At 40.7% G+C, this 72,089-nt stretch overlaps 1 pseudogene; it reads left to right on the top strand.

Annotated features, from left to right (window-relative positions):
• The first annotated feature begins 39,880 nt into the window (after positions 1-39,880).
• LOC145713847 (large ribosomal subunit protein eL31 pseudogene) lies at positions 39,881-40,278 on the top strand (annotated as a pseudogene).
• Positions 40,279-72,089: the final 31,811 nt, after the last annotated feature.

The following is a 72,089-nucleotide window of genomic DNA, read 5'->3' as shown; positions in this document are numbered from 1 at the left end:
TCCCTGTTATACAGATGGAAAAACAGAGGCTCAGGTTTTTTTTAATCAGGAAATAAACTTTCTGTAAATTGCATAATTAGTTCATCATTAATGGTGCCTAAGATATCCTAATATTACAAGTGGTTCCCTGTACTCTGCTTATTCCTTTCAGACAGTTCTCCCACCAAGAAGGAACGGAAATAACCGCAATCGCCTCACGGACGTCCATTGTCCAGGTTTCTGGGCACTTGCAATCCAAGAGTATGGCTATAACTGTCACTGTTGAACTTGTACTCACTTTCAAAAACACACCGGTCTTCTGAAAAGATAATAGTGAAAATGGTAGTTCAGAGTATTGGGAGCAAATATCACCTGAAAACCCCACGATTTCTGGACCCATTTCCAAGAGGGACTTTCCCTATGCAGCAGAGAACACGGATGCCACATGGCACACAGAAGAAAAAAAGGGTAAAAAAGTACTGTGAATAAAAAAGCCCTATGTACTCGCGTCTTAGTTGTCGTGACAATTAAATGAGTTCATACATGTAAAGCAGTTAGAATAGCACCCGGCACATAGTCAGCCCCCAGTGCATGTTAGCCACCACTGTTGTCTTCATTGTCACCTTCGTCATCACCACTGCCAGCTAAGCCCAGTGCTCAAGGCTGTGCTGACGTATATATTTTTTCATTTGGCCTCTCCAGCAGGTCTCTTGATTGATAGCACAGAGGTTTCTTCAAGAAGTAAGGAAATCTCTTTGGCTGTTGGAGGGAAACAGTGAAAACAGTAGCGGCTACACCCAAGTTGGAGCGTGAGAGTGAAGCAGTGGAGAATTCTTGCTCGGAGTGAGGCCATGTCCATGGTCCTGATACTAGTTCTGCACTAGGAACTTGCTGTGCGGTCCTGGGCAAAACATTTAACCTCTGTGAACATCAGTTTCCTCATCTGTAGAGTGGAGATGGTTACACCTAGTGATTAAACATTTTCTCTGCCCCTTGAAACTCTATGATATAATTATATGGGGTGTAGATCACAGCAGGCTGGATTCGGTAACTATGATACACTCCTTATGCTAAAGAGTGCCCAAATCATCTAAACTTTTTATTTACAAGCCTGGTTTTGTCAAAAAGCCTGAGGAGAATCAAGCCGAAAAAACCACCCAAGTAATTAGAATGTATTGCATCTGAGAACTGTTGTATCAATGGAATAATACCACATATAAGCTTTTGGGACTGTCCTTTCTCAACGAAGCAAAATGCCTTGGAGATTCATCCAAGATATTGTATATACTGCTGAATAGTATCCCATGGTATGGATGTACCACAGTTTGTTTATCCATTCATTTGCTGAAGAACATTTCGACTGTTTTCAGATTGGGGCTATTACAAATAAAGCTGCTATGAACATTTGGTACGGATTTTAGGGTGAACTTACATTTTCCCTTAAGTGGGATAAATTCCCAAGGGTGCAATTGCTGGGCTATATGGTAACTGCATATTTAGTTTTACAAGAACCTGCCGATCTTTTTTTTCCAGAGTGGCTGTGTCATAAGATATTCATCCCATCAATTGATGAGTGACTCAATTTCTCTGTATCCTTGCCAGCATTTGGTGATGTCACTATTTTCATTTTAGCTCTTCTGATAGGTTTGAAGTAACATCTCATCGTGGCTTTAATTTGCATGTCTGATGGCTAATGATGTTGAACATTTTTATGCGTTTATTTATCATTTGTATGTCCTCTTCCTTGGAATGTCTCTTCGTATCCTTTGCCCATTTGTATATCCTGGAGAACAGATTAATGGTTGGCAGGGGCTAGGGATGGGGTACAAGGAGGTGGAGGAGGAAGGTGGGTATGGTTATAAATGGACAACAAAAGGATCCTTGTGGTGATAGAACTGTTCTGTATCTTGACTGGCATATCACAAAGTGGCAAAAGTATGTAGAATTAAATATACATGTGCACAGAACATGCACACACACACACACACACACACACACGAGTGCAAGTAAAACTGGAAATTTGAATAAGTTGGGTGGATTATATCAATATCAATATCCTGGTTGCAATATCGTACTATACTTTTGTAAAACATTGTCATCAGGAGGAACTAGGCAAAAGGTACATGGAAATTCCATATTCTTCTATAATTGCATGTGAATCTGCAATTATCCCAATAAAAATTTCAATTAAAAATGTAATTAGAGACAGTAACAATATTAAATGCCTTGTTCTTTTGTTCCATAAGACCTTACTTTCTTCCTAAACATGGATAGATTATTCAGTGAATTGGGATCATTTGACATAGCCTGTATAGACATGAAAGGAATAAGCAGAGTACAGGGAACCATTTATAATATTAGGATATCTTAGGCACCGTTAATGATGAACCAATTATGCAATTTACAGAAAGTTTATCTCCTGATGTAGCGTTTTGTATACAAAGCCTATGTCTGCATATTTTACTTATTTATTGCCTGGCTACACATAGTAGGTGCTCAATAAATATTCTACTAGATGGGTGAATGAATGAACAAATGAACAAACGAATGAGTAAATGTTGTCCCAGAGACACTTGCCAAATGTAGATGGGAACTTCCAGAGGACAATGAAACACGGGATTAACAATTACAATGAGACCAAGATTATCTGAAGTCAACATGAGTTGCTTTCATTTTTCTCAGATCCTAAATATAATATATACTCATTGTAGATAATATGAAAAACACAAAAAGGTATAAAGCCTGCATGAGTAATTTAATAATCTCAACCAAGATACTTGTTAACACTTTGACCAATTTTCCTCCAGTCACGTATTACATATGTGCACACACACACACACACACACACACACACACTTTTGTGAATTGCTATACTTGCCCCTCATCCTCTTTCCATTAGGGTCATAGTATTTTTCTTTCCAATTTGTATTGCTCTCTATATAGTAAGGATAATTACCTTTTGCCACACTTGTTGCTATATATTTGTTGCAAGTTCATTATTTGCATTTTAATTTTGTTGATGCTATTGGACATGCAGAAGTGTAGCTTTTTGCCTCTAGTCAATGTGTGGCTCTTTCAAAAGTGCACTGCAGTGAAGGGTGTGGCTTTGAGTCAGAAACCAGACTCTGCCAATTGCTACTAGCGGTGTCACTCAGTTTCATTAGCTGTAAAATGTGGATAATGATACCTAAATTTTAGAGTTTGTGAAGATTAGAAATCATGTCTTAATAACACGGGGGAAAATATAGTCTCGACTTTGTAGTTTGGATATAAAGATGAAATGAGAAAAACGCATGTGAAAATTAGCAGAGTGGCTCAAGACGGCAATGTAGGAAGACCCTGCAGTCACCTCCTCCACGGAACACACCAAATTACACCTAATAGAACAATTCCCCCTGAAGAAGAACTGAGGGCTGGCTGAACAGCTACTGAACCGCCAAAGACAGAGAAAACAGCAAGACAACATGGAGAGAGATGGAGACGTGGTAACAAATGGAACCCCACGCCCAACACTGCCAACGGCAGTTGGGAAGGAGAGTACAGAGGGACCGGGAACAGATCCTTGTATCTTTCGGCACAGAAAACAAGACACAGTTTAAAAGAGCAACTGGCGGGGGGAGGGCTCAGTGATTCAGTCAGTCAAGCGTCTGACTCTTGATTTCAGCTCAGGTCATGATCTCAGGGTCATGAGATGGAACCTCACATCTGGCTCTGTGCTGAGTGTGGAGCCTGCCTAAGATTCTTTCTCTCCCTCTCTCTCTGCCTCTCCTCCTGCCTCTCTCTCTAAAAAAATAAATAAAATAAATAAAATAAAAGAGCAACTAGCATATAAAAGAGACAACACTGAGGTGCCTGGGTGGCTCAATCGATTAAGCATCCCACTTGGGCTCAGGTCATGATCTCACAGCTCGCGAGTTTGAGCCCTGTGTCAGGCTCTCTGCTGACAGCTCAGAGCCTGGAGCCTGCTTCGGATTCTGTGTCTCCCTCTCTCTCTGCCCCTCCCCCACTCATGCTCTGTCTCTCTCTCAAAAATAAACATTAAAAAAAATAAAAGACAACATTAAGACTCTGCCAAGCAGTGTGGGAGCTGAGGGAAATCTCTCTAGCTCAGAGGGACCGGAGAATGACTTGGTTTAATTCCCACCCGACCTTATTAGCCTAGACCAGAGCAGGGTCTGGATTCCATAGTGGTTAGGTCCAGTTGTCATAGTGAGCTTGTGGCCCACAAGCCCATAACACCCCCCATTGTACTGGGCACAGAAAATGAAGCTGGGGTTTAAAAGGGCTGAGAAGCTATGGGAATGCTCTCCCTGCCTCTACCTGAAACTCAAATAAAAAATATAACCTTACGCCAAAAGGAACTAGACAAGAAGTACAAACAAAGCCCAAGGTGAGTAGAAGAAAGAAAATAATAAAGATCAGAGCAGAAATAAATGATGTGGAGACTAAAAAAGCAATAGAAAAAAATTAATGAAACCAAGAGCTGGCTCTTTGAAGAGATAAACAAAATTGATGAACACTTAGCCAGACTCTTCAAGAAAAAAAAAAAAAAGAGAAAGAACCCAAATAAATAAAACAAGAAATGAGAGAGGTAAAGTATGAATCGACATCACAGAAATACAAAGGATTTTAAGAGAATACTGTGAAAAATTATATGCCAAAAAATGGACAACATAGAAGAAATGGATAAATTTCTAGAAACATACAGTCTTCCAAAACAGAACCAGGAAGAAATAGATAATTTAAACAGACTGATTATAAGTAAAGAGAGTGAATTGGTAATTAAAAAAAAAAAAAACTCCCCCAAAGTGAAAGTTCAGCACTAGATGGATTCACAAGTGAATTCTACCAGATGTTTACAGAAGACATATCTATTCTACTCACACTGTTCCAAAAAAAGAAGAGGAAGGAAAGCTCCTAAATACATTTCATGAGGCCAGCATTACCCTGATAGCAAAACAACACAAAGATACCACAAAAAAAGAAAACTATGGGTTCATATCCCTGATGAACATAGGTGCAAAAATCCTCAACAAAATATTAGCAAACAGCATGCAAGAATACATTAAAAAGGTTATTCACCACTACCAGGTGGATTTATTCCCAGGTTCAATGTTTGCAAATCAATCAACGTCATGCACTACATCAGTGAAACAAAGGGTAAAAATCAAATGATCATCTCAATAGATACAGAAAAAAGCATTTGGCAAGATTCGACATCCATTCATGATAAAAACTAAACAAATGGGGTTAGAGGAAACATATCTCAACATAATAAAGGCCATATATGAAAAACCCTCAGCTAACATCATCCTCAATGGTGAAAAATTGAGAGCTTTTCCTCTTAGGTCAGGAACAAGACAGCGATGTCCAGTCTCACCACTGTCATTCAACATAGTACTGGAAGTCTTAGCCACCAAAATCAGAGAAGAAAAATAAATAAGAGGCACCCATATTGGTAAAGAAGAAGTTAAACCATCACTATTTGCAGATGACATGATACTCTACACGGAAAATCCTAAAGACTCCACCAAAACACTACTATAAGTAATAAAGGAATTCAATAAAATGGCAGGATACAAAATTAACAACCAGGAAATGGTAGCGTTTCTATACACTAAAAACAAAGTCACACAAAGAGAAATTAAAAAAAAAAATCCTATTTACAATTGCACCAAAAAGAATGAAATACCTAGGAATAAACTTAACCAAAGAGGTGAAAGGCCTGTACTCTGAGAACTATAAAACACCGAGGAAAGAAATTGAAGAAGACACAAAGAAATGGAAAGTAATTCCATGCTCATGAATTGGGAGAACAAATATTCTTTTTTTTAAAGTTTATTTGTTTTGAGAGAGAGAAAGAGAGGGAGAGAGAGAGAATGAGCAGGGGATGGGCTGAAGGGAGGAGAGAATCCAAACCAGGCTCCCCGCTGTCAGCATAGAGCCTGATCTGGGGCTCGATCCCATTAACTGTGAGATCATGACCTGAGCCAAAATCAAGAGTCAGATGCTTAACCAACTGAGCCACCCAGGTGCCCTGGAAGAAAAACGTATTCTTAAGATGTCTATATTATCCAATGCAGTCTGCACATTTAATGCAATTCCTATCAAACTACTGACAGCATTTTTCACAAAACTGGAACAAACAATACTAAAATTTGTATGGAACCACAGAAAACTGAATAGCCAAAGCAATCCTGACAAAGAACAAAGTTGGAGGTATCACAATTCTGGATTTTAACATATACTACAAATCTGTAGTAATCAAAACAGTATGGTACTGGCACAACAATAGGCATATAGATCAATGGAAAAGAATAGAGACCCCAGAAATAAACTCACATTTGTGTGGTTAATTATTCTATAACCAAGGAGGCAAGAATATATAATGGGACAAAGATAGTCTTTTCCATAATGGTGATGGGAAAACTGGACAGCTACATGTGAAAGAATCAATCTGGACTATTTTCTAACACCACACACAAAAATAAACTCAAATGGATTCAAGACCTCAACAAGAGACCTGAAGCCATAAAAATCCTAGAAATGAACAGAGGCAGTAATTTCTCTGACATCAATCATAGCAACTTTTTTTCTAGATATATCTTCTAAGGCAAGGGAAACAAAAACAAAAATAAACTATTGGGACTACATAAAAATAAAAAGCTTTTGCACAGCAAAGGAAACAACCAACAAAACTAATAGATAACCTACTGAATGGGAGAAGATACTGCAAATGATATTTCTTCTTCTTTTTTTTTTAATGTAAGCTCTAGGCCCAACGTGGGGCTTGAACATATGGCCCTGAGATCAAGAGTCTCATATTCTACTGACTGAGCCTGCCAGGCACCCTGCAAATGATATTTCTGATAAGAGGTAAATATCCAAAATATATAAAGAGCTTATACAACTCAACACCAAAAATAAATAAATAAATTAAAAAAAATAACAAACAATCGGATTAAAAACTGGGCAGACAACCTGAATAGACATTTTTCCAAAGAAGAATCCAGATGGTCAGCAGACATATAAAAAGATGCTCAACATTACCATCATAACTGAAACGCAAATCAAAACCACAATGAGATTATCCCCTCACACCCGTCAGAGTGGCTAAAATGAAGGAATCAGGAGACTATAGATGCTGGAGAGGATGTGGAGAAAAGGAAACCCTTGTGCCCTGTTGGTGGGAATGTAAATTGGTACAGCCACTGTGGAAAACAGTATGGAGTTTTCCCCCAAAATTCAAAAGAGAAATACTATATGATCCAATAATTGCACTCTTGGGTATTTACCCAAGGAAAATAAATACACTAACTTGAAAAGATATATGCACACCTATGTTTACTGCAGCATTATTTACAGTAGCCCAGACATGGAATTAGCCTAAGTGTCCATCAATAGACAAATGGATAAGGGAAATGCATAGCTATACAAAATGGTGAGGTTGTGCCATTTGAGACAACATGGATGGACCCAGAGTATATTATGCTAAAAGAAATAAGTGAGACTGAGAAAGAGAAATATTGTATGATTCTACTCATAAATGGAATCTAAAACAAATGAATAAAACAACAAAAATCAGAACCAGAACAATAAATAGAAGAAACTGATGGTTGCCAGAAGGGAGAGGGGAAGGGGAATTGGGCAAAATGGGTGAAGGGGCGAGAGATACAGGCCTCCAGTTATGGAATGAGTAAGTTATGGGAACAAAAAGAGAATGAATGGTTTTTTCTTTCTCCCTGCCCTCCTCGATGATATTGCAATAGCAGTGTAATGGGACAGATGGTAGCTATACTTGTGAACATAGCATAATGTATAAACTTGTCAAGTCACTAAGTTGACACTTGAAACTAATGTAACATTGTGTGTAAACTATACTCAAATAAAATAAATTTCTGGGGCGCCTGGGTGGCTCAGTCGGTTAAGTGTCCGACTTAGGCTCAGGTCATGATCATGCGGTTTGTGAGTTTGAGCCCCGCGTTGGGCTCTCTGCTGTCAGAACGGAGCCTGGAGGCTGCTTTGGATTCTGTGCCTCACTCTCTTTTTGCCTCTCTCTCCTCTCAAAAATAAATAAATATTAAAAAATAAATTTTAAAAATTGAAAAAATCTTCACTATTTGTAGGGAAAATTAGCATAGTACCTGGCACATGATAAGTGTTCAGCGTTAGTTGTTCCTCGATGGCATTTATCCATGGGAATGTTTTTTCATTCAGCCAGAGAATACCCATCCATGTTTTATATATTTTATCATACATATTTTAAATTTAAAATTTATGTATGATAAAATATATAAGAATAACTTTAACATTTATATATGATAAACACATAAATATGGATGGTTTTTTTTAGTTATTTTTAAAAATAACTTTTTTTAAAGTTATTTTAAGAAATAAACACTTTAAAAAATATTAATTTATATTTGAGAGAGAGACAGAGACAGAGAGACAGAGAGAGACAGAGCATGAGTGGGGGAGGGAGCACAGAGAGGGAGAGGACAGAGGATCCTAAGTGGGCTCTATGCTGACTATAGAGAGCCTTGATGCGGGGCTTGAACCCACAAGTCTTGAGATCACGACCTGGGCCAAAGTAGGATGCTCAACTGACCGAGCCACCCAGGCATCCCAAGAAATAAACACTTTTTAAAGTGATTTTTTTCCTACCTTTGTCTCTCTAATCCCTGTGGAATTTGTTTTGGAATGATGCTATAGTTCTCCTACCTGAATTGCTAGATACTTTCCTGGCACAATTTATTGAATGGGTGGCTTTGGTTGGTTGAAACATTCCCTAGCGGGTTTTTTTTGGTCAGTTCTGAGAAGGAGAATTTGTCTAAACTTTGCTTTGATGTTCGTGGGAGCTGATGCATCAGAATCTGATGTGGGTAGAGGTTTGTGACAAGGCCTTCATGGTAAATTTTCTGCCATGTATCTTAATAAAAATGATTAGAAATGGAGCAACACTTATTTTCTATTCAGAACTACTTGGTAATCATTTGGGGCTTATGTCCGTGAGGCCCCTGCCCCTCCGGGAATATGGCATACTGTGGGAGTTTGCTAGAAATGCAAAATCTCAAGCCCTTCTCCAGACCTGCCAAATCAGAATCTGTACTTTAGCAAGAGTACATGACAGTATGAGAAATACTAAGCTAGATCATACTTTAATGCATACATATAAACACACAACTACACACACATACTTTTTTTCTTGCAAAGTAATGCATATTCATTGTATATGTTTGGAAATTTTAGTAAAAATAAAGAAATAAAAATTACATGAAATCCAGCCACTAGAAGTAGCCTCTGTGGATATACTTTTCTAGAATTTTATTCACTAACTTTTTTAATATTAGCATTACAGTATCCATATCATTGTGCATCCAGATTATTAGCTTGCATTTCTACATGTACTAAGTATTCTTCAAAATCGTGATTTTTAATGGCTGCATGAGAATCTACCCTATGGATAAGGTTCATTTGCTTAGCCATAACTCCATCATTAAATAGCCAGGTTGTTTCTAGATCACTGGTGTTGTGCTGTGAACATTCTTGTACTTGCATTTTGAATAAATATCTGATTAACTCCCAAAGATAGAGTCCTACAGGACAAAAGAGTAGGAATATTTGTAGGCATCTTGACATCTACGGCCTGATTGTTGTAACAATTCACCCTTCACAACAGTGTATAAACGTGCTATCTCTTCCAGCGAGCATTTCTCCAATTCTTTATTCTGAAATGATTATAGACTCATAGGAAGTTGGAAAGTAGTAAGTAGTAGAGTCCCTCGAGCCCTTCACCCAGTCTCCCATTTTATGTAACTGTAATGTAATACAAAGCCAAGAAATTGACATACAGTGGTACAATCCTGGTAACTAGGCTACAGATTCTATTCAGTCTTCACCAGTTTTTATATGTATTCATGTGTGTGTGTGTGTGTGTGTGTGTGTGTGTGTGTGTGTGTGTGTGTAGCTCTAGGCCATTCAATCCATATACAGATGTGTGGGTAATCACCACCACGGTCAGGATACAGAACCGTTCTGTCACCACAAAGGAACTCCCTTTATAGTGACGCTCATCTGCCTCAGTCCCCGTCTCCAGGCAATCATTAATCTCTTCTCCATCTTCATGGTTTTGTCATTTTAAAAATGTTATATAAATGCAATCATACAGTATGTAACCTTTTGAAATTGGCTTTTTTTCCCCTCAGAATGATACACTTGAGATCCATTCAAGTTATTTCATGTGTCACGATTTCACTCCTTTTTATTACTGAGTAGTATTCCATGATGGGTACATTATCACAGTTTGTATCAGAGACATTTTTGTTGCTTCCAGTTTTCAGCTGCTATGAATAAAGCTACACGAACATTCACGTGTACATTTTTGAGTGGACATAAGTTTTCGTTTCTTGGATATAAATACCAAGTACAATTGCTGGGTTTTATGGTAAATGGATATGTATGGATATGGTAATGGGTGGAAATGAATATGGTAAATGGATATGGTTTTGTAAGACATTAGCATACTCTTTCCTAGAGTACCATTTTATATTCCCACCAGCAGCATATGAGTGACCCAGGCTCCACATCCTTTCCAGAATTTGGTATTGTCACTATTTTCATTTTGGTCATTCTGATAGGTAAGTAGTAATATCTCATGATAGTTCTAATGTCTATTTTCCTTCTGGCTAACCTTGAACATCTTTCCACGTACTTTTCTGTGATCTGTAGCTTCTCTTTGGTGAGATGTCTGTTTGTCTTTTGCAAAACTTCTAATTTGATTGTTTGCTTTTTACTGTTGAATTTTGAGAGTTCTTTATATATTCTGTGTAAGTTCTGTTGTCTAGTTAATGGGGTTGTGCTGATGTCAGTTTCTGGAATTGGATATTGTAGCACAGTTCTATAAAATGCCACCGTTGGTAGACGGAGGGTTAGGGGTTCAGTGGTTAACGTTTTCAGAAATGGGGTTTGCAGATACTTTCTCCCTGTTTGTAGCTTTGCTTTTCATTCTCTTGATGGGGTCTTTACTCTGTAAAAACAGAACACAAGTTTTTACACAGTTTAGTGAGAAGGATAGACAAGAAATTGCAGGTGGAATATGGAGAGATGTACAACACTCCTATTTACCAGCTCAACTGATACCTCTTTTGGAGTCTCTGTAAGTGGGTATGAAAACTTTCCTTGTCGCCTTAGATTGCACTGATCTGGACTCTTCCTCTGCCTCAGATGGTAGGGCATACTCTGCTTTGAGATTCCTATCTTGGGCAGGAGGTATGTAAAGTATCTCTCCCTCATAAGGCCTTTCTTTGACTTCTTGTCCAGCTCCAATCTTTCTGGTGGATGTTTCTTAATCTCTTGGTGTATAAGCCTTCTGCCTGGCTTTATGCTTCCAGAAGCCTGGGTTCCCAGCCTCTTCTGGATGGCTGGCAGTGGCCCAGTGCCATTCCTTTTTTTGCTACTCTTCTTGTCTTGGCTTCTAAGAATATCTGATCTGTGGTGTCTGCTACCCTGAAGTAGCATTACAAAAGCTGTTGTAACATGTAGCTGCACAGCCTCATGAAAGAGCCATTTATTGGGGCGCCTGGGTGGCTCAGTTGGTTGAGCGGCCGACTTTGGCTCAGGTCATGATCTCGCAGTCCGTGAGTTCTAGCCCCGCGTCGGGCTCTGTGCTGACAGCTCAGAGCCTGGAGCCTGCTTCAGATTCTGTGTCTCCCTCTCTCTGACCCTCCCCTGTTCATGCTGTGTCTCTCCCTGTCTCAAAAATAAATAAACGTTAAAAAAACATTAAAAGAAAGAGCCATTTATTGTATTTATTTTTTAATTTACATAGAAGTTAGCATAAGGTGCAACAATGATTTCAGGAGTAGATTCCTTAATGCCCCTGACCCATTTAGCCCATCCCCCCTCCCACAATCCCTCCAGTAACCCTCTGTTTGTTCTCCATATTCAAGAGTCTCTCTTGTGTTTTGTCCCCCTCCCCGTTTTTATATTATTTTTGCTTCCCTTCCCTTATGTTCATCTGTTTTGTCTCTTAAAGTCCTCATATGACTGAAGTCATATGATATTTGTCTTTCTCTGACTAATTTCGCTTAGCATAATACCCTCCAGTTCCATCCACGTAGTTGCAAATGGCAAGATTTCATTCTTTTTGATTGCCAAGTAAGACTCCATTGTATATATATACCACATCTTCTTTATCCATTCATCCATCGATAGACATTTGGGCTCTTTCCATACTTTGTCTACTGTTAATAGTGCTGCTATAAACATGGGGGTGCATCTGTCCCTTTGAAACAGCACACCTGTATCCCATGGATAAATGCCTAGTAGTGCAATTGCTGGGTCGTAGGGTAGTTCTATTTTTAGTTTTTTGAGGAACCTCCATACCATTTTCCAGAGTGGCTGCACCAGCTTGCATTCCCACCAACAACGCAAAAGAGATCCTTGCCATGCAGAGGATTCTCTGCATCCTCGCCAACATCTATTGTTGCCTGAGTTGTTAATGTTAGCCATTATGACAGGTGTGAGGTCGTATCTCATTGTGGTTTTGATTTGTATTTCCCTGATGATGAGTGATGTTGAGCATTTTTTCATGTGTTGGTTGGCCATCTGGATGTCTTCCTTGGAGAAGTGTCTATTCATGTCTTTTGCCCATTTCTTCACTGGATTCTTTGTTTTTTGGGTGTTGAGTTGGATAAGTTGTTTATAGATTTTGGATACTAACCCTTTATCTGATATGTCATTTGCAAATATGTTCTCCCATTCTGTCGGTTGCCTTTTAGTTTTGCTGATTGTTTCCTTTGCTGTGTAGAAGGCTTTTATTTTGATGAGGTCCCAATAGATCATTTTTGCTTTTTCTTCCCTTGTCTCCGGACACGTGTTGAGTAAAAAGTTGCTGCGGCCAAGATCAAAGAGGTTTTTGCCTGGTTTCTCCTCGAGGATTTTGATGGCATCCTGTCTTACATTGAGGTCTTTCATCCATTTTGAATTTATTTTTCTGTATGGTGTAAGAAAGTGGTCCAGGTTCATTCTTCTGCATGTCGCTGTCCAGTTTTCCCAGCACCACTTGCTGAAGAGACTGTCTTTATTCCATTGGGTATTCTTACCTGCTTTGTCAAAGATTAGTTGGCCATATGTTTGTGGGTCATTTCTGGGTTCTCTATTCTGTTCCATTGATCTGAGTGTCTGTTCTTGTGCCAGTACCATACTGTCTTGATGATTACAGCTTTGTAGTATAGCTTGACGTCCCGGGTTGTGATGCTTCCTGCTTTGGTGTTTTTTCAAGATTGCTTTGGCTATTCAGGGTCTTTTCTGGTTCCATACAAATTTTAGGATTATCTGTTCTAGCTCTGTGAAGAATGCTGGTGTTATTTTGATAGGGATTGCATTGAATATGTAGATTGCTTTGGGTAGTATTGACATTTTAACAATATTTGTTCGTCCTATCCAGGAGCATGGAATGTTTTTCCATTTTTTTTGTGTCTTCTTCAATTTTTTTCATAAGCTTTGTATAGTTTTCAGTGTATAAATTTTTCACCTCTTTGGTTAGATTTATTCCTAGGTATTTTATGGTTTTTGGTGCAACTGTAAATGGGATCGATTCCTTGATTTCTCTTTCTGTGGCTTCATTGTTGGTGTATAGAAATGCAACCGATTTCTGTGTATTGATTTTATATCCTGCAACTTTCTGAATTCATGAATCAATTCTAGCAGTTTTTTGTGGAATCTTTTGGGTTTTCCATATAGAGTATCATGTCATCTGTGAAGAGTGAAAGTTTGACCTCCTCCTGACCGACTTGGATGCCTTTTATTTCTTTGTGTTGTCTGATTGCAGAAGCTAAGACTTCCAATACTATGTTGAATAACAGTGGTGAGAGTGGACATTCCTGTCTTGTTCCTGACCTTAGGGGGAAAGCTCTCAGTTTTTCCCCACTGAGGATGATATTAGCATTGGGTCGTTAATATATGGCTTTTATGATCTCGAGGTATGCTCTTCCTATCCCTACTTTCTTGAGGGTTTTTATCAAGAAAGGATGCTGTATTTTGTCAAATGCTTTCTCTGAATCTATTGAGAGGATCATGTGGTTCTTGTCCTTTCTTTTATTGATGTGATGAATCACGTTAATTGTTTTGCACAGATTGAACCAGCCCTGCATCCCAGGTATAAATCCCACTTGGTCGTGGTGAATAATTTTTTTAATGTATTGTTGGATCCTCTTGGCTAATATCTTGTGGATATTATCTTGTTGAGGATTCTTGCATCCATGTTCACCAGGGAAATTGGTCTATAGTTCTCCTTTTTAGTGGGGTCTCTGGTTTTGGAATCAAGGTAATGCTGGCTTCATAGAAAGAGTTTGGAAGTTTTCCTTCCATTTCTATTTTTGAACACCTTCAAGAGAATAGGTGTTAACTCTTCCTTAAATGTTTGGTAGAATTCCCCTGGAAAGCGATCTAGCCCTGGACTCTGGTTTTTTGGCAGATTTTTAATTACTAATTTGATTTCCTTACTGGTTATGGATCTGTTCAAATTTTCTATTTCTTACTGTTTTAGTTTTGGTAGTATATATGTTTCTAGGAATTTTTCCATTTCTTCCAGATTGCCCATTTTATTGGCATATAACTGCTGAAAATATTCTCTTATTATTGTTTTTATTTCTGCTGTGTTGGTTGTGATCTCCCCTCTTTCATTCTTGATTTTATTTATTTGGGTTCTTTCCTTTTTCTTTTTGATCAAACTGGCTAGTGGTTTATCAATTTTGTTAATTCTTTCAAAGAACCAGCTTCTGGGTTCATTTATCTGTTCTACTGTTTTTTTGGTTTCGATAGCATTGATTTCTGCTTTAAGCTTTATTATTTCCTGTCTTCTGCTGGTTTGGGTTTTATTTGCTGTTCTTTTTCCAGCTCCTTAAGGTGTAAGGTTAAGTTGTGTATCTGAGATCGTTCTTCCCTCTTCAGGAAGGCCTGGATTGCTGTATACTTTCCTCTTATGACTGCCTTTCCCAGAGGTTTTGGGTTGTGGTGTTATCATTTTCATTGACTTCCATATACTTTTAAATTTCCTCTTTAACTTCTTGGTTAGCCCATTCATTCTTTAAGAGGATGTTCCTCAGTCTCCAGGTATTCGTTACCTTTCCAAATTTTTCTTGAGGTTGATTTCGAGTTTAATAGTGTTGTGGTCTGAAAATATGCACGGTATGATCTCGATCTTTTTGTACTTACTTAGGGCTGATTTGTGTCCCAGTATATGGTCTATTCTGGAGAATGTTCCATGTGCACTGGGGAAGAATATATATTTTGCTGCTTTAGGATGAAATGTTCTGAATATATCTGTTAAGCCCATCTGGTCCAGTGTGTCATTCAAAGCCATTGTTTCCTTGTTGATTTTTTGATTAGATGATCTGTCTATTGCTGTGAGTGGGGTGTTGAAGTCTCCTACTATTATGGTATTACTATTGATGAGTTTCTTTATGTTTGTGATTAACTGATGTATATATTTGGGTGCTTTCACATTTGGCGCATAAATGTTTACAATTGTTATGTCTTCTTGGTGGATAGACCCCTTGATTATGATATAATGCCCTTCTGCATCCTTGATACAGTCTTTATTTTAAAGCCTAGATTGTCTGATATAAGTATGGCTACTCTGGCTTTCTTTTGTTGACCATTAGCATGATAGATGGTTCTCCATCCCCTTATTTTCAATCTGAAGGTGTCTTTAGGTCTAAAGTGGGTCTCTTGTAAACAGCATATAGATGGATCTTGTTTTCTTATCCATTCTGTTACCCTATGTCTTTTGATTGGAGCATTGAGTCCATTGACGTTTAGAGTGAGTACTGAAAAGATATGAATTTATTGCCATTATGATGCTTGTAGGGTTGGAGTTTCTGGTGGTGTTCTCTGGTCCTTTCTAATCTTTGTTACTTTATGTATGTATTTATTTATTTTCGTCTTTTCTCCCCTCAGAGAGTCCCCCTTAAAATTTCTTGCAGGGCTGGTTTAGTGGTCACAAACTCCTTTAATTTTTGTTTGTCTGGGAAACTTTTTATCTCTCCTTCTATTTTGAATGACAGCCTTGCTGGATAAAGAATTCTTGGCTGCATATTTTTCTGATTCAGCACATTGAATATATCCTGCCACTCCTTTCTGGCCTGCCAAGTTTCTGTGGATAGGTCTGCAAACCTGATCTGTCTTCCCTTGTAGGTTAGGGACTTTTTTTTCCCCTTGCTGCTCTCATGATTCTCTCCTTGCCTGAGCATTTTGTGAATTTGACTATCATAGGCCTTGTTGATGGTCGGTTTTTGTTGAATCTAATGGGGGTCCTCTGTGCTTCCTGGATTTTGATGTCTGTGTCTTTCCCCAGGTTAGGAAAGTTCTCCGCTATGATTTGCTCACATAACCCTCTACCCCTATTTCTCTCTCTTCCTCTTTTGGGACCCCTATGATTCTGATGTTGTTCCTTTTCAATGAGTCACTGATTTCTCTATTTCTTAAATCGTGCTCTTTTTCCTTCATCTCCCTCTTTTTTTCTGCTTCATTATTCTCTATAAGTTTGTCCCGTATATCACTGATTCTCTGTTCTGCCTCATCCATCCTTGCTGCCGCTGCATCCATCCATGATTGCAGCTCAGTTATAGCATTTTTAATTTCATTTGACTATTTCTTACTTCTTTTATCTCTGCAGAAAGGGATTCTAATCTATTTTCGACTCCAGCTAGTATTCTTATTATCATGATTCTAAATTCTGGTTCAGACGTCCTGCTTGTACCTGTGTTGGTTAAATCCCTGACTGTCGTTTCTTCATGCTCTTTCTTTTGGGGTGAATTCCTTCGTTTTGTCATTTTGAAGAGAGAAAAGGAATTAATGAGGTAGAAAAATTAAAATAAAAAATATTAAAATGAAAAAATATTAAAATGAAAAAATTAAACGCACACACACACACACACACACACACACACAAAATCTAATAAATGATGCTAGATCCTAGGTGTGTTTTGGTCTGGGTGTTGAAAGTGGTTTGACAGCTTAGAGGGAAAAAAAAAAGGGAAAAATAAAAAGGAAATCGTTTGAGAATTTGAAAAATGAATACACGGAAGTAGACTAAAGTGAGATGATGGGAGTAAAGTAGAATTTGAAAAAATTTACACAAAAGTAAGGAATATAGTAGAAAATGAAAGAAACATATTTTTAATAAAAATTAAAAATAAAAATGAATTTTTTCTCTTTCTGTATTCAAGAAAAAGAAAAGAAACAAAAAAGGAAAAAGAGAGGAAAAAAAGAAATCATTTGAAAATTTGAAAAAGTGAATACACTGTAGTAGACTAAAATAAAATGATGGAGGGGCGCCTGGGTGGCTTGGTCGGTTGAGCGTCCGACTTTGGCTCAGGTCATGATCTCACGGTCCGTGAGTTCGAGCCCCGCGTCGGGCTCTATGCTGACGGCTCAGAGCCTGGAGCCTGTTTCAGATTCTGTGTCTCCCTCTCTCTCTGCCCCTCCCCTGTTCATGCTCTGTCTCTCTCTGTCTCAAAAATAAATAAACGTTAAAAAAATTAAAAAATAAAATAAAATAAAATAAAATGATGGAAGTAAAATAGAATTTGAAAAAATTTACATAAAAGCAAAAAATATAGTAAAAAATTAAAGAAAAATATTTTTAATAGAAATTGAATGTAAAAATGAAGTTTTTATCTTTCTGCGTTCAAGAAAAAGAAAAGAAATGAAAAAGAGAAAAAAAAAGGAAATCGTTTGAAAATTTGAAAAGGTGAATACACTGAAGTAGACTAAAATAGAATGTTGGAAGTTAGAATTTGAAAAAAATTTATACAAAAGTAAAAAATATAGTAAAAAATTAAAGAAAAATATTTTTAATAAAAATTGAAAATAAAAGTGAATTTTTTCTCTTTCTGTATTCAAGAAAAAGAATTGTAAAAGAGAAAAAGAAAAACGAAAAAAAAGAGAAAAAAAAAGAAAGAAAATTGAATAGATGAACCTGCTGACAGATTGACGTAGGATTGAAATTACTTCGTTTTCCCCTAGAAGTCAGTCTATGTGCGCTTTATATTCCATAAACTAAGCCGGCGGTGAGGCTTGTGCTCTTAAGAGCGAAGTGGGACCAGTTGGCTGGGGCTCAGTGTAACGGCTCCACTCTCCACTAGATGGCGCTGCTGGCCTACTGTGGTGGATTGTTGCGGCGCACGTAGGTGCGTATGCGCATGCGCGGGAGCGGTTAAAATGGCGCCACCCAGCTACCCGGTCTGTTCTCCCGGGTCAGCAGTCGCGCACCGGTCCTCTGTCTTCAGCTGTCGTCCACTCCCCGCTTTTTCACTCTCCGTGACCAGGCCTCAGGCAGTACCTCTCTCCCGAGTTTTGTCTCAGATGCGGCTGTTTTCCCCGGCCCCTTAATTCTGAAGGACTGCGGTTTTGACCCGTGTCGCTCCTCTGTGGGAGGGTCCCCCCGAGCGATGGCCGAATGAGCAATGGCCAAATGTCGGCTGCACCCAGGAACGCCCACTGGACCTTGCTGCTGCCGGTGTCCCGAGACTGTGGCCGGGTGCCAGCCCACCCCCAAAAAAGCTTGCGAGATAGTGTAGCAGCAGCTTTTCAGGGATTATGGAAAATCACAACACACATCTGGCACCAGGCTTCACCCTCAACGACCTTGTTCCAGCACCAGCGAATGTGGCCACCTTCCGGGGTCTGATGGGACCAGGTGGCTTCAACAGTCTGTACCAAATGTCCTTCCAGCAGTGGAACCACTTTTCCCCGTGTGGCCCGAGAACCTCCGGACCCCACTCTGCTCCTGGGGATTCGCCCTTCCCACCAGAGCACTGTCAGGTAGGGAGCTGCGGAGTTGCAGCCTTTGCGCTCCCCCTGTTTACAGTATTAATGGAATTTAAACTCTCTCCTTTCTCCCTTTTTAGTTTAGTTCCTGCGGCTGTTTCCAATTTCCCACTTTCTCTCCAGCTGCTTTTGGGGAGGGGTGCTTTTCCCATATTCTCCTCCCCCCCAGTCTGTGTCCTCTCTCCGCCTGCGAAGGTGGCTCCCTGCCTGCCGCCAGCTTCTCCCTCCCCAAGTTCACCTCTCCGCGCCACGTACCTGCTGAATTCTGTGGTTCAGGTTGTGCAGATTGTTGTGTTAATCCTCCAATCAGTTTTCTAGGTGTGTAGGATGGTTTAGTGTTGGTCTGGCTGTATTTCATGGACGCGAGACACACAAAAAACTTCCATGCTGTTCTGCCATCTTGGCTTCTCTTCTATATATACCACATCTTCTTTATCCATTCATCCATCCGTGGACCATTTGGGCTCTTTCCATACTTTGACTGTTGTTGATAGTGCTGCTATAAACACTGGGGTGCATGTGCTCCTTCGAAACAGCACACCTGTATCCCTTGGATAAATACCTAGTAGTGCAATTGCTGGGTCGTAGTGTAGTTCTATTTTTAATTTTCTGAGGAACCTCCATACTGTTTTCCAGAGTGGCTGCACCAGTTTGCATTCTCACCAATAGTGCCAAAGAGATCCTCTTTCTCCGTGCCCTCGCCAACATCTGTTGTTGCCTGAGTTGTTCATGTTAGCCATTCTGACTGATTTGAGCTGGTATCTCATTGTGGTTTTGATTTGTATTTTCCTGATGATGAGTGATGTTGAGCATTTGTGAAAGAGCCACTTAAACCTGGAGAACTCAAGATAGGAAAGGCTTCAAGATAACTTTCCATTCTTCTTTTTTCTAATTTTTAATGTTTACTTATTTATTTTGAGGGAGAGAGAGAGCGTGAGCAAGATAGGGGCAGAGAGAGAAGGAGACAGAATCCCAAGCAGGCTCTGTGATGTCAGTGCAGAGCCCAAGGCAGGGCTTGAACTCTGGAACCATGAGATCATGCCCGAGCCCAAATCCAGAGTCAGATGCTTAACCGAGTGAGCCACCCAGGTGCCTCAAGTTCCAATCCTTGATGACAAAGCTGAAGATCCACGTATGCCTGACCCATTGGTGGCCAGGGATGAACACACAAAAGGTACATGAACAAGGCACTGCACCTTGTAGGGTCCTGCCATTCTCTACCTGAAACAAGAGAAAGTGTATGTGAAAGGGAAGAGAATAGAGGGAGACAATGATCATACTCATTCTTTCTGAGTTCAATTATCATGCTTCATAACTAGAACCAGGATCTGCTTTTGTTGGATGAACATGATTAATCCTACAAATGAACAATCATTAATTAGAGGAAAAGACATTCATTCCTCTTGCCTGTCTTACAGTTCCAGATTTAAAGTCATAGTCTGAACTGAAGAAAAGTTTAATGAATGCCAGCGTTGTGCTGGAGCCAGCTCATACCTTCCAAGAAGAGTCGATTGCATGTACCTCTTCCCAACTCTGCTTTCAATGATAGTTGTTGGTAATTTGAAATCAGCCATGGTAAGAATATTTACGCCCTGAAATTAGCAAACACTACCCATCAGGGCTTGTTTTCTCCCTTGGGGAGTCAGCTGTTCAACATTAACCGGTTCACCAGTGGGTAATTGGGTAGACTCTGGGAGATGAGACACAAGCCTGCTCTCTGGGACCTCAAATTCTAGGAGTTACAATCCCCTTTTGGGGCCCAGACCTCTTCTGTCAGCTCTTTTCTTCAGTAGTCCCACCCTAGCCCACCTTTTCCTTCCTTTCGTCTTCTCAGCCCTTCCTCTTTGCCTTTGGGAACTCTCATTTCATTGTTAAGCAGCTTCCTTATAATCTCAGTACAAGGCAACAACCTCTTGCCTTGCTTTGATTGAAGGTTGTATTTCTGAGGGTAGCCTTTTTTTTTTTTTTTTTTTTTTTTTTTTTTGCAACCCTCTCAAGCGGAACCCATGCCCCCATGCCCCTAGCCTGTAATGGGTCTCAAGGAGTGGCTGCCATTCTGCTGGCTTTGTGTGGCTGTTTCAGACCATTATTACACAACTTTTATTCAACTGCCCCTCTTCCCATACTATCAAGTTAGACCATCTCCCTTTCATTAACCCAAAGAGGGAACACAGGAGGAGGAACAGGTTTGGAAGGGAAGATTTTGACTTCAGAAGTACTGGTGGGGAGTATGGCTGGGACATCCAGGTGGGAGATGTCCAGCGAGATATTGAAATGAAGCTTCCAGGGGTCTTTGTAAGCAAGAAACTTTGTGGGATTTTCCTGGAATCAGTACAGGGGTTCATTTCCTCTTTCTACTTCTTTTCTACCCTCTTTTCTAGCACTGGATAAGGAAAAGGCAATGGTGTACCAGAGATAAGACAAGATGTTCTTTTATCTTACAAATCATCAAATTAAAATGAATTTATATTTAATGTAGTTTCAGTAATATATATTTCATTTTCACTTCAAAAAATTGAGGATCCAGTGGCGTATGGCATACAGTTGTGGTTCGCATTCAAATGGTGTCTCAGAATCATTGGAGGCACGTATAAAAACAACTCACATATTTGACAAAATATTCCCAGCATTCACAAGTATTCAGTTAACCAAAAAAATCCCTTTCTGACCATTCTGATTAATTAAAGTACACTTTAATGCATAGGTCCAGGACAGCAAAATAAAAGCCCTCACTTTGGCAAACTTGATCTCTTTTTCCACAAGTAACAGGAAGGAAGAGAGGGAATCACAACCTCCACTGAGATCTATCTCCTTTTCTACATGGCACAAGCCCATCCTGAGAACACATACCACAGTCCGGTACGTGTACTTTAGCAACTCACCTCTTATTTTTCCCTGGAGCACACTGGTTGACATTGGAACACCAAGAACTCGTTGATAGATTTCTTAAGAAGGAAATCCTCTCCTAACAGGTTTATTGTTCCGATCCTACCTATTACTGTCTAAATGCTTTCAAATTCTGAAAGAGCAAGGCAAGAACATGATACAGTTATCAGTCCAAGTACTTTCAATGCACTCTTCTGTCACCAAAGTGGTTTTTATTGTTCTTTTATCAGCAATCTAGATTTTATAAAGTGTGTGCTGTATTAACAATAGACCAGGTTGATGAGTCACTTTGCTATCAATCAATTTACTGAGCAATCATCATTACAAACCACTTAATCTTCACTGTGACAGCTTGTGATAACACCTGGAGAACTTCCATGATTAATTTACAGTTGGCAATCCATAGACATCAAACAGATAGCGCATATAGTAATATTTGCCACAGTTAATGCAAAAAGTGAAGGCAGCAAAACGGTTTCATTATGATGTGGAAATGCACCTTTCTAGGGAGAAATAAATATCTGAAGTGCATTCATGTATCTATCTCATATGTAATTCTCCGTAAATCTTTTGGGTTGTGCATGCCATTCAGCCTTACACAGCATTATGAATATTTAGCCAAATCCTAAAAAATTTTGACCCCATTTTACAGGTAGAGAAATCAAGGCATAGAAAAAAGTTTGTCAACATCCTATAAATTAGCACATAATTCTACATTTCTGATTCTAAGCAACTTCTGAGTGGTATTGATGTGCTAGAAATATAAACAGGCAACAGTAGTAAAGGTTTGGAGGAAACCTGGAGACATTTTATTTTTCATTTCTTTTGCCTAAATCTAGTAGGACGAGACGCAGTATAAAATAGTGGTTAAGAACAGGCCTCTAGCATGACACTGTCTGGGTTCAGATCTTGGCTCTAACATTTCCTAGTTGTGTGGTATTTGACGAGTAGCTTTAATTTCTATGTGCTTTAATTTTCTCATCTGTAACAATAGGGATGATGATGATAATGGTAGTACCTGCATCACTGGATTGCTAAGAACATTAAACAGTCAATATTTAAGGTGTGTAGAACAGTGTGTGGTACATGGTAGGTGGTATATAAGTATTAGCATATATATATATATATATATATATATATATATATATATATATAACGGTTTTGCAGATCCCTTAACTCATTGGTTAAGTGTCTACTGATCGACTTGTGTAGCATGTCTAAACTGACTATATTGGTTTTTTTTTGCCTTGTTCCATCCAGAATAGATAGCCAATCTCACTTCTATGTAGTCCTCCTTCATTCGTTACTTTTTGTTTTTTTCAGTAAGCTCTATGCCAGAGCCATGCGTGGGGCTTGAACTCACAACCCTGAGATTAACACCTGAGCAGAAATCTAGAGTCAGATGCTTAACTCAATGAGCCACCCAAGCACCCTGCTCATATTTTCTTATAACTGAATCACCTCTTTCAGGTGCCCCTAACTCTATCAGGAACTATTTTGCCCATTGATGAGTATGACTCTGGATGTCTTCTATTATTTTTATTTTGATTTTTTTGGATGCCTTTTATAATGGAATAATGGTTTCCTAAGTTTGTTTGTTTGTTTATTTAAAAGGCTCATGAGAGATCGCCTAAAGCAGTGTTCTCAAAATGTGGTGCGCATTAGACTCACCAATGGCTCTTACCACAAATAAGGATACTTTAGCCTCACCCTGAAGATTCTGATTCAGTAGGCCTGTTGGGGGACTCTGACAGCTGTATTTTTTAAAACCCTTACAGGTGATTCTCAAAGCAGAAGGGGTGGGAGGCACTAGGGCCTATACTTCCCTGTAGACAGAACCAGCTAGATATATTGGGTTCAAATACTCAAGAGACTCCTGAATGGGAAGCTAGAGCTTATGCAGTCAGGTGTTATAGTCCTGCATTCTCAAGGGGCTGTGTTATTAGTATCATCACCATTAATGATATTTACAATAGAATAATAAAGTTAACACGTATGTAGCACCTAATTATCAGGCAATGTTCTAAATACATTATATTGGCATACATATATCAAGGTATTTAATTTCCATAACCCTATGAGGTAGAGGCTACCCATCTTATCTTATCCAACAGAACTAACCTACCATCCTTGTTTTCAGAAACAAATACTGAGATACAGAGAGGATACTAGCTAACCAGATTGACCACTTAGCCGTTGCCAGGTTCTGGGCTCAGTAATTCTTTCACATGGATCTAATCCTCACAACACGTGACCTCAGTGAAGTGGGTTCTCTTCCAAAGTTCCTGCTGGTGGGTGACAGCACCAGAACAGGAGCCCAGGTTTTCACTGATCTCAAAGTCTATGAGCCTTAGTTGTCAAGCTAGGCTATCAGCTTTTTCTTTTAATAACATGGAGAATAATGAGTGTATAACCGTCACTGATTTGTAGACCCTTTTATGATGAGATAAAGGAGTTGGGAAACATGTCATTCTTTGAAAAGCCTTTGGAAGCCTGGTCTTGAAGAAAGTGGAAGGAGTTTCATTCAATATATTCTGGAGACAGGTTTCCCTAAGCGTGAGTCCGATAACTTCAGGCGGGAACCTCTATCATACCTTCTTCAAAGAAGTCTTTACAGAAATGTTCGTGAAGCCCTAGGTTTTTCAGAGAATGAAACTGAAGAGGAGGAGTTAATCAGAGGGACTTCTTGGGTGAAAATTTTCACTTCTTCCTAAGTCTTGCAAACGTTCTGCGACAAGCCCCAGAGCACATGAGAAAAGGTGTTTGCGATGCATCTGAGTGTGAAAGGCAATGCCTTTGGGTAACAAAATATTGGAATTTAGGGGAATATTTTTGATGTATTAAGGAGACAGACAACCCTTGAACTTGGAACTGGGGATTTGGAAATCTGTCCACGATGCACTAGTTGGGAGGTTTAGTGAAATTTTGACTTTCTCATCTAGGACTCGTGTGATGCTAGAGACAAGACAAGAAACTTCTTGCTGTAGTTCTTTGAGTGCCTAGGAGACTAAGCATATGTTTCTCTTGGGAAGTTTTCGATTGTTCCTGCTCTTCGTGCACAGCTGCATTTTGGAACTGGATGGGATTCTACAGACTCAAAAACGAAAACCAATTTCTTTGGGGTATAAGTATTTCCTGTCCTTCACTACAAATAATATAATAAAGCACAAGCGACGTTAATAAGAAGCAACAATAGATAAATAGATAGGTGGAACAGTATACAAGAAACAATCTACCAATGCCTAGCAAAAATACATATATAAGTAAATAAATAAGGTAGCAAAGGCCTTGTCCATCTTTGGTGACAGAGATGGGTTCCTTTGCAGGAAAGAGTATGGTGTTTTGGGGAGAGGGTAGACTTCCTACTCCAAGTGTGACCTGCAGACCAGGCACATGGACCTTACCTGGGAGCTTGTTAAAATGCAGAATCTCAGGCTCTATCCTAGATCTATTGAATCAACATCTGCATTTTAACGAGCTCAGCAGATGGTTTGTTCTTACTTGAAGCTTTGGGAAGTGCTGGGGTGGAAGAGGTACGTAAGGTCTCTCTTGCACGTGCTGCTTCATTTTTGTGTTTCCTCAATGGGGAAAATCGTTTTTTGTGTGGGGGAGGGGAAATGAACCGCTTGAGTGGCGAATGTAGAGACCAACCTTGGAAAAAGCATAGAAGCATATTACCGTCTCCTTCTCTGGTCCTGACAGTGAAAGAAAAACCAAGCAATGGCTGGGCCTTTCCATTTACATCGCTCTACATATTGTAACTAGGAACACAAAAAATCATTACCCCATTCTCCATACACATCTATGGGCAAGGCTTTGTGCATATGACAATTACTTGGTTGTGACACTTTTGTTCATGGCTGAAAAGTACCGAGAAGCATCCCTAAATTGGCTTCAAACTTGAGGTAGGTGAGGAACTGCTGGGGGAAGTTAAATGAAGTTGGTAAAGAATCATTCTGACGGGATGGGTGTTAAGACCAACTACCTGTGCAATGGTGTGGGAGTCTGGAGCACTGGCTGTAATTGAAAACCAGAATCTCCCCTTTGTGATACAAGTAGACAGTGAAGGCCCCACAGTTGAAAGTATTCTAAAGTTATTTTCAGCCTATACAGGGACTCTGTCTTATAGTACAAAAGCACCAATATAAAACCTTTTGTTTTTATTCAGTTAACTGTTGACCAGTGGAGTCTGTGTGGCTTTCTCGTCATGGAACTGAATGAAAATACCAGCTACACAGCTTGGGTTCTGACTGTAGTTAAGCATATAGTTTCGTAAAAAGAGGTTTGGGCGGTCCAAAAAAATCCAAGGGGCAACCACCTGCCAGGGGTGTGAATGGAGCTGTGCTTCCAAATGTAACACTATTTTGAAGGGCTTCCAGGGATTAAAGAAGACCATGAAACATGGTTTATGTGTATAAGTCCATTGTGACATTGAGACAGTTCCTAAACAGCATCTACAAATAATAGCCACACTTTGCATCCTCAATAAAATGATAAAATTTATTGATAGTCCTGCTAAGTCTGTGACCTCCAGCTGCTCAGCCAAGGCTGCAGTTTCTAAAGAGTACATGAGGGACGAGATCAGAATTTGAATCCAGATCCAGCTTACTTGAGACCTCACAATTATATTTTCTATCAGAGTGATCAGCAATGAATGAATGGCCTTATTTGGTTATATCTCCTGGAAAGAACTGAAGAATCATGTATTTACATTTTGGAAAACCTACCAATCAGCCAATGAGCCAGTCTACCAACTATGCTTCCAATTCACCTGAATACCAATGAAACAAGCAAGCAACCAAGCAACCAGCCCATCAAATGAATTGAATTTCACAAATTCTTAAGTTCTGTGTACGAGATACTATGCTAGGTGAGGATAGTATAAAATTTAATAAGGGAAGGTCCCTGGTCTTGAGAAAAAGACAGACGTTTAAAGAAATAATTTTAATATTAAATGATAAATGATAAAGTAGAGGAAACCATGTCTTCTGCCTGGAAATAGTGGTGAGATGGAGGGACAGGTCCAGGTAAGATATAGAAAAGAGATGACATTTCAACTTTGTTTTAAAGAATGAATCTGAATGGTGAGATAACCTCTCAAACCTAGGTCACAGCATCAGCAAGATCATGGAGGCATCAAAGCTCATGGTTTGTTTAGAGAATAGTGAGAATTGGGGAAAGCATGGAGGTGGGGAAGTCAGATCATATAAGTGCCATCTTCCACATGCCTAAATAGATTAATCTGAGCTCACATTACAACTGCTCAGCACTGGATTTCTCTAACCCAAATAGGCTTGAAAAATTGTCATTTCCCACATGGAAGGATTTAGACCCCTACTAAGCAAAGTGTTTTCATCTGAATATTAAGGGGATTGGGTAGCTAGATCATTTCTAAGGGCTTTTACAACCCTAATGTTTTTCAGTCTCCATGTTATGTTTGAAAGGTAGGCAATTAGATAGAAATGATTAAACCTTGAAGGAGGTGTATCTCAAGCTGAAAGGTATCAGTAGACATTTCAATCTGTCCTCGATTTCTGTCTCAATGTCACAACTCTAAGATATTAGTTTGAACTCTCTGATCATTCTTAACTTTGACAAAGATGCTAAGGTGTGTGCACTGTCAACTTTTTTCCTTTGTGTTGTGTTTACTTTTTCTGATTTAAAGAATGGCTTGTAATGAAAATACAGTCAAATGTCTGCGCTATGTATGGCATTGTGCTGATTTGCATGAGACCTTAGAGCTGCGTGGTGATTAGAAGAAAGAACTCAAGGGGCGCCTGGGTGGCTCAGCCAGTTGAGCTTCTGACTTTGGCTCAGGTCATGATCTCATGATTCATGAGTTTGGGCCCCTGGAGCCTGTTTCAGATTCTGTGTACCACCCCCCCCCCCCCCGCCCCGCCATCCCGTCCCTCCCCTGTTTGTGCTCTCTCGCTCTCTCTCTCTCTCTCGGAAAAAAAATAAATGTTAAAAAAAACGAAGAAGAACTCAAGGCCCTAGAAGAGGGAGCTGTTATGTAATGTCAATGGAAGTGATTCACCATAGCAGATGACCAGGCTTGTCTCCAGGTGTGTTGGCCAAGAGGAAGTCCTAGCTGTGATACCTTCTCACTTCCTCTTTCTATATCCTTGTCCCCTTTATTCTCCTTTCCCTTGGATAGTACCATGTAGTCATCTGGAGAGAGGAGATATTTTTGGCAAGGAATTTATTAGAATCCCTTGAATATCATTACATGGATTAACCACTTATTCTACATTTTGAGCCCTTAATAGGCCTACTTGCTTATAAGATAGATGTCTTGACAAAGATTTTCTCCTTCACCAAACTTTAGTCAGATTCCTCTGAGTCTTCTTCATGTAGGCCTTGACCTTGGCTGAGCCCAGTTTTAGCAACGAATTTTGCTGAGCCAATTTATTGAGAATCCCCTCACCTTTGGAATATAATCAAGCTCCTCTTTTCCTATTGTTTATGTATGATCAGGTTCCTCATTGCAAGAATCCTATTAAGTCAGTGTAGTAAGAATCTCCCTACCCTTGATGTCTAATCAAGTTCCACTTAGTAATTTTCCCTTCACTGTCCTCTTCACACTTCTCCTTTGCTACAAATCCCCAGCTGTCTTTGCTGTATTAGAAATTGATTTCAGCCCCTTTCCCTTGTGATAGTCTCTCCCTTATTGCAATAATCTTGAATAAAGTCTTCCTTACCATTTTAACAAGTGCCAGAATAATTACTCTTTGCCCATCTGCATGTGTCTTTGTGGTAGACAGGATTCTAAGCACCCATAACCTTTACCACCGCCCCCCACCCAGGCCCCAGGTGTTACCCTCATTGTTATCTCATTGCATGGCAAAACGAATTTTGCAGATGTAATTAAGGTTGCATTTAACTAGTGGACCTTAAGGTAAGGAAATTGTGGAGGCTGGCCTAATGTAATCATGTGAGCTTGTTAAAAACAGTTTTTTTTAATCTGGTAGCAGAAGAGGAAGTCAGATTCAAAGGAGAAAGGGTTTAATGTACTATTGTTGATTTGCATATGGAGGAGCTAGGTGGAAATGATCTGAGAGTGGCCTCTAGGAGCTGAGAGTGGTCCGTGGTCAACAGCCAGCAAGTAAACAGGACTTCAGTCCTGTAGGTGCAAGGAACTTAAATCTGTTGACAACTTGAATGAGCTTGGAGGTCGATTCTTCCCCCAGAGCCTCTCAATAATGGCCCAGGCTAGTTCACTTTGGTTTCTCAATTGTTGATACCTTGATTTTGGCCTTAATGAGACCCTAAGCAGAGAACTCAGATAAGTCTGCTCAGACTTCTGACCTACAGAACAGTGAGCTAATAAATGGGTGTTATTTTAAGCCACAAAGTTTGTGGAAATTTGGTACACAGCAATAAAACACTAACATATCTTATTCACATGTCAGTGAGAAGGTTGACTGACTGCCAACTTTTAGTTAGCTCTGCAATCTTTTCTATATGGCATGGAACCATATGGCCAGGTTTTCCTTAAATTCAGTCATCTCAACTCCCTTATTTAAAAGATAGGTAAAAATCAACTCTTTAGGATTTCATGTGGCATGAGGCATTGAAAATAGAAGTCAGCAGTGTTTATAACACAAACTCATTCACTTAGCAAATATTTATTGGAGGTCTACTATGTACAAAGTACTCAGTGATACATAAAATCATTCAGGATGAGATTGAGGGTTTTATAGTTATGCAATTTCTTACACCTGCTTTTATTTTATTTTATTTTATTTTATTTTATTTTATTATTATTATTATTATTTTTTACAGAATTAGACCTTACATGAGGAGAATCAGCTTTTTGCTAGATATAGCCTACCCTACCTGTACTGATCAGGGTTACCCAGGGAAATCGAGCCAACAGGATGGAGATACAGATATATAGAAAGACATGGATTTGAATAAAAATGTATATCTAGATAAGTATCTAGATATATATTTTTAAATATTTTAATGTTTATTTTTTTGAGAGAGAGAGTGCACGCACACGCACGCGCCAGTGGGGCAGGGGCAGAGAGACTGGGGGACACAGAACACGAAGCAGGCTCCAGGCTCTGAGCTGTCAGCCCAGAGCCTGATGTGGGGCTCAGACTCACGAACTGCGAGATCATGACCTGAGGTGAAACCAGGAGTTGGATGCTTAACCAACTGAGCCACCCAGGCGCCCCTATATATTTTTAATCTATCTATTTATTTATGGAAATAATTAATTTAAGGAATTGGCTCATGCGATTGTGGAGGCTTGGCAAGTCCAAAATCTGCAAGGTAGGCCATCAGGCTGTAGAGATGGAGAAGAATTGCAATTCAAGTCCAGAGGAAGTTTGCTGGCAGAATTCCTTATTCTTTCAGGGAGATCAATCTTTTCCCCTGAACGCCCGATTAGATGAGGCCCACTTGCATTATGGAGGGTATTCTGCTTTACTCAAAGTCTATGGATTTAGATGTTAATCTCACTTAAAAAAATACCTTTACGGAGACATCTAGAATCTCACTTTAAAAAATACCTTTACGGAGACATCTAGAATAATGTTTGACCACATATCTGGGTACCATGGTCTGGCCAGGTTGACACGTAAAATGAACTACCACCCTACGAATTATGAGTAGAGCAGCTGCAGAACAGACTTCTGCCTTCTCCTGACAGTTGACAGGGAAAGCCCTATTTAGTCTGCGTACCAGAGAGAGCTTCCTGCCAGAGAGAAAGAGAATCCTCTTGCCTATCCAGTAACTTCTGCCTCATCCCTAGCAACTTGATGAACCTTTCTTCTTTCCTCGAGGAGGATCCAGGGGAGGGCTGGAGAAAAGAATGGAAAATTTCTCATAGGTTACAGAGATAACAGAAATGTCTTGACTAAGACAGGAACTTGGGAAGTAGAAGAGAGGATTTCTTCCTAAATTACAGTGCCTGCCTTCAAAAAGTTTATAACTTAATTGGAATCATACAGAAATGACTGGTGACGCTTTCCCCTCTTGTTCTTTGGAGGAGAAATCAAAGAATTTATATAATCGACATTACACGATTGTCATTTATCAGCAGTTTCACTTTCCATGGTTTCAGTTAGTCATGGTCAACTGCGATCCGGAGGCAGATGACCCTCCTTCTGATGTACTGTCAGAAGGTCACTGGTAGCCTAACGCTGTGTCACAATGCCTACGTCATTCACCTCGCTTCATCACATCACATCACATCACATCGGCATTTTATCACCTCACATCATCACAGGAAGGTTGAGTACGGTACAATATGGTATTTTGAGAGAGAGACCACATTTGCACGACTTTTATTACCGTATATTGTTATAAGTATCCTATTTTATTATTAGTTATTGTTGTTAATCTCTTACTGTGTCTAATTTATAAATTAAATTTTATCATAGGTATGTATGTACAGGAAAAACAGTATATATAAGATTCAACACCATCTGCAGTTTCAAGCATCCACCGGAGGTCTTGGAACATATCCCCCATGGATAAGGGGGAGACTATTATAAATCACGTAGGGAGAAAAAATTCCAACTGTGAGTTATAAACTCTGTGATTGTAAGATATCAGGACCCAGGAAAAGGACCCAGTGCTACTTTGTTTAAGACCAACAGAGTCTTGGGTATAAGAGTCTGAGCTCAGACAGACCTGAGTTCAAATCGTGAGTAGGGCCACCTGCCGTGTGTGCGTGTGTGTGCATGTTTGCGCGCATATGCATGTGTGTGTCTGATCTATGAAATGAGGCTGTGCGTATCTACCTCACAAGGCTTCTGTGAAGATGGTTTGAGATATCTTACGGAAATCACTTCAGTGCCCAGAATCTACTAGGAGATCAACAAACTGGAGTTCGTATTATTATGAAAAGTAGCAGTACAATCAGGAGACATACTAGAAATGGAGGATGTGAGAAATGAGTCCGTTCTTGAACACTTACTGAAGAGTGTGGGCTTGTTTATCCGCCTACTCACCTTTGCCAGTGGATAGCAGATGGGGAGCAATGGGTCTTTTCTCAGTCCCTCCTTCTTGTCTTGTAAGTGACATTAACGGGACCTACACACAAGAAAAATCAGAAGTGTATGTATTGTTTACCCTGCACATTATTTGCTGTCTTATATGGTGCCATGACTTTTGTACCAAGCTTTGTGACCTTGAATGGAAACAGCAAGTTACTTTGGATTTAATTGTTATAATTTATTGCTTTTTCTGCCTTCAGCTGCTGACTGTAAATTTTTGTAGAGAAACACAAAATCGCTTCCTGTTCTTGACACATAAAGGGCTTTTTCTCCCTAGTTATGCTCATAATTTTATGCTGGGTGACCTTTGCATCTGTGGCTTGGTTTTATGATTTAAAAACTGTGCTTTGGCTGACAGACAATTCTGGAAATGATTTTTTTTTTTTTACCTAATGCAAATTGTCTGAGCCCAAGACATAGCGCGAGTTGCTCTCTTTATATTTCCTGTTAGCATCACCAGCGTCATGCTGCCCATAAATCAATTAATTTGCCCTGGATGAGAAGCTCGAGTCCTGTGAATACTGCTTGAGAGAATACGTTTGTCTCTACCAACTTTCATTTCCAACATGGAATTCCTGTAAAATCCCATTAAGGGCAGTTGGAACTAAAAACAATCAATTAGTTTCTTGTTTAGATAAAAGGCTCAGTTCTGATCTATAGCAGGGTCCATTGGAGTGGGGAAGAAGAGTTTTTGTACTGATAATTACTTGGTTGTGTCTGAAGTCTCACCCTCTTTCTCTTCCCCGGTTGTGTGTGAAGAAAAGGAAGTACCGTAGGTAATTGGCATGTGCAGCCCCCACTGGTTTTGGATTGGGGAAGCACAGGCCAGAGCCTCAGCATCTTGTTGACTCAGTTGAACAGATGGAAAGCATGAAGATTCCCCTCATCAGCAGGTTAGAATTTGGCAACTTGAGTTTATGAGATTTAATATGCATATGAATAAATAATAAGGAAGAAAAAGTATCCCCTACAAACTTAAATAATTTTTCCTTTCACAAAAATGCAATAAAAGCAAAATTAAAAGAAGTATTTTATTTTCTCATAAGCACTAATGAACAAGGGCAACGTGGTCCCGGACCTGGAACTATAGCTCATAAGTCCCATTTAAGGCCGTATCACCCATAACCCCTTAGCAGGCCAATTTCCTGTTGAAATCCATGGGGAATTCACCAACTTCTGGTGGAGAAGATCAAGTCTCAGAGATGCTGCTGCTTGTAAATTCATTCACTTCCCTCTCCTCTTTTATGGTGCATATATTATGATGATCGGTTTTATTACTGCTAGAGCCATTTAAGAGAAAACATGCTGGCAGATGATTAAGGGTGACCATGTCCGACGGTGAAGTTACCGAGGTTATCTCAGGCCTTGCAAAAGCCCCGTGCTAACCTGTGTACAGACTCCTGGGATTTCGAATTCATTTCTTTATATATTACGCATGTACACGGGGAACAAAATATGAAAATAAGGGGGCAGGGAAGACATTAAGGGGTTGAAAACAGTTTCACAGCAGTATCTTGTCAGCTTTCCAGCATCGTCTGACTTATCAAGATCCAAACTCTCACAGCTGGTGCACATTTTGATGCCAAATGACTGGCATGGCTGAAATTGGAAGTCACCATGTCCTCCCATACCAGTTTAGTCTTCTCATTGCCCCATGTAACTTCCGAATGTAAGTTTGGATTTTAAAGAGGATATATTTTTTTGAGGTGGGCTTTTTGAGCTTAAATCTAGGCCAAGTAGATGTATGACTGAGAAGTAAAGTGAAATGAAAACCCTGCTAAATGCCTGCTTTGAAGTTGTCAACCAGAGATGGGCCAAAGCTATTGGCAGAAGTTCAGGTTCTTTCAAACAAGGGCACCCTACCACTCCAAGAACCAAGGACGGCAAAAGAACTATGTGCTTGTGTTCTCCCATGTCGGCTCGCTAGGTTTGAGTCACCCATTCTTAATAGGAATCATTCTCTGGCTGCTAACGATATCAGCCTAATAAGAGCAGGCCCAGATGTAGGGCTCTTAAAGGGTTATTGAGAGGACAGGGGAACAATCCCAGCAATGCTAACAGAGTAGTTGAGCTAGATGGGGACAAGAGTGGTGGTGTATCCATGTGAGAAAAGGGGTTCTGAGTGTCTGATCCTTGGAGTCCGTTTGAATAGTAAAACAAAATGATGTAGGAGCTTTCCAAATCACGTGTGTATGAATGTATGTGTGTGCACATATGCACACTTAGGATATCTGTGCTTACAAATGTGTATCTCATGGTGGTCCTCGTGACATCGTCTTTTGGGGAGAAATATTCTTTCAGCTGCCTGTCGGGTTTTGAAGATTCACTCCAGTCCAGTTTCTGAGCCCCTCCAATGTGAGCAGAGCCAAAAGATCCTTGTGGTTGCTGGATTCTAGAATCAGCCTCATTCCCATTGGCCCTGAACATCTAATGTGCTTAGTGGTGTTCCTAGTTCTCTCATACACTTACCAAATCCCAGCTTTCCCACTCCCGCCATGTCCGCCTGGCTTCTGTGCCCAGGTTCATGGTTTGGTTTTGAGTTTCGCAGTGGGACGAAGTTTGTTTTGACTACCTGCCCACCTGGCTCAGTTCTTCTACTCAGATACTGCCTCTTTCCTTCACCATGCCCTACATTTAAGAGTTCCTTTAAACTTAGGACACTGCCCTGCCTGGTGCTTTACAAATACCCTAAAGTTGGATCACTGCCTCTCACCCTGACTGGACATACTGCTGTCTTCCTTTGCCTTCTCATTTGAATAGACTGAGAAGCCAGAATATGCTGTTTCCTGGAGATTTTGTTTGATAACAAGTGACATCTGAGAGTTCATACTTTGACAAAAAGGGCATTTTGGGGTTATAATACCTTGGAATGTCAAAATGAATGGAAGTATTAAATAAATAGTAATCTCAGTGTAGGCTAGTAATATATAACCTAGTTGTATATAATTGCAGTTTTTAAACAACTAATCACTGCTCCAACATCTATTATTCCTAGTTCTCGCTCTGATTTGGTGATTAACAGTATTATTTTGTATCAATTTTTCCTTTTATATATGTTACAAAATGTATTGCAATGTTTATAAGCAATACTTGTCACAAATATGTGAAAGTGAGGTATGTCTTTTAATTAAATCTGTCACACATTTCTAATTGAATAGAACTGTAGGAAACATACTGGTTTTATGTAAATCCAAATTTAGAATTTAAAGGATTTCTAAGTCAGTGTTCTTTTTTTTTCTTTTATATATGTTTTTTATTTTAGAGATAGAGCGTGGGGGAGAGGGGGAGAGGGGCAGAGGGAGGGAGAGAGAGAGAGAGAGAGAATCCCAAGCTCTGCTCAGCACGGAGCCCGATGCGGGGCTTGAACTCACAAACTGTGAGATCATGACCCGAGCTGAAACCAAGAGTCAGACGCCCAACCCAGGTGCCCCAAGTTTTAAATTTTTTTAAGTAAGCTTCACGTCCAACATGGGGCTCGAACTCACGACCCCAAGATCAAGAGTGGTATGCTCTCATCACTTGGTATTCTTTAGAAACAGGCTAGGGGGCATGGGATAAAAGATAAAGGAGGAAGGGCTTAATTATGATGAATCATTTTATTATCAGATAATAGATTTCCCCATGATTTCTCTATTTTTCTGGGTTTTCATAACTGTGAATATACCAAATGTGATAATTTTATAAAGATGCCAAATTATAATTATACCTCCTAACACTGCTAAACCCACAAAGGACTTTTTAAGTCTGTAATCAGTGCTAAAATATTATATATATTTCCATTTTCTCCAGGTTAATACCTTGTTACCAATAATTGCCAAAATCTTACACTGGGACCTAAGTAGATTTCTAAATACCCAGAGGAAGGGCGGGGCGGTCCTACCTTCCAAAGCTGCCAGATTCGCTTCTTGGGGTCTCCTTAGGCAGGTGAGGGGGGTGTTCAAGCAGAAAAAAGTGGTGAGGCAACTCCAAGCCCCCCAACACACTTGATTGTGCTGTGTGAGGAACACTTTTTGGGCAGACTTTGAGGTAAAACTCCTGTTCTGTATGTGTGTCTGTTTAAACTGTTTGTATTTGTTGCTGATTAACATATTCCTGAACATAGAATGGGACACGTACTTATCTATACAAATTATAATTTTTCCGATACTAGGCAGCCAAAGGAAGTCCAGAAACAAATTAGATGTTGAGGTAAATGTCAGTTCAGTTGACAACCATAACCCCAGATTTCAAAACCACATGTATATCCCAGACAGTTTTGTGCTTGTCATTAACTGACTTGATAATAGATAAATAATTTCGCTTTTGAACTCCTACAGTCCACCTAACAAAATCAGTTCGCTATATTAAAGCTCCATGTAAGACTGTGTTTTTAAAAAATCCCACTGATAAAAAAAATCTTAAGAGCTTCAAGGCTCACTGATTCAAAGTAAATAGGGTCTCTTTTATTGTAATGATGATGATCGTAATCATTTCTCCAAAGTATGATCTTGCCCATGATCTCATTTGTTACAACAGCCTGGGTAAAATAGGTAGCGTGGGAATTATCATTTCTATTTTACTGATGAGAAAACTTAAGCTCAAAAAGGTAAAATGACTTACTCAGCGTCACACAGCTGTTGCAGTCCGAAGCCAGGATTCCAATCTAATTCTTGATTCCGCACTCGGTGTTCTTTCCTCAACCTGCCTGGCAGCCACACTGCCTAAGTTTTCCTTGTTCCAGCCCTTTCTCCCGAGCACCTCTGATGCAGCGGTTCACGGGCAGGTGCATCTGTCAAGGATGGAGATTCTTGGTGCATCTTGGATTCTGCCCAGTGTGTTATATTAGGAGGTGCCACACTGGACTCAAATGGTGGTGTGAGCCTAAGATGAGAAGTTAATTAGACCTTTCGATATCTAATGAGGTTTCACATAATTTATCACCAGTAGAGAGCACTGTAAGATTAGAATTAATGGCGGGCCTTACTTGAAGAAAGGATTGTTTATATCATGAACGTACTACAAAGGCAGAGTTAAAATGATTGATTTTAAGCAAGAATGATCTGCCCTTGTAATAGTAGATCATTTCCATCAGTTGAACCTTTAGAGAGCAGTCATTCAAAACTTGCGTTTAAATATAATATCAATATTAAAAGAAGTAGGCATTGCTTGCTTGCTGAAGTGAAATTGAAGAGATTCAATTCTGAATCAGAACCCAGACTTGTCTGCTTTCTCCTTGAATATCTTGTTCCCAAACTGCTGTTGGAGTATTCCTAACACAGAGCTCCTTCTCTCTCCCAGCTCCTGTGTGGCAAATGCGACTCCACACGTATGGAATAGGCTCTAACATCAGGTAGTCAAAAATATTACAGGGCTTCATTCTGATCACCTTTATTTCTCTTGCTTGGCATTTGCGGCTATTGGGTTTTCTTAAAACATTTTTCTGGTTATAAATATAAAATCAAGATTCATTTCGGAAGTAGCCTTCAGTGTATTCATTGTATTCATATAGTTAAAAGACATGCAGTAAATACAAATCAGTGCTCACAGTCGATGGACTGAAATATTGGCATTTAGTTGCAACCCGATTATGGCATTTTACTAGTCTAAACACTGAGATGTATCACACAATGACTTTCGTGCTGTGGAAAGCTTTGAAATGGATCTGCCTTAAAGATAGATGCATTTACACTTCATATGTTTTCCATCATTTTTTTTTTTTTTACCAATTTGCTAGCTCCCCAAACTAGCTGTATTTAAACAAATTCTTCCCCCACAGCCATTTTGTTCTCTGATTTCACCCTGCCGTGAAGTCTCAATGTGAAATTGGTGATAGCATGATTGATCATTTAGCTGACAGCATAATCATGAGCACGGGGTAGAAACTTAGCTTCATATCCAGTAAGAGGAGAAGCTGGAACGCAGAGGTATTAAAATACGAGTATCTCAAATGAAAACAGAGGTAACATGAGAGCTTTAATGTTTGAATAAATCTCCCCCCCCCCCCCCCCCCCCACTGATAAATGTGCTTTCCTCTTCAATTTTGTTTCAGTACTCAGGTTTTCTTATTCATAGTATATTTCTTGAAACGGGCTCTCTTCTTTACCCCTCCTCTAGCACAGTAGTAAAAGAGCGTCCCCCTCCCTCCCCCTTGCAAAATGAGCCTGCAAATGCTCTCTCCTCTAAGTCCTTAGTGACTTGTTTGCCTGAATAAGGAAGGGGCACGTCTGTAGTAATATTGCATGTTGGATGAGCCCCATTCAGAAAACAATCACAACCAGGTTTCTGTTTATACAGTCCATTAGGTGGACTTACTGTCACAGTGAGAGGTTAGCTAGCCCACCAGGTGCACTGCGCGTGGAGGTGAGGATTTTGCATTTTTAAAAGTGCAAGGAAGCTGACTGCTGGCATGCAAATTGGGTCCCCCAAACATAGGTTCTATTGTTTTATTTCCCCAGAGGGGCTCTATCTGCACTTACCTACTGTCTGGAACCACTGTGCCCATTGTTGCCATTGAATACCAAGGCCCTTAGCAAAGATTTCTATGGCCTTCAACAGGGCTTTCGAGTGGAGGTTGTTTCTAATTTTGCCTTTCATATAAGGATTGGGATTTTAAGGCTGCTGTGAATGTTAATTTACTGACAGTGATATATAGCATCCATGAAATACGGTATACAGTTCTCTAGAAAATACTAGTGTGAACATGCACAGAAGAATGTATGATGAAAGGATTTCAAATCACTTGTGTTAAACATCCAGTGAGACAATGGGTGTGAATGCCTTTTATATACTCTAGAATCTGGCCACAACAAGACAGTAGTTTTGTAATAATTTTTCACATCTTGCATATTTTGAATCTATTATTTGGGGCTGACAATTTTATGTATACACAAATGTCTCTGAAGTGAAGGTGTGAGCCGAGGTTAATGAATAAGCCAAAATGACAAATACTGAGGTTCTTCCACTCAGCCTGTGTGAAGAAAGAGCAAAACAATCCAGAAAGTATGCCAAGGCTTTCTGTAAGTTACAGAGCCCTTGCCCTTTCCAGCCCTTTCCAATTCACGTTTCTTCTTGTTCGGTTGTTCAACTGTTGCTTACCATTTTTGCCTTATATTTGACTTACTGTCTTGTTTTCATAGTTGAGCTTATAAATGATAAAAGCATGAACAAGAAACTTATCAGAAGCTTCCATCACTGAGCAGAAGCTCTCAGATTTAGGGTGTGGTTCACTTGTGTCTTTCATGTAATTTTTGCTCTCTCTGCAGGCCAGCCTTGTTCTGCCGAGAACTTGTGGTTGCTGCCTTTCTCATTATTTCCTTATTTCGGTTTGTAGTGGTATGCACGTGTGGGGCTTTAAGAATATTCTTCTTATCCTATATGTATCCTCTTAACATATACCTAAGAGTTGTGAGCATTAGGAGTAATGGGATAGACTTGAGACAGCTCAACTTTTTTCTTGTCTGGAAGATCTTGTGTTACACAATAATAGAAAAGTAGAAAATTTGGAGCCAGAACACAACATATGGGTCTCCAATATCATGTGGTCCTTTCTATACACTACATAACCCACCTTGGACCACGTCCACCGGGTATTCAGTTCCTGGCAGCGCTAGAAACACTTGGTGAAACACGGACTCGCCGCTAACCAAGCAGTTTTGTGGCTCTGCCCCCAAGGATGGTATAACAGTGGGACTTTGGTGTATTTCATAGAAAGAAACACACACGCAAATATGGGCATGTAGGGAATGATTGTGTTTACCCACCTTCCAGCAGGGTCTCAACACATTCTTCTATTTCATCCTGCACACTTGTAGACAAATAGTACATTTGTTTTAACGACTCTATGAGTCTTGATAGAGTTGACTTCAGGAGGAGTCTGTACATCATCCTGCCGTTACAGCCAGGGCCACATTGTAAGTACTCAGTACGCTTTCATTTTAGTAATGAGCGAATGCATCTGTCAAGATGAAAATAAGGATTTCCAAGTTAGATTCATTTTGTTGGTCTTTCACCTTTGGCACCTCTAATTACTTTTCTCCTTTGAAAGATTGACCTCAAGCAATATCGTTGCTGTTTCTAATTTAAAAATCTCCGTTTCCTATATTCATTGAGAAAATGTTTACCAAATGCCTAGCATGGTTCTTGACACACGGTAGGCACGCATTGTTAGAATCAAAGTTTGTTAAGCTCTTCCTTTCCAACCGGGGCCGGGCAGAATGGCTCCTGCAAAGAACGGTGGTGAGAGCAAGAGTCATTCTGCCGTCAGCGAGGTAGTGACCAGAGAACATACCATAGACATTCACAAGTGCATCCATGGAGTAGGTTTCAAGAAGTGTGCCCCTCAGGCACTCAAAGTGATCCAGAAATTTGCCATGGAGTATGTGGGGGCTCCAGATGTAGGCATCGATACCAGGCTCAACAAAGCTGTCTGGGCCAAAGGAATAAGGAATGTTCCATACCATATCCATGTGCGGTAGTCCAGAAAATGTAACAAAGATGAAGATTCAACAAACAAACTCTATATGTGTTGGTTACCTATGTACCTGTCACCACTTTCAAAAATCTACAGAAAGTTAAGGCAGATGAGGACTAACTGCTGATTGTTAAATAAAGGTATAAAAGTGAAAAAATACAGCAACAAAACAAAAGTTTGTTAAAAATAATGTGACTTGTACTGGTAGGTTCAATTGCACTGAATACAAGAAAAAATATGTTAAAAGGGTATGGCATCTGGGGCGCCTGAGTGGCTCAGTCGGTTGAGTGTCCAACTTCGGCTCAGGTCATGATCTCATGGTCCGTGAGTTCTAGCCCTGCGTCGGTCGGGCTCTGTGCTGACAGCTCAGAGCCTGGAGCCTGTTTCAGATTCTGTGTCTCCCTCTCTCTCTGCCCCTCCCCCGTTCATGCTCTGTCTCTCTCTGTCTCAAAAATAAATAAACGTTAAAAAAAAAAGGTATGGCATCTACAAGGTGTAATGCAAACAGAGGAATTGTAGGGGTACAGATTGGCCTTAAACCATATAGAAAAAAAGGTGAAAGGGAAGAAGATTGAAGAAGGAAGACAGAAAAGAATTGTTTCAATCTCCTATTATTAAAATTCCATCTTATTTTGGATAAAAATAAATGTCGTTCCCCATACTTGTTTTGACATTTAAAAAATTGTGATAAAATACACATAAACAGACTTTACCATTTTAACCATTTTAAAGTGTACAATACAGCAGTATTTAGTACACTCATAGTGTTGTGCATCAATCACCAGTCTCTAGTTCCAGAGCACTTTTATTACTCCAAGGGAAACCCCATGCCCATTAAGCAGTCACTCTCCACTCCTCTCTCCTTTAAATCCCTAGTAACCACTAATCTTCCCGTCTGTATGTCTTTGTGGATATATGATATAAATGGAATCATACAATATGTGGTGTGGCATTGGACCACTGATGTATTTCATTTAGATAAAGTGTTTGAGATTCACCCATGTAGCATTTGCCAGTACTTAGCATTTCATTCCTTTTTTTAGGGCTGAATAATGTTCCACTGTATGGATGCATTGTATGTATCCACTAATCCATCAATAGACATTTCGGTTGTTTCCCCCTTTTGGTTATCGTGAATAGTGCTGCTATGAACATTTGTGTATGAGGCTTAGTTTGAGCACCTGTTTTCAGTTCTTTCACACTTATACCAAGGTGTGGAATTGCTAGGCCACATGGTAATCCTCTGACTAGCTCGTTGAGGAACCACCATCGTGTTTGCCACCGTGGCCAAGTCGTTTTACATTCCCACCAGCAGCGTATGAGGGTTCCAACTTCTCCACATCCTCACCCACACTTATTACGTTCCATGTTTAAAATTGTAGCCATCCTAGTGGGCGTAATTCTTTTTCACTCTAAATGTTCTCCCAACCCCCCACCTCAGAAGTCTGCAGTACTGGGCAGGGCACAACGAGGTACTGCACACAATCAGTGCTGGCTGAGGGTCACACAGTGAAGGAGACACTGTTTGGCGGTTGTGCCTCTACATCCTCATTCTGTACCCTTTCTTGATTTATCTGTAGCCATGCCTCTTCTCCCCTTTTTTTAAAAATTTTTTTTTAACATTTATTTATATTTGAGACAGAGAGAGACAGAGCATGAATGGGGGAGGGGCAGAGAGAGAGGGAGACACAGAATCTGAAACAGGCTCCAGGCTCCGAGCCATCAGCCCAGAGCCCGACGCAGGGCTCGAACTCACGGACCGTGAGATCGTGACCTGAGCCGAAGTCGGACGCTTAACCTACTGAGCCACCCAGGCACCCCTCTTCTCCTCTTTTTTCTGGTGCTTCGTTTCTGCCTTGCTCAAGGTCTGACTAACTCCCATTGAGAGAATTCTACAGCAGCTCACTCCTGATTGGAGATTTAATTTTTTTTTATTAAAAATGTTTTTAACGGTTATTTATTTTTGAGAGAGACAGAGAGTGTGAGCTGGGGAGGGGCAGAGAGAGAGGGAGACAGAATGCGAAGCAGGCTCCAGTCTCTGAGCCGTCAGCACAGAGCCCGATGCGGGGCTCGAACTCACGGACCACGAGATCGTGACCTGAGCTGAAGTCAGACGCCCAACCGATGGAGCCACCCAGGCGCCCCTAATTTAATTTAAAAAGTTATTTAAGTTATTTATTTATTTTCAGAGAGAGAGAGGTGGAGAGAGAGAGAGAGAGAGAGAGAGAGAGAGAGAGAGAATCCCAAGCAGGCTCTGCGCAGTCACCATGCAGCCAGCCCGATGCAAGGCTCGATCCCACCAAGCATGAGATCATGATCTGAGCTAAAATCAAGAGTCGGACACTTAACTGACTGAGTCACCCAGGTGCCTCTGGGGGTGTTTAAGAGGGCAACTAAACTTGTGAAATGTCCAGCATCAGTCATTAGGCACATTTTTAGGAGACAGGGAGTAGACAATAGGCTTCCTGTGGGCAGCTCTTATATGCGGTGTTCATGAATTCCGTCTGTTGACTGGATAAACAGGGGATGCTGAGTGTGAACGAGGCTCTCATCACAAAGCACATAAAAACGAGTCTATTGGTCGCTTGTCAGGAGAGCAGTCTTTCGTTCATTTAATAAGAATTGGCTGAATGCTTAGTTAATGCCAGGCACTGGGCGAGGCACTGTGGGTCGAATCTGTGCTGGATCCTACCCTCGAGGAGTTGTTCCTACAAGCAGTAGGTTGGGCTGATGTTATGGGTATAGCCCAGTCAGAACGTCTGGGCTGCCTCGTGAGTTGTGGAGAGTATGTGTTCAGTGGCCGGCCAGGTAGACAAATACAGTCTGGGCCCCTGAAAAAAGCAAAATGAACTTAGCCATACTCACTGTGAAGCTGTGACTCCTGCACGAATGCTTTGGCTCCCCATTTCTCGTACCCTAGACCTGCTCTGTCCAATACAGTAGCCACATGTGGTCTTGGAGTACTTGAAATGTGGGCAGTGCAATGAGGAACTGAGTTTTGAATTACGACTAATGAAAAACTTTATTTCAATTATACAATATGATGCCAACCTCTCCCATTTCCCCCATCCCCCCAACCCGTGGCAACCACTTTTCTACTCTGTTTCTGTTTGACGTTTTATTTGGATTCCGCACATATGTGATACCACGCAGTATTGGTCTTTCCGTGTCTGATTTATTTCACTTAGCACAGTGTCCTTAAGGTCCATCTGTATTGTTGCAAATGGGAGGATTTCCTTTTTTCTCATGACTGAATAATATTCTACTGTGTGTCCCCTTTGTCCATTCATCTGTTAATGGACCCTTAGGTTGTTTTCATGCCTTGGAGATCCTGTTTTCATTTCCATATAATTAGTTGTGATTAATTCATATTTTAAAACTGATATTTGATTCAGTTATGGGAAACCTTTTAAGTGTATTTAGAACCATTTGGGTATGTGAATCCACTTTATCAACTGTAAATGTTATGAGATCTAAATATAGATCAAATGTTTCCAGCGAGCATTTAGCATCTGAATTGAGGTATGGTATAAGTGTAAAACACACACCAGCTTTCAGAAACATAGTATAAAAAATAATGTAAATGGCCTCCTTAATTATTTTTTATATAAATTATATTTGAAATGATAATAGTTTGGACATACCGAGTTAAAGAAAAACCAATATGAAAATTATTTTCTCCTGCTTCCTTTTACTTCACAAAAGGTGGCTTCTGGAAAATTTAAAATGACTTCTGTGCCTCACGCGGTGTTTCTACTGGATAGTGCCACTCTAGAAGAACACTAGGGTCACCGCATGCTATTTAATGCAAGTGTATTTAGTATAAAACTTCCCCTTTGGAATTTTACTTTATTCTGTCATAACTCCCAAGGATACCATCACCTTGCCAAGCTTCTCAAGGCTGACTTCAACCAAAATGGCAAAGAAGTAAAGCTTTGTCTGGGACTTTCTCAGAGCCCTCTTTTGAAATGCATCCTTTCCCTTTCAGACCCTGTCCAGTTCTCTCAAACTATGCTCCCCCAGGCTTTACTTGAGTGACAAAGCATCCAATAGAGTAATTCACACTAAAATGATCTTAGCGTAATGTGCTATTCCTCTCAGGAATAGCTGCATTTGAAAATTTATTGCCTTCAGGGAGCAACAGTTAACTCAAAGGGATGGATTTAAGGGTAGTATTTTCCATACCGTGACCTCAAGATTCTCTTCCTTTGGGGTTCCTAGGAGGTTCGGTCAGTTGAGTGTCCGACTTCAGCTCAGGTCATGATCTCACGGTTCGTGAGTTTGAGCCCCGCATGGGGCTCTGTACTGCCGAGGGTGCAGAGACGGGTTCAGATCCCCTGCCCCTCCCCCGCTCATGCTTTCTCACTCAAAAATGAATAAACATTTATTAAAAAAAAGATTCTCTACCTTTCCCCATCTTCTGTCCTATGAATAAGTAGCTATTGACAGAAAAATGGCCCTCTGCCTTAGATAAATTTATCTGTTTCATACTGATGAGTGGGGATATTTATGGCCATTCAGAGGCAAGATGTGAAAAATTAATATGCCTTTAATTTCTTTCTTTGTTCTGGAAATGATAATGATGAGCAGTTTCCCTTTAATAAGACTGCCAGCTCCTTTAGGGTTGGCTGCCTAGAACGGAAAATACCAAATACGTGTTCAGTCAATTCGTTTGACTTTATTCTATTGTGAGCTTTCCAAAAAATACATCCAGTCTCAGTAGAGCACAACTTGTTAGCATGAAGAATCCAGGGGCAGGTGATGGTCCATTGTTTGCTCTTTCTAAGGGGATTTATGGCTTGAAGAACTGGACGGCTGTTAAAACTGTATAACCTACAGCATGGACTCTGTTTCCATATTTTATTAGCAAATATTCAATATGAGATCGTCGATATGACAAAATGGATATCGTTCTTTCCAGTGTAAGTATAAACATGTAATTATGTTTGTGATTTTCCCTTAGTTCCTTAAAAGTCTCTCTTTGGACAGAAGACTGCTCTGCTGCATTTTTCTCCAGGAGTTGACAGAGAATGAAAGATTTAGGTTTCTTTTCCTTGGGCTGAAATGGAGGGACACCTTGGAGCTGGAAAGGCAGGGACGGTGTTAGGACTTCATAGTTACATTGTACTTACCAAGAATACAAGAATGTGATTTTGGAGTACCCCCAAAAGCGTTTGTTTTACTTGCCCCGCTGCCATTGGAGAATTTGAGACAGAATAGGGTTAAGCAGTTTCCCAGTGTTCCACAGTAAATTGGCAGTTGAATTGGGATTAGAATCTAGGTCTCCAAACCTTGGGGACTTCTCCATTAGCTCGGATCATGTACGGCTCAGCAGTTTCTTTCACAAGAGCCTCCTGACATGACACATGCCATCAGTCTTATTTTATAACAGATGTTTTGAGGGTGGAGCAGATGGTCTCTTCCCTTCACCCTCCCAGCCCCTGACTCCAGAGAGTCAGATCATGTCAGAAATGGCACTCACGGCCCTGTTTTCCCAGAGGTGTACCTTCCCTTCTGCTCATCCTTTTTTGTGTGCTCATCTTTCCCATGCTCAAGAAAACCCTGTTTTACTGTTCCCTTTTCTTATTAGGCTACGGATTTTCCACCGAAGACTTTTCTGTCACTCATGTTCTTGCCGCCCTGACTCTTCTAGTCTAGTCAGTGGGAAGATCACTGGCTTCTAAGACATGGGCTCTGCATCCCGTCATGACTCTTGGTGTAATGGATGACCTGAGACAAGTTGCTCCTTACCTCTCTACCACATACATTTTGGACTAACCTTGGTCCTCAGGAGACCCCTATGGATGCCACTTGAAGAAAGCCTGTCATAGAGTACTGTGAAAGTCAGAGCAAAAGAACAAGTCCTCACCTACAAGTTCCTGATGCTCCATTGGCTGTTTCAGCCATCATTTACACATGGCTTAATCTCTGCAGTACCACTTTTGTTCTTGACTGGCATTTCTACACTATTCTTCTCAAATATCTGAAAGTGACCGCCTGACATTCCTTTTCTTTTTATCTAACCAGTGAACTTCATTTTGGGTCACGTGAGAACCCAGTATGAGAAGTATATTGTGTGTTTGTGCTTAACACACATGTGCCTGTGGGTACCTGCATGCACATGTATTCATGCACTTCTCTCCATTTCAGGGGACTGTGTTTAGCCGTGGAAACATTGACTCTGGAGTCACAGGGGCTTTTAATGCCCAGTCTTGATACTGACAAGCTGCGTGACTTTGGGAAGGTTATTTTACTGTTCAGTCCTGTATACACACTCAGGATATTGTGACTACTGTGGGGAAGCAATGGCAGAAACCAGTTGTGTTGGGAAATCATGAAAGCCAAAGAGAGGAAAGAAGTTCCTCACTGGTGAGCCATTGTCTCCAGGGGGGAACTATGGCCCACTCTCCATCCCCCTGCGTCAGAATGGGCAGTCCTGAGTAGATTGAACAGGGTGGCGTGTGAACTTGTTCCATTCTGGAAAATCTTGTAAGGGGAACTAGTCAGCATGTCTTCCGATACTGTGGACAAACGATCTCATTTACATTTTAATGCAAGAAATGGGTGGAAATGATGGCCAGTTGCTTCCGACCATAGCCGTAGTCATTCAGTCTTTTAAAATTTTGCTATGTTATCAACCAAACAACCTTATAATTAATCCCAGTGTACTTTCCTGTATTGGGCTGAGTGGATATAATAAGAATGAGGATGTTGAATTATAAACTGAAAGATTCTCATTTTCCTTGTGAGTCTGTCACAAAGCCCTTCAGCGCCCCTTTGTCTTCACATATTGCATTCCTTTTATCTGCAGCCAGTAATGGGCCTTGTTTTTACTCTCTTCTGTCCTAACTTGGGATTCAGTTGCATTTCACTCTCTGCTTATCTCCGTTTGAGGAAGTGCAGACTGCAGATGGAGAGCACTGATTCTCCTTGGACATAACCTTGAAGTTGGACCCTAGAGGGTCTTAGGAATTTTCCAATTATTTATTCCAGTGTTAACATGTTTTATGATCTCCCTGGGCTCTTCTTTGCTCACACTAACTCTGGTTAGGAGATTGGATTAAGTGACCTCTCATTAAGTGAATACCATTGCCCTTGGTTTCTTAATTTGGCTGCTAGCCAATATCTGTCCCTTTCTACTTTTGGGTCTGAAGTGTATCACCTTTAGGTCTGAGGCTGATTCTGGGATCATTGCAAGTAAGAAAGGTTCATTTAAAACAATTGAAGGGATCAATCATTTTTAAAGACTTCATCTTATTTGGTCATTGCTTCATTATCTTTTCAAAGTCTTTTTTAAAAACCCTGGTATAATGGCAGAGAAACCTTGTTGGAACACTGGCCCTCCTGAATGGATAGCCACCTTGAAATATACCGATTTTTGTATAATCCCAGAACTAGAGGAAATTTCATGAGATCACTGAACCCAGCCTCTGCTTTTAAGTCCTCTTCCACAATTCTCCATGATAGATGATTACTCACTGGGGGTGGAAAATTCTCTAATATTTGATAGCCTATTCCAATATCTGGACAGGTGTAGAGTTGAGACTCGTAAGACCTTGCTGTGTCTCACTGGAAATTAAATGAGATTCTTGCTCTCCTAATTTATTTGAGTTCTCAACATACCAGCCTGTATTCTACTCACAGAGGCTCAGATGTGAGGGCTGTGACATCTATCACCAGAGCTGATTCAACTGCTCTAGCTGATGAGGAAGCTGTCCCCTTCCTTCCTCACTACTCTGGGCTCAGCCAAAGAGGACAACCTTCCCAGATACTTGCAATGTCATGGTAATTGTTAGCAACGCCGAGCATCAGCCTGTGAGCTTGAGTTCATGAGAGTCTTATTATCTTTCATTACAATAGAATATGCAAGGAGTTGGAGTTCTCATAAGCACCAGAAGGGCTGCATAATGACGCTGTCCTGCCAATGTTGACTCCCGTGGAATGCATTTTGTGTGCAGTTTTCTAATGATGCTCCAGGGACTTTCTTCATTGGGTCCTTTGGCACCTTCTAATATATTTACTGACGTAAGACATGCCTCAGTGTCCCCACTAAGAAGGGTTAGAATTGGTTTCCATGTGCAGGGCTGTGTGGTGGGCAATTTAATACCCTGGAAGATTTTCATTCTGGTTTTGTTCATTTCCACAACTTTGGATTTTCTGTGCAAGAGTCACCACAAGGAGAAAACTTGAGTGAGCCTAGCATATTGCAGAGCATGTAGTGGGAGGAAGAGATGGCTGTCCCAAACTTGGCCTTGGATCCTGACTTTGGTGCTCACCTACTTCTTAAGGTTCTTCTCTCTTCGCTTTCTATACCAGGCATCTTTGCATGACAGGCCTTCGTATTTGTTGTTTTCCTGTTGCCCTGGTTTTGAAGCTTTTTCCTCTTATTACTCAACAATCCCTGCACTTGCCCAGCTAGCTTCACAGTCCTGTCTTAAACATCACCTTGTGACCTGGTTAGGATGAAACAAGCTATACACTTAAAACTTAATGACTTCCCCTCCCCACTAAAATAGATTATTTACTTTCATAGCACTCTGAGCTTTTCATTCATAACACTATTTAACTTTGTCATTATGATAAGTAGAAATCTAAGGTGGCCCTCATGATCCTCACCTCCTGGCGATCACACCTTTATATAATCCTCTCTCCTTGAATATAAGCATGGCTTGTGACTTGCTTATAACCAGTAGAATATAGCAAAGGTGACAGGATGTACATCATCACACATCCATGATCGTATATGTAGCCTGCCCATCTTCCTAGCATCTCTCTAATGCTGGCTTTGAAGAACCAAGCTACCATGAATCCTATGGCCAGCTACAAAGAAATTCTGTCAGCAACCTGAGGGATCTTGAAAGTGGATCCATCCCTGGTAGAGCTTTCAAATGAGATCCCAGTCCTGGTCAGCACCTTGGTTGCAATCTTGAGAGAGATCTTGAGCAGAGGACCCAGGTAAGCTGTGCCCAGCCTCCTGACACACAGACATCGTGAGATAAGTGTGTGTTTTATACCTCTACGTTTGTGGCGATTTGTTACACAACATAGAAAATGAGTACTGCTACTGAGTAATTATTTGCATAATTACAGCCAAATGTTTATTTCCTCACATTTTATGAGTCCCTTGCAGGCAGGACCATGTCTCTTTCTTGTATTGCTGTATCCTTTATGCATATTACAATGTCTAAGAGTTACCACCAATTAAATATTGGTTGAATGAAGAATTTTATGAATAAATGAACAAATGAATTTGAGTGTCAAGCTTAGTCCTGGCCATCACACATGGGAACACATTTAGCTAATTTTAGGATCTTCAGGGAAAAGCCAGAGGACAGATTTTGTTCGATACAAGGAAGATTGTGTGCATGGCGTCTGCAGTGGGGTTAACAACTACGGCGGCCCCTTTTGGGTTATCCTCCGGGTGGTGGTGAGTGCCATGTCACTTGAGGTACTTAAGCGGAGAAGGGCAACCACTTCTTAACGGTGTTGTAAAGGCGATAACTTTATTTAAATGACTTACTATTCAGTTAGAAAAGAAGACATATGGGAGTAAGATACATATCAACAAGAACCTATTGGTAGATATGTGGGTTTTTTTAAATAATGAATGTGATTATGTCAGAACACTTTAGCTGAAAACAGAGCCATTAGTCAAGTGCTTTTTCAGCCTCAGCAGAGAATTAATGTGAAATTTGAACACGTTTCTTACCTTCTTGATTTTTTAATTTCTGCTACAAAATGGCGATGCTTTTTGGTTTCTCATCGAAACCTCAGGGTGCCGAGTATTAACTAAAGAGAGATAGCAGTGACTGGCACGCTCTGGGTTTCTGCTATTACCGAAGAATGTCACCAACAAAAATAAATCCTAGACCTTCATTCTCGGCCACGATGATGGGTTCTTCAGAGAGCTGGGGTGCCAGAGAGGGAATTGATGATGGAGTATTCTTTTCACCTGGAAACAAGAGTTCTGCCTATTTCAGAATAATTTCTTGCCTTTTAACATTGGGTTAGTTACTGATTTATGGAGCAGCTTTTGACAACACCGTGGCCTAGAATTCTCTTCACAGCATGGTTACCAACAGCCTGAACTTTTTCCCTACCCTGTTCCTAGGAACTTTGACCCCAAAGGACCATCCTAATACTTCTCCAAAGAGAAGCACATATTTCATTCTATGCTGCCAGAACATTTTAAAGCTAAATAGTGTAATTTAAGATTACCTGTCTGGGAAAACATCCACTTGAGTAACAGCCAAATCTTTTTTCATGTATGGTTTTTCTTACTGATTTGAAATTTAGAACTGCCTTTTTTTGTGGAGTAGCGGGGAGCTGTGTCTGGGACCCTAAATGAATGGTCTTTGTTCAAAAACTTTCTCCATATTAACTTCTTTTGGCTCTCACCCCAGTCTAGTTGACTTCATAATGTAGTTTTTGCTGGTTTTTATATTTCTTTCCCTGAAATCAAGCACTCCTAGTACTATTTTAACTTAGATGTGGTGGACTGCGTTAATGTATCATGAGCTATTTTTAACAGAATGGGTTTCAATCCTGCAAGAAAAACAATGGTTAATTCAGTATCGGTACTTAAACATAGGGATATTACCACTAAAGGCAAACATGGAAGTCTGTGGGAACACTATAGGACAAAGAGGTGGCCCAAGATTAAGAAGGCAAGAGTGTAACATAGGTATCTTACCATGCTAGGTGAAGCATGGTTCTTCAATGAAGAAACATCATTTTTTTAAATATTGAACCACTATTCCATCTCTAGCATCTACCACAGTGCCTGGAACATAATAGGGGCTCAGTAATTATTCAAAGAATCAAAGAAATAATGAGTGAATCAGTTTTCCAATTTATTTGTAGCCCTGGCTGTGACTTTAACATCAGTCTTGAAAGTAATTTATTTGTTTTTTAAATGTTTACTTATTTATTTTTGAGAGAGAAAGAGTGAGCAGGGGAGGGGCAGAGACAAAGGGACAGAGAGAATCCCAAACAGGCTCCACGCTGTCAGCACAGAGCCCGATGCTGGGCTTGAGCTCACGAACCATGAGATCATGACCTGAGCCGAAATCAAGAGTCAGAGGCTTAACTGACTGAGCCACCCAGGTGCCCCTTGAAAGTATTTTAGTTCAGGAGGATTCCTTCTACAGGAACTGGTGACTAAAATACACTGATCTTTGAGTCTGTGACTAAAAGTGACTGGCACATACTAGGTGCTCAATGAATATTTTCTAAATGCAGCTTTTAATGAAGATTCTTATTGCTGCTTTTTAAATTCCAGGATAACTCCCCCCTATTTTTTTTTTTTTAGGTTTTTGCATAAACCTCTGTGGAAAGATCAAGTGATCTTATACCCAAAGGGAGAAAGTCTGAATGCATTTGGTATAGAGTGTATCATGGCTTGAATCGCCACTCCCAAGCCAACGATAGAATTAGAGTACACAAAGACATTATGCAGAATTAAAATTGGGTGTGGGCCAGCTTGCCGGAGAGTTGAAATAATGGTGGTAGCCAAGAGAAAAGAAGTGAGTGGGCAAATATTCTCTTTGTTGGGAAATATCGGTAGTATAAACAGCATTTCATGAATAAGAATCATATCCTTTAAGGTGCTCTTTATACATACCAGTGCCTACAGCATAGATGAACAGGCAATGGCAATTGTCATTCATAGGAGATTTGAACTTGCATTTGCATTATGCCAGGGGCTTTGTAACAAGGAAGTAATTGCAAAAAGTCAGTGTTCATTGTTGTTAGAAGATGTGTAGGAAATAAAAGTTCTTAGTGCAATGGTTATGTGGTAGGGAAGATAGTCTTGGATTTTCTTGTGGCTTCCTTGCTGAAAAGGCAATGGCCACCTTCACTCTCATGCTTTGTATTGAAAAACAGCAACTACTGTTGACCTAGAGCAATTTTTCTCAACATGTGATTCTGCATTGGAACCACTTGGGAGCTAGTTAAGTACGCAGATCCCTTTAGAGAAATGCAAATCAAAACCACAAAGAGATACCACCTCATGCCCATTAGGATGGCTGCTTATTAAAAAAAAAAAAACAAAATAATAAATATTGGTGAGGATATGGAGAAATTGGAACCCTTGTGCACTGCTGGTGGGAATGTAAAATTGTGTAGCTGCTATAGAAAACAGTATGGTATTTCCTCAAAAAATTAAAAATAAAACTATGATATGATCCAGCAATCCCACTTCTGGGTATACACACTATGTAGATGAACTGAAAGCGAGATCTTGAGATATTTGCACATCTACGTTCATAACAGCATTAATCACAGTATCTAAGAGGTGGAAACAACCCAAATGTCCATCGATAGGAGGTGAATGGATAAACAAAATGTGACACACACACACACACACACACACACACACAGGAATATTATTCAGCCTTAAAAATGAGGGACATTCTCATATATGGTACAGCTTGGATGGACCTTGAGGACATTATGCTAAGTGAAAAAGCCAGTCACAAAAGCAAATACTGTATGATTCCATTCATGATATATCTAAAGTAGCCAAATTTATACAAAAGGAGAGTAGAATAATAGCCAGGGGCTGGAGGGAGGGGGAAACACAGGAGTGGTTGTTCAGTGGACATAGAGTTATGGAGATCTATTGCACAGCAATGGGAATATACTTAACACTACTGAACTGTGCACTTAAAAATAGTTCAGTGGATAAATTTCATGTTATGTGTGTTTCTTTTGAACCACAGTTAAACATTTTTTTTTTTAAATGAAGATCCCAAACCCTACTGCCAACCTGTTATATCAAGTCTGTGGGGCCGGGGTCTTTTTTATTTTTACTTCTTTTTAAGTTTTTTAATTTATTTTGAGAGAGAGGAAAACAGAGAAAATCCCAAGCAGGCTCCGCACGGTCAGTGTAGTGCCCGATGCGGGGCTCGAACTCATGAACCGTGGGATCATGACCGGAGCTGAAATCAAGAGTCAGGAGCTTAACCAGCTGAGGCACCCAGGCGCCCTGTGGGAATGTACATTTAAAACAAGCTCCCTGGTGATTTCCAGACACACACCAATGTCTGAGAAGAACTGAGTTTGGCCTTTCCAATTCACAGAGACCTTTTTACCTTACTTCTTATTTAATACTCGCACCAACCCTGTAGGCGGGTATTATTGTAGTCACTATTTTGCCCATGAGGAAACTGAGGCTCAGAGAAGCTAAGCAAATTGCCCCAGGTCATGGAGATAATAAGTGGTGGAGCCAGGGTTCAAATACAGGTTCAGGTGGGATCACACTCACTTTCTTTCTATGTGTATCTCAACTTACTTCTTATCTCTGCATGCCTGTTTCATTTTGGACATAAAAGTTACACTTGATCTGCCTTCATGTGTCTGACACAATCTTGAATGTCTCCAAATGGTATTTATTTGATCTCTTGTGGTTTTTTACATTAGCATTTCTAGAGGGTGCTCATTCTTATTTATTACTATCTGATTGTCATCTACTCTGATGTGCACATATTATTTGATTGTACCTGAGGTTTTCTTCTGTTTGGGTTGATGCTCTCTATTTTTAGTCATTCCATGTATATAACTTGTACGTTTCCCTATGTTGATTTCTTCACGTGTGTACCTCGTATGTGGATTTATCTGAGGTTTCCTGTGTTTATTTCCTCTAGCGTTTGAGTAGAACTTTGAATTCTGTTGATATCTCTTACAAGTAGTTTATTGAATTAAATAATGTCAGTCCAAATCTTTAGTGGCTCCAGAGTAAAACTCTGCTAAATTGACTACTGAATAATGTTAAAATTCCTTCACTTGGCACATGGGATCTTTACAATTTGCGCTCAAGACACTTTTCTAGCTTTCTCTTTTCCACGTGCCCGGCACCTACGTCTAATTGGATCTGGAGTATTCGTCATTTTGTGAATATTGACTGCATTTTCCTACCTTCCTGCTTTTGCTCCTGGCATTCCCAGTGTTTATAATGCCTCTTCCAATCATATTTATCCATCTTTAGAAATTGGCCTGCTTCTATTTTCTCCCTTTCGTTGCATATGACCCCCATCCTAAAGTGACCCCTCACCCCATGTATTTTTATTGTATTTAATTTGTATTGTATTACTGCAATTAATATGTGTGCCCAATTTCCTCTATTAGATTATAAAGACTTCAAGACACAGACCCTGAACTTATGGTTCTTAGTTGAACAACATTACTTTGGAACCAACTATGAGTCACCTACTCCTCTAGGCACCAGGGCCACTGAGATAAAGTTCCTGCCCTCATGGGGTTCACAGCCTAAAAGAAGAGATGTGGAAGTAAACAATTCTATATCTTACACAAGTATAACCCCCTGCATTCACCTTTAGAAATGCCACTCTGTACATACATTTAAACTTTAGCAGAGTGGTCAGTAATCAAATTTCCTTGATCATTGATTAAAAGTTTCCATCAGATCAGAAACTACTAGCCAAAAATGACTTATCACTTCTGAGCTAAAATCAAATATAAGTGCAGATTCACTCAACTGGTCTTGGATAATTTAATTCATATTTCTAAACTTGGATGGGACCTACTAATTTCTCTTCAACAGTCAATAAACCTTTTGCAATGAGGAACAAACGGAGGGGAATAATTGTTTCTTATGCACCAATACAGGGGTGTGGATTTTGTGTTGACGTACTTAGTGGGATTTTCTTTGTAACCGATGATTGTGCTCATCTGTAACTATGAAGAACAAACCAGTATTATATTGGATTGGTTTTGGATGGGAGGAGGGCGGATTGAGGAAATAAGAAAGGATCATACACAAATGCAGGGACTTTGTGAGAAAGAATTACAAACAGATAAATACAGGCTGATAAAGTCCTCAAGTGAAATTGAAATCACTCCTGCATTCACTTGTTTTTTCTAGCATTTATAGCACAGCTTAACAAAGCCTTTCTTGGGCCTAAGAAAATTGTCCCCATGGACCATACACTTAAGATACGTCTGTCAGTCGAGGAGTGTCAGTGTATTTTAAATGATGGAAAGTTTATCATAAACTAAAACCCACAAGAATCATGGAGTGTTTTGGGGCCCCATTATTGAAAACTATGGTAGATAGTGTTCTTGGGTGTTGCCCTACTTTTTCTTTAAAAAAGACTGAAGCTGTTACTTGGGCTTGGCCCTCTGGAAGAGATGGTTATCTCTATTACTGTGCATTTGTTCAGCACTCTATGCTGTCAGAGCCCTTTCTTTGTTCACCTGCTGGATATGTCAGATGTATTACTAAGATGTTTTAAGTCACGATTCATTGGTTTCTTTCCATTTTTGGCTTTTGATTAATGTTAAAGGTGGAATTACTGACTGGGTATAAGATCACAACGGTATCTTTAATTAATGGAGTGCCTTGGCAAACAGCAACACATCAGACACAAAGCTGCATTTAATGATACTCTTCAGTTTGCTAAAACTCTTAGAGATTTTTTCCAGGGAAACTAGTTCTATTTTTAGACTTCGTGTTTGTCAGTTTGTATTTGGCCATTAGTATTTTTGTTTTAATTTACGATGTCCAATGATGTGAATGAATAAAGATGTTTTCTTGTGTTGTTTTAAACATGCACTTTAATACATACATGTATCTATATGTACATGTATGTGCACACACTCATATGCATCTCTTTTGTTTTGACCTTGGCCCTTCTAACTTAGCTAATCTACCTGCACACTCCATGTTGAAAATGGGGAAAAGCATTAAGATTCTAGGTATTCCAGTGATCACCTAAGCCATCTCCTTGCCCACTCCCCATTTGATCTTGACCTTGGCTCTTCTGTCCTTTATCGATAGCTTGCCTCCACGCCTTTCTCTAGCTGCCTTGGGCTTTGGGCTTTGACATCCTTCCTTCTGGATCTTCCTCTCATGTTCACATATGGTGGCTTTCCCGCAGTGTTCTAGGTTCCATGGGTTCTTTTGATTGTAGCACTTCTGCCGCCCTTACAAAAGAAACCTCCATGCTCTAGCTTTGGTGGTTGATTCAGATGTGGGGGGTACACATACGCTAGATTACTGGTACGGGAAAATAAGAGGGGAAGGGGGTGAAAATAAGGGAAACATGGCATTTCACTTTGTGTGGGCCTGAATCTATGTATTTAAGCATCGCTAAAATATTTCTTGAACTCAATGACCATCTGCAGTGCTCCCTCAACCCCTGCCCCCATCCAAATCACCATCCTTTTTTGCCTGGACTACACAGTACTACCGTCCTCCCTGCTCCAACCCTCACCCCCTACAATCCAAGCACCATCCAGCAGTGCAGATGCCTTTCACCTGGGTCAAAACCTTCAGGTGGGAAATCAGATAATAGCAAATTCTTGATCATGGTCTCTGAGGCTCTATATGATCTGGCCCCTGCCTACCTCTCCACCCTGTCTCAGCCATCTCTCCCCTCTGCTTACTCTGTTTCAGCCGTAATGGCTTTCTTGCTGTTCTGCAAAAACACCAAACTGTTTGGCACTTGAAAGCTTTGCACTGCTCTTTCTTCTTTTTGAAATACCCTGCCCCTTGATCTTCACCCAGCTGATTCCTTCTTGCCATTCAGATTTCAGGTCAGATGTCACCTCTTTGGCGATTTCTGTGGCCACCCAATTGGGTGTGTTCCCCAGTCACTCTACCAAATTGTCTTATTTTAATCACATGTTCTTGTTCATTCATATATTAAGCTATTTACTATCTGTCTCCTCATCACTAGCACGTGAATTCTATAAGAGCAGGCACCTTCTCTGGCTTGTTCATTTCCGAAAGCCCAGCAACTAGAACGATTCCTGGCACTGAGTAGGTCTCAATACATTTCTGCTTCTTAATATTTTACCTTTGAGTGATAGCTAGAGCATATAAGGACTTAGCATATATTACGTATACTTGACATATATTCAGTCACTACTTCTCACAATGGCACTGTAAGACAAATGACGTCATCTCCATTACATATAGATAAGGAAACTAAGGTCCAGAGTATAGAGTGATACACACACACAGGGAAAGGTGGTGCTGGTATTAGACGCCGGGCGTACATGATGCTGTGTTAGTCTTCTATTGCCGCATAAAAAATTACCACAAACTTAGTGACTTCAAACAGCTTTCATTTCATTATGTCACAGTTTCTGTAGTTCAGATATACAGGCGTAGCGTTGCTAGCTTCTCTGCTCACAGTGTCACAGTATCAGCTGGACTGCACTCTCATCTGGAAGCTCAATTAGGGAAGGACTCACTCCCAAGTTTTGAGAGAGAGAGAGAATGCATGTACATAAGAGCAGGGGAGGGGCAGGGAGACGGAGAGAGAGAATCCTAAACAGGAGCTGTGCTGCCTGCATGGAACCTGATGTGGGGCTCAATCCCACAAACTGTTGAGTTCATGACCTGAACTGAAATCAAGAGTTGGACACTGTGGTGCCTGGGCGTCTCAGTTGGTTGAGCATCTGACTCTTGGTTTCAGCGCAGGTCATGATCCAAGGGTCATGAGCCCCACGGAGTGCCGAGTCGTGTTAAGATTCTCTCTCTGTCCTGCTCTGCCCCTCTCCCCTGCTCACAAGCTTGCTCGCTCTCTCTGTCTCTCTCTCTCTCTCAAATAAATAAAATGAAAAAAGGATTTTAAAAGGAGTTGGATCCTTAACCACTGAGCCATCCAGGTGGCCCAGAAGCTTGCTTCTTCTGTGCTGGCAATGGTGAGAGACAGGCTCTCTGCTCCTTTGAGTCTCTGGTTTCCAGGAAGATCTAGGTGGTATTTTCAAGAGCTAACCTGATTAGGTCAGGTCCACCCAAGATTATCTCTCTTTGAAGTAAATAGAAGTGAACTAATTAGGGACCTTAATTATATCTGTGAAATCCTGTAAACTTTGCTATATAATGTTACATCATCAAAGGTCTGATATCCTATCACCCTTGCCATCTTCTATTGGTTAGAAATAGGTCACGGGAAGTACCCACCCTCAAGAGGGGGAGATTATACAGGGATGTGGGTCAGTGAGGGTCATCTTAAAGTTCTGTCCACCGCATGGTGCAAAAGACCGTGCTATTTGTCTGCTGATCTATTTTGGGGAGAAGATTGGAAGCAAGGACCTTTAGAATTTTGAGATATTATCATTGCATGAGTCAAAAGGATAAGGAATGACTCCCGAATGAATGAATGGTTCGAGAAGAGATTCCCCAAACTGTGGCGCTCGAAACGCAATGGAAATCACCAGAAATAAACGGAGCGTTGCATAGGATTGAATGGAAGAGTGTGACCCTCACCTCTCATCGTGGATCACAGTCTGCTTTGCAGTTTCTGCCCCTCCTGGCCATCTCATTTTGTCATTCGGAACGGAGACGTTCCACATTAAAGGTAAACTCTTGTCAGATGTGTGCCTTAGTGGAGCCAAAAGATGGCCTTCTATGGGAAGTGAACAGATTTCACCGGGCAGCTGCAGTAAAGACATGCTTTTGAAATGCCTTTTTGAATTTTCTGCTTTGAAGACTGGAAGGAAGAAAGGGGTGAGCCGCGTCTAGAGAGTCCACACGTATCCATTCGCTGAACTTCTACGGAGCATTTGCCAGGTGCCAGACCTAATGGAGCCTAGGCACAGAGGCCCGAGGATGCACCAAAGAGAGGGCCTGTCTCGAGGAGCTTTCCGTTTAGTGGAAGAAATAGACGCTCCGGCGGAACGGCGTACGACGGGGGTGAAGCCAGGCCTCGTGAAAGACGTGCCGCTGCCCTCTTTGCCGACGAGGAGGATGGGACAGGAAGGTCATTCTAATGAAAGCAAACGGCTCGCCCAGAGGGACACGGTGTACGGGGTGGTGAGAGAGCGAGGTGGTATTTTCGGCACCGGTGCAGAGCACGGCGTGAGAAGAGATTTCGCGCCACGAGTGGCACCGGGGTTGTCTTGTAAGCGGCCTCGCTCGGACGAAGCCATCCCAGTTGGATGCGGTAATGATGGGACACGGGCTGCCATCCCGGGCTTCCGTAAGAGCTGTCTGCCGAGGGAAGTGGCTCGGTGCAAGCCGTGGTCCCCCCTCCTGCCCCCCGCCGTGGAGAGTGCTTGACGCCTGGGACTTGCTTCTCTGAAGCTAATCAGCGAGAATCCGTGAAATGCCTAATGCTGCTTTTTGCTCTCCATGTCTTTTGGCCGAAAGTTTGCACGCGCTCACTCCTAAATAACCAACGTTGACAGTTTTACAAAAATTGGAATATATGGGAAATAAAAGATACGTGTGATTTTTCTTCATTTCTTACCCAGTGAAGACCAAAAAAGGTCGTCTGTTTGAACTCAGAATATTAACCATCTTTTGGCACAAACGTGCCTGATTTCATGTGAATGTGAAGTGTACGAAATTGAGGGAGGAACTGAGAGAACCCACACGTCCCCGGTCGGCCTCTTAATTCTCACCAGGCGATCCTGATGACGTTTCAAACGACGCCAAACCTGAATCCTGAGAGGCTGACGGCCTCCGCAAACGTGTCTGCATTTACCGGGGAGAGGATGGCAGCATAGGGGAAACGGAACCCAAGATCCACAAGTTATCCCGTAATGTTTCCTGAGGGTTACCTCTCTTTTTTCTTAAATGGTAATTCATAATAGACAGATAACTTGAAAATCTCATAAGAAGGTCAGGATTTGGAAGTAGCCGGATACTCTCACTTCCTAGCCGGTTTGATCTGTAGGCTTTGGGTGAGTCACTCACCTTCTGCAAATTTCGGTGACCCCAATTCTAAAATGGGAATAATTTTGTCTCAGAGTTGCGCGAAATGAATGATGTGAGCTAACATATGTAAAGTGCCTAAGGTAGCATGTGGACTGAGAGATAGGTAGCTCTTGGGAAAGACGGCGCGGGGAGTGCCGGGAACAGTCTGGAACACGCCTTCCCTCAGGAAGCACTGACTGAACTGCTGGGTGCATGGAGCTGAAAAAGGTGCCGTGGTTGCCTCTGTCAGACCTTGAAGCCCTATGGTCAGACCGTCAGCTCCGCCACTTGTCAGCCGTGTGACCTCGGAAAGCCATTTCATCTCTCTCAGCTTTAGTTTGTCCATCCGTAGAGTGGGTATAATAACAGCTGTCTTGCAGTATTCAAATGAGGTGAAAGGAAACAATGTATATAAAGTGCCAGGCTTGTGGTAGGTACGCAGTAAATAGTGGTGAGAGACCATCATCATCATCATCACTAGCATCTTCAAAATCCCGCTATTGCCATGAGAAATTTAAAGCAGTTGGGGCTAATTGAGCGTCTGTGGATTTTCCAAGGCATTCTCTGGCGTTGCAGCAACTGAATCCTCCCCCCGCCCCCCCTTCAGTCCATTTAAGCTCAGGGAAAACATGTTAACTTCCACATTGCAAGAGCACACAATCGTAGCCCCTGCAGAAGTCTAACGTGGAATCTGTTGCAACCTCCTTAATTTACCAGTGAGAAAGCAAAGGGTACTCAGCGCCCGTCAGAACCAGAACCCTGCTCTTCTGACTCCAAGTCGACTGCTCTTCCCATCTTCCGTTTCCTGCCTTACAGACCGAAGGAACAATGCGACAGATGTACTGCAAACTGAACATAACGCAAAGCAAATGGTCTCCTAAGCATATCTGAGCATGGACTGATAGCAGACAAGAGGGATTGCTTTATAAAGGGCCATGTTGTCATTAAGGTCATCATGGATCACGACCCCCGTTTTACCGATCTTGGGTTGATGATCTTCAAGGGTAGTTGCTTTCTGTTTGCCGTGTAGTTATCAGGCTCTATGACACCAGCACCAGTCTCGTCGGTGGTTAGCTAATTTATATTTTCTGCCACAGGTTTTACTTTCATCTTCACTTGTACGCGGGCATCATGGAAACACAGGTGCTTGAGCCAGTGAGAACTCTGAACTCAAATCCAATTGCTCTCCTTTATCCCCCATGTGGGTGACTTGAGACATGTTACTTAACCTCTCTGAGCCTCAGGTTCCTCATAAGGAAAGTCAAGGTAATAAGTTTTTATACCGTAGGGTTGTTGGCAGGATTACATAAATTGATCCATGTAATCAGCTTAGAATATTGTCCGACCCCTCGTATGCACTCAGTAAATATTGGCTCGTTATTGCATCCATATTTCTGTATAAGACTTTATCAATCGGCAGTTGCTATCATCTTAGTGTGATGCAAATGTTGAGGAGCGTTAAGACACATTTAAAATCAATCAGTAGGGTGATAATGCTTTAATATCACCTTACACTTGGACAACACTGTAACTTTCTAATCTCTCAATATGTTAATAAATATTGACTGAGTGCCTGTTGTATGCCAGGCACAGTTTTATCCCTATGAGGGAGGCAAGGTCAGTGTAATTGTCTCCACCTGAAAAAGGAGAAAGCGTGTGTATGGAGAGGTTAGTGGATTTGTTTCATGTCACGCTGTTGGTAGCGTTTCAGGCGGGGCTGGAGTTCACCTCTTTTGCCTTCGATGCCAAGCTTTTCTAGCTTTACCCTGCCTTGTGCCTGGCACAGTGGGCCCAGCCAGAGGCAGGGTAAGTGGGTATCAGGGATGCGCCCTCAAGGGAACATAAAACATACAAAAGAAGGTGAGGAGCCACCGAGCGCTACGGGAGAGCCGGAAATCAAAGTCCAGGAGAAAAGCAGGGTTTGGGGAGGGGGCAGATGGGTGTCAGCAGCCCAGTGGGGAATGGTCACAAGGTGCCCCTGAGGACTTTTACACATGGCCTGGCCGGCCTCAGTGGGCTTCCTGTGCGAGCGGCAGCTCTGGTTCTGGGGCACGTCCAGCCTGGAGCTGGGCTCTTGCCCTGCACGGGTGCTTTGTTTTCCTGGAGATGTTTCTCTTGAAAGGCTTTCTCCCGTGTTGGTCGCAATAACATAGGCTGGCACCATTATAAATCGATGAAGTTTGTCGTTACAGGTCAGCACGCAGAAGCGCCAGAGCCCCGGACAGCTTTGGCAGGAATGGTGCTTGTAAATGAAATTGGGTGTGGGAGCGGAAAAGGCCGCAAAATGAAATAGGCTGTCCTGTGCCTATCAGTGTGGCCCTCCCGACTTCTGATCATACCCACTCCCCCCAACCACCCCAGCCGTGAGGATGGGTTTGCACTGGTCTGGCCACATTTTCTCCTTAGCTCCCGTTGTGACCAACAGCACCATTTGCCAGATGGTTCAATGGGGTGAGGGGACAGCATGCGGCTGTGACATGTGACAGAGTGAAGTGAACTGACCCATGTGGGAATTGACTGATAGCTTTCATATAAGGCTTTCAGAATCTCATTTCTCATAAACTATAGAATTAAACAAAAGGTTATGTAAACAGATCCAAACCAATTGACTTTGGAGTAAAAACCAGCATTCATTCTGGTTTCTAATCCTCATCAATCTTTTAGACAGATGTCTGGGGTTAGGGGTTCAGACGAAGACTTAGTTTGAAAATGACAAGGCCCTCCTGTGGACTCCGGGAGCACTTGGGTGCCTATCAGTTGCTAGCTCCTGAGAATATACTGTCGGCCCTGAGCAGGCAACTTTAAATGTCAAGAGGTTCGGGAGTAAAGGGCTGAATATCCCCTAAGTCAGAGTCTCCAAATCTCAAGATCCTCAATACGATTGATCTTGATCTTCAGCGCCTCCGCTGAAGAAAATACTGGCTTTAAAGAGCTCCTTGAATTTCTTGAAGTATGAAATTCCTCTCCAGGTTGAAAGTTCTTTTCCATTTCTGTGCTTCAAATCTATGGAAATATAGGAATCAAAGCTAAACACGCTGTCACACAGAAAGTTCAAGTTCTACATTTCGCTGCAGGTGAGGACTCTGCTTTCCAGTTACCTCTGGTCTCTTCCTAGCCACACTCCTACTATTGGGGCTACCAAAGCGATCGGTGCCATCTTTATGTTCTCTGTGGTGTCACCATCTGTCCTGCCCTCTTCCTCGTCCTCGCCCTCATCACCCTCCTCTGCTCACCCCTGACTTTCGGGGGTATGGACTGTAGCTGAAACTCACTTGTCCTTCCATTGCCGTGAAGGCTTTTCCTCCTTCTTTTCTCTCTATTGTCTCTGAATCTAGCCGGATTTATACGGTAAGGTTCCCACCTGCTTCCGATTGCAGAATGACCTTGGAATCTCTCGCTGGGGGAGTACGGCTCTCGTGCCTTCTAGCTAGTAATTAGTGTCAGATGATGTAAACTGCACAGGTTACAAATACAGCTAGGAAAGGTGAGACATGCCTTTTGGTTGAAAATGTTCACATTAGGGAATAATTGGAAAACTTGAAAGGTGATCCCTTACCTGCATGCATACATATATATACATAGATAGATAGATATGTATACGTCATGTATCCATGTATCTATACATATACATATATATACATCTACATATATAATTTCTAATAGGATATGGATGGGGCGAACTCCTCCTCATTCTTCCATTTGGAGCGGAGTTTCTTCACACTGCAGTATTCGTTTTGATAACCGTGCAGAGACAGATGGCATTTTGTCCGCCTTCCAGAACAGAGGACTAGTTTGCCGAGCGATCGCTAGTATAATGAGAAGCCGTGTAAGTTGAAGCTGAGGTAAAACCGGAGCATCTGTCAGTACTCGTGAGCCAGATTGGAGATGCTGCAGACAAACTAATATTTCAACAAAAAGTTGAAGCGAGTATAGATTTGTGACCAAAATGATTGCATTTGATAACAATGCCATAGCAGATGTCCTAGAGTTCATGCTTGGTTTTTATTACTGCTCTGTGAGTGTTTTTGGAAGCGAGACCTACCAGCACAGCTTGTATGGAGCATGTTCGTTATAAAATTTTATTTTACAGAAAACAATGAGATGGAAAATTTGTAGCTAATTTGGTACTTTCCTACTCTATCATGTTTCTTTACTTATTATTTGGGGAAAGATTCTATTCTTGTTTGATTTATGTTGGCACTTTCTGGCCTAATAAAAGAACATCATGTTAATTTGAAATAGGGAATGAGAACTCTGAGTTAATGTTCATGATTTAATATTAAGTTTTCAGTACGGACCATGGGAAGAAGCAGTTCAACCTATTCAGTGCCCTCCTTTTCATCCATCTAGCCTTATGTTTTTTGCTACCGGAGGGTAAATTTTGAAAAGCCTTTCTTTAGGATCCCTGATTAAAAAAGAGACCAGAGAGATATGATTTGCCCACCAACGTCTTTTGTCTACACTTAAGTGACTAGTTAATATTTCCTCAAAAAGAGCAATTGTTTTAGATTCAGATGACTTAAGGTCTTTACATGTGGTGAAAAATGTGTTTTTAAGTGCGCATAATGCCTTTCTGGCCTGAGTGCTACATAAGGCAGCGTTAACGTGACTCAGTGTTGGAAAGTCACTCGCTCAGAACCCAGCTCCCATGACATGTACATTATATGAAGAACAATTATTCAGGGTTTCAGCAGAATGGGAAATAGCTATATAACCTGATTGCCTTATAACAGATTCCTTATTGGGAGACAGCAATTATTTTCAAAGGTTGCTGAATGTTAATAAAAGGTTACATGTGGTAGTGAAAATGTTATAGCATCGAGTTTACAGATGGTAAGATAGTCCAATTACATACAAGAATATTTCTTATTACAGGGGCGGTTAGGACCATTTCTGTGCCAGACCTTTTAAGTGAACGGTACTCACGGACGAGTGTTTTCTGTCTCCCAACAAATCAATGGCTCTTGGGAAACATGTGGTTTAATTTCTGGCACTCCTCTTTTTGCTTCCCTTTGAGATCTTAATTTGGATTGTTTTATTTCCTAGCAGATTGTGGTGTTGGAGTCTTAAGGTTACAGTGAAACCAGTAGCATGGTTTTGGGTTTGCCCGAAAGGGTTGATCTGCAGTTTTAACAGTGTGGTTTTAACACCACACTCCTGGCAAATCTCAGTTTGAACTGGAAATGTTATGATATAGTGACATACTAGTGTGTTAAAATAGATATGTGTATAATTAAATAAACATATCTAAGCTAAAAGAAGAAAAATAACCCATTCAATGTGACTCTTATCTACCTAAAACCAAGTTTACTTGTCTGTTGTCCTTATATTGCCTGCTTTCTCGGAGCAATTTCATTAGACAATTTTTTTTAATTTTTAAAGAGGGTTGAATTTTATATATTTTCAACACTGAATATATTATAAATAATTATAGATAAATGTGGTGTTACGAAAGGCATGCCCAAGATATTAGGCTTCTGGGATGTTTAGACTATTTCCATTTGTTTTTTGAAAATATTGAGACTTGCACTGCAGAAAACTTCGGTGTAGTTTGAACTGTCATCACAGAATCTCCTTCTGCTCGCCCTAGATCCAATCCAATCACTTGCTTCTGTAGAAACCTTCAAAGGCCCAGGAAGAAACTTAATCCAGGAGGAGAAACACCTTTATATGGCATTCAAGGTCTTTCACATCTGCCCCCTACCTTCCTAGTTGGCCCTGACCCCCAGCACTCCTTGCCACCCCACACCCACACATCACACACTGAGCTCCAACCCTTAAATTCCAATTCACATTAAGGCTTCCTCATGCTTCCTCACCTTGGTGCATGCCTGTAGCCTCTGAGTACATTGTCCTCTCTATTACCACCCTCTGTTCCCTTCTTTAATTTTCCTATCAGACATGACATGCATATTCTGGCACTGAAATTCTTGAAATTGTCAAATAGGTATCCTATAATAACTTGTGTGAGCAATCCTGTAAGCTCAGGGTACAACTATCCCTATACCTCTCACTTTTTCCAATTAATTGCTCAAGCTCCCACCTGCTCGTTAGCAGGAAATGAAGTGTCTCCCTCTCGATGCCTCTCCTCCACCCCCTCCAAATGTCTAGGAACTCTAGGGTTTCCCACAGTTCAGCGAAGATGGGCCTCCTGGTTTCTACACCCAAATAAAGGGGAAACTGAAATCCAAGTTCACTCTTGCTATGGCCATACGGAGATGCTTTGGAAAATGCACAGTGTCCAAAAGTTTCAAGATGATTTTTCTTGCACCTCTCACACTGGAAGAAAGAAAAACACATGTTTGATTTCTGTGGGTCATCCCTCTACCCTAGAATTTTGTGAAAAAGGAATTCTGATGACAAAATATTTGTACTTAATAACAAACAAGACCTTACATTTGAATAACTCTTTCAAAATACATTCGTATGATGTCAGCAAGCAGATCTAGTTGCCCCTCGGTAGAGATGAAAAAATTGAGGCTCAGAAAAGTTCAAAGTTAATGAACATGTTTAAGTTTGCAAAGTCAGCTAATCATGGATTTGGGGCTAGAACCTGTTTTTGACTCTGTCTCTCCTTTAAGCTGCTGCTTTTGTACTGTGGATCTCCTTTGTTTTGGCCTCTGGCTCCTGGCTCTGCCCTTCGGTCCAGGATTGGGCCCATACAATGGGGTTCTCTCTGCTTTGGCCTACCTGAAAGAGGCACCCCGTCTGGCCAGTCCCTCAGGATCCAATCCTGACCACTGGGCCCGGAGCAAGGCAGAGAGGGAAGTTTAGATCACTTTCAGACAAAAGTTCTTCCTCCTCTATGACTTTTCATGCTATGATCAAATAAGCATCATTTTTTTCTGTCCTACTTTTATTCTAATTGTTTATCTTAACCTGAGATAAGAAAGTAGATTGTTTTCCTGTTACATCTACCCATATGTGAGTGTGCTACTAGGAACCATTCTGACTCTTCTATGACCGTGTGGACAATTGCTGTGCTCAGGAACTCACCTTTAGTGTGGCTTTTGCCATTGGGCCACTTATTAAGCAGAATCTGCTAATTAAAAATAGGAAATCAAAGGACAGTTTGAGGGAGAAGTTGCCTCCAGGTTGGGAAGAGGGCAGACTGTACTGAATATATACTCTCTCAGGGTCAGCACACAGGCACTGTTCCTTATGAGATAAACAAATGGCATAGACCCAAAGATGACCCAGGAAACCAAAAGCAGCCTCATTTCGTTGTCTGGTAACTTAATCTCATACCTAATGCTAAACTCAGATCCTGCAGTGTTGCTCATGTAAGACCAGGGCTAGCTTGGAAAATGGACAAAGAAAGGGCATTTAAATTCAAGATTGAAAGAAATTATTTGAATCCCCTTTTGGTCAAAATGGGCATATTCACACAAAAATAAGCTCGATAAGAATATAACGTTTACAAATCAGTGACTTGGCAGAATCTATCAGTTCTTCCCTCAAAGTACCTTAAAAAAAGGTAGGAAGCTCCCAGGACTGCTATGAGGGAAGTTTAACATAAAAAGGGGTAGCAATATAGAAGAGATACCCATACCCCCATTTTGATTGCAGGATACTCACAATAGCCACGATACAGAAACGATTTAAGTGACAATCGACAAATAAATGGATAGAGATGATGTCGTGTGTACACCCACACCCACACATGCACACGCACAGTGGAATGTCATTCAGCCATGAGAAAAAAAGAATATCCTGCCATTTGCACCAACATGAATGGACCTCGAGGGCATTATGCTAGGTGAAATAAGCTAGACAGAGAAAGAAAAATACTGCATGGTAACACTTAACGGTACAAACTTTCAACTATAAATTGAATGAGGTCTGAGGATCTAAGGTGAAACATGGTGACTGTAGTTGACGAGACCCTTGTATAATTGGAATTTGCTAAGACAGTAGAACTTAAATGTTCTCACCAGAAAAAAAAAAGGTAAATATATAAAGTGATGGATGTCTTCATTATACCTAGATTGGGGGAATTCTTTCACACTATATACATCTATCAAATCACCAAATGGACACTTTAAATATCTTCTAATTTTGTATGTCAATTATACATCAATAAAGCTGAAATTTAAAAAAATGGGTAGCTTATCCCAAAGTTATATACTAAATTCAGATGAATCTTTTTTTAGGGGATGGTTGAGGTAACCCTGGACTGTGTACAAGTGAGAGGTCACAGCCAGCCTTGCTCCACATCACCATCCCTGAGAGTCCCTGTGCTTTAATACTGACTCATGGGGGTGGGGGGGTATTAAAAGAATTTACATTACTTAGATCACCATTAGACTAAAATTCAGATGACTCATCTGCATGCTGCCGACTTCGGGTAGATTGAATCTTTTTCTTGCACCCACTATGACTTTTTTATCTTTTCACTATGTTAACTCCTATCTTTAAAACAATTTTTTAATGTTTATTTTGGAGAGAGGGAGAGAGGGAGCATGAGAAGGGGAAGGGCAGAGAGAGAAGGGGACAGAGGATCTGCAGTGGGCTCTGTGCTGACAGCAGACAGCCCAATGTGGGGCTTGAAGCCACGGACCATGAGATCATGACTGAGCTGAAGTCAGACACTTAACTGACTGAGCCACCCAGGCACCCCTGTTAACTCCTATCTTTAATGATATTTTTTTTTATTGGTGTCCATTGAAACAAATTGGTCTGTTAGGTTTGGAGTAAAGACATTGAAAGTGTTTCCAACAGTGTTACACACAACACACACACACACAGACACACATATATGTTAGAAATCTGTAGATTTCTACTTCAAATACCAAGTCATAAAAATCTGTACAATTTGTGCAAATCAGTGGAGAACCATAATGTATGCATATTTTACATAAATGGTGGCACGCTAAATGTTTAATTCTGTAACCTACTTTAATCATTCAAAAAACTGAACAAAAGGAAAATATGGTTGCCGACATATTTCCGTGCTTCACCCCCCCTCCACACACACACACAGCAGCATCGTTTTTAGTGGCTGCATAGTAAATAAATTAACCTGTCTCCTGTTGAGGCACATTTGGATTTTTTCCAGTTTTTCACTATTCCAAACAGTGCTCCAATAAGCATTCTTATGAATACTGGGATTTTGTTATTTTCTGATTGTCTCCTTAGGGTTGACCTTGTTCAACTTTGCTAACCTGGTGCATGAGTGATGATATCTCACTGTAGTTCTTATTTGTGTTGTTTAGATGATTCCTGAGGTTGAATATACTTTTGTATGCTTGCCATTTGTTTTGCTTTTCTTATTCTCTCAGGTGCCCTTCACCATTTTTTTTTTTGTTTTAACACTTTTTTCTTTTTAAATTTTTTGGTTTGTAAAAGCCCATTGTATGTTGGGGTATGTTCCTTTATCTTACATGTGATTGAAAATATTTTCCCCAGTTCGTCATTTTTCTTTAACCTTTGTTTGAGGTATTATTTTACTATATGTAAGTTTTTTCTCTAGTTTTTATATATTCAAAATTTCCAGACTTTTAAGTTATGGTTTCTGGTTCTTGTATCATGTTAGGCATTTCTCACCCCCAAATTTTAAGAAAAACCCAACAAAATGTTCTTTTATAAACTTTATGCTATTGCTTTTTTTAAAAATTATTTTTATGTTTTATTTATTTTTTGAGAGCAAAAAAAAACAGAGCATGAGTGGGGGAGGGGCAGGGAGAGAGGGAGACACAGAATCTGAAGCAGGCACCAGGCTTTGAGCTGTCAGCATGGAGCCCAACGTGGGGCTGGAGCTCACAGACCGTGAGATCATGACCTGAGCTGAAGTCGGATGCTTAACTGTCTAAGCTACCCAGGTGCCCCTGCTTTTTATTATTATATCTTTGATCTGTCTAAATTGAATCTGGTATAAAGAGTCAGGTGGAATCTCAACTACTAATGAAATTTTTTATTTCATCTCATACACAAAGTTTAATGTTAGTTGGGGTTAATTTTTTTAATCTTTATTTTCCCCCAATTGCTGTCTAGTTGATCAAATACTATTTATTACATAATAATTCACCTTTTCCCAGATGATTTATCATTAGGCATGTATGATAAAATTACCACATATAATGGGTTCTATTTCTAGACAGTATTTAATGAAATACTTGTATTTACTTTAGGAGGCCGTGTCACCTATTACAAAAAGCATGCATTTGAGGCCAGTCGTACTTAGGTATTTGGATCATTTTGAAGAGAACTTATCTTTTCTGAGTGCCTAGTATTTGAAGTTACTTTATATACAGCTCTATCATCTCTAAGGTTTTTGATCTTTAGTTAAGCACTTCTCTGACCTTCACCTGTGACATTTGGCCCATCTACCTGTGCCCTAAGGTTTTTGTGAGTCCCAGATGAAATAATGTCAGACAGTCCCTGCTTCGTACAATAGTGCAGAACCATAAAAATGTCCACGTAAGTTGAAACCATGCAAAGTGAGACCACGGATGGGAAAAATTACATTTGTTTTGTGGCCTTTCTAGGTTTTGTCAAAACATTACAAACTCTTTTACCGTCAGTTACAAATGTATAGGGAGATGAAATAAAACTAATATTAATTTAAGGGCATCTGGGTGGCTCAGTTGGTTAAGTGTCTGACTCTCGATTTCAGTTCAGGTCACGATCTCATGGTTTGTGGGATCGAGCCCCATGTTGGGGTCTGTGTTGTTGGCAAGAAGCCTGCTTGGGATTCTCCCGCTGCCTCTCTCTCTCTCTCTGCCCCTCCCCTGCTCATGCATGTGCTTTCTTTCTCTCTCAATAAATAAATAAATAAACATTAAAAAATGAATGAAACACTAGAAACGTTGAAAACTAAAGTGTTTTTTTTAATGCATCAGGAGTAGTTTGCACAGTGTTTGTCCTGTTGTGTGACTTAATATAAGGACTGGCCATAATTTTTATGCCTTGGTGAGTTGTCATACTCTTCCAAGTTTGGTTCAGTTTCCAATATTTTAACCTTTGTACTTTCAATATTGTAAAGTATCTCCAAGAGTCCCTTGAATATGAAAATTTTTGCCAGTGTCCCTTCCTTTGGGGCCTCATCATCGTTTTCTCACAACCATTTTCCTCATTTATGTGGATTAGCTCACCTTCGCCGGGGTCTTCTGGTTCCATATCTAGGGTCTCTTGAATGGTGGCCGGGTCACCAGTCCCATGGGCAATAATTTCTCCCATAACTCCATTTGTGTTTGATTTGGTTTTCATTTCCACTGTTATCACTTTTTGTTTCTTTGCTTCATTATTGTCTTTGTTGGATGATTTCCTCTTTCAATGATCTGTTCTGGTAAAATGTCCCATGGGTTTATCACTGGGACACAAGGAGGCAACACAGTAACACACTTTGCTTAGTGTACTTGAACCGAATAACAGATGCTCAGTGACCAATCACAGACAGACTTTGAAAGAAGTGACATAATTGATCACTAATCATGATGCACACCTGTTATATATGTAGTGCCTTATGGGCTGGAAAGCTAACAGTGAAGTTTATACTCAGTTCATATGCTATGATAACAAATTTGAACTGTGTTGCTGGGGACTTGTTCTTTAGGTAAATAAAGTATGGTAACAAAAATTTGTGCATATCAGAATTGTGTAACGTGAGGACTGCCTGTAAATTATATACCATAATGCGTGACACATAGTTGGCGCTTGTGAAAGATAAATTCTCTTTTCTCTTCTTTTTCCTTCACATGGATCTAGATAGCCCTGAAAAAACTTCATTGTTGATTGGGGTAGTCCATGGGTTCATCATTTGAGGAAAGGAAATGGTATTGCAGTTTCAGGTGGCCAACTTCTCTTCCTTACAAGCGAGTTTGGAAAGAAATCTGAAGATATGGCTTACACCATATCGTCCAATTTCCAGATCATGCATTATTGCTGTACCCAAAATATAGCCTTTTCCTTCAGCTGCTACTGATCTCCCCCACTCCCTCTTCATGGTTTCCATCCCCAGTTTCGGGCATTAGTTATACTTTTCAGGGTGATTTTGGCTATCTATCCTGTAAGTTTTGACATGGCTTAAACATTTATGGGGCTTCACATTTGACATTTCCAGCCACTGTTTATAAATATGTGAGTTTTATTTACTTATTTATTCATAAATATTTATTCATTTTTGAGAGAGAGAAAGCACAAGCAGGGCAGGGGCAGAGAGAGAGAGGGAGACAGAGGATCCAAAGCAGGCTCCATGCTGTCAGCACAGAGCCCGATGCAGGGCTTGATCTCACAAACCGTGAGATCATGACTGAGC

This window comes from Panthera onca, chromosome X, assembly GCF_046562875.1.
Source record: "Panthera onca isolate mPanOnc1 chromosome X, mPanOnc1 haplotype 2, whole genome shotgun sequence".
NCBI lineage: Eukaryota > Metazoa > Chordata > Mammalia > Carnivora > Felidae > Panthera > Panthera onca.
This window is presented reverse-complemented; position numbering and strand designations above follow the sequence as displayed.